This window comes from Salmo trutta, chromosome 5 (assembly GCF_901001165.1).
Source record: "Salmo trutta chromosome 5, fSalTru1.1, whole genome shotgun sequence".
Classification (NCBI taxonomy): domain Eukaryota; kingdom Metazoa; phylum Chordata; class Actinopteri; order Salmoniformes; family Salmonidae; genus Salmo; species Salmo trutta.
Window position 1 is genome coordinate 15,682,237 of NC_042961.1, and position 65,677 is coordinate 15,747,913.

Consider the following 65,677-nt stretch of genomic DNA (forward strand, 5'->3'; position numbering starts at 1 on the left):
TACCAGGGCTTTGAAACCTTTATATAATTATACTCTCCTGTGGATATATTGTTTCACATTCCTACCCCCCAAAAGGACCAACTGCACAGGCAACAGGTAAAGTAGTTTAAAATATAACTGTATTCAACATTCTTACTTGTAGAGGTCGTAAGAGGTAACTTCCCTGATAGAAATACTAATTTCTGCCAGACATAGAATTCAATGGAATTCATCTTCGGGTTTCCAGGGAAACTAAGGCTCAGCACTGTAACCATTTCCTTTCCCCATACCTGTCACATTGTGAGCTTCCTCTCGAGGTACTCCTGCTTGACTCGTGTTGGGCGTCTAGTAGTAACTTCTCCAGGTCTACATCAAGAGTGGTTGTTGAGATCTGCTCCTGGCACACCTGACTCCCACTGCCAGTGTTATAGTGCAGCTCCACCCAGGAACCTGGGGATACATATTACCCACAGATAGATAGAAACTAGGTTGGCAACATAGCTAGTAACGTTAGTTAGATATTTTCCATTGTAGCGTTTAGTGTTGAATCTTGCCAGTCAGGAATGAACGGAAGTATAACGTGATCCAATTCCGTGAGAAATAGAAATGTAGGACTATGTTTACAGTCATAGGGCTAGTTAGTTACGTTAGCTATTATTTGACAGGCCTTAACAATATTCCCCTGACCTGACAATTCCAGTTGAGGCAAACATTAGCTAACTAACGTTAGGTATATTAGCTAGTTTGTTAGTCAGCTATATAGACTTACATAAAAATTGTGGCCAGCAGACGTTAGTTAAAAAAAGCATATTTGATGTTTAGTTACTGTACTGACCCTGCAAGCTCTCCTCATACGGAATTTCCTTCTGAATCGACATGTTTATTTCAAACTCGTTCGAATCTACCGATAGAGCTCTGTCGACGAACTATAAAAACGTTTGGTCTTATTTTAATAGATCACACGAGTAAGCACTAGAAGTTGTTGTGCAACACTACCAGGCAGCAGGAAAAAAATGATAATGAAATCTTTTGTTGACAATGGCCAAGTGAAATGTGATTGGCTAGTAACTTAAGGGCTGTCGTTGGTGAACATCACGCATGCGCTGCTCACATGTACACTACTAGCACAGAGTGTGTACGGTCTTTGGTCAGAGAGGTAAAGAGAAAATTCGTCTCCCTCCAGCAGGTGGCGTTTTTCCACCCAGGAATCGATTCGTTTTTGTATGGAGGTCAATGAGAGTGTCAAATTTGGTCAACAAAAAAACGAGTAGCTTATTTACTGTGTCAGGTTTATTTCATTGAATAGACGTTCCGTAAAGCCTAGGTTGTTACGAATGTACTGATATAAGTAGGACACGTGACATCCCCGCAATGTTTAGGGAAAAAAACACTTTATATCGAAGTTGTTTCTAGATGGCTATGCATATTCATAACATGAGGCTAGTAGCATAGCATCTCTCTCCATTGAATACAAATGATTGACGTCAACAACCCTTATCGAATATTCAAGTATTAAAATGATGAGATGAACCTACCAATCCAAAGAACGGATAGGCGGGAGCTAGACAGCCGGCTGTGCTGCTTTGTGGACAACTAATCCCACTGTTAGGGCAGAAAGACAATTATCTTGACATTATATCCATAATATTTGTTTAGGTACTAGCCTTGGAGCTGGTCGTCACTAGTTACAACAGCCACAGTCACAAACCCCATCTATTTCTACAATTTATCTTCTTAAAATCTGATTTCAGCCTAACTAACCTCAACCCTAACCTTAACCAAACTGATAACGTTATGCCTAACCCAAACCTTAAAAGACCAAAAATATACTTTTTATGATATAGCCAATTATGACTTTCTGGCTGTGGTAACCCCTGGACCTTTTCTATTTTACCTTTATTTAACTAGGCAAGTCAGTTAAGAACAAATTCTTATTTTCAATGACAGCCTAGGATCAGTAGGTTAACTGCCTTGTTCAGGGGCAGAATGACAGATTTTTACTTTGTCAGCTCAGGGATTCAATCTTGCAACCTTTCGGTTACAAGTCCAATGCTCTAACCACTAAGCTACCTGCCGCCCCAGCTTGAGGCCCGTGGGGCGTTAAGCCCTGAACAGTGCCTGACAGGCAAAACTGTCTCCCAGGCTGCGTGCTGCCCCCAAGACCAGAGCCAATTGCATGCAAGGAACAACAAGCCATCGAGCGACAGTCAGAGACAGAAAGCCACCTAATGCACATTCAAATGTCATAAATCAACACTGCAGAGCTCTGCCTGATTGCTTTACTGCTTTTGATATCTGGAAATGTGCATGTACACCCTGGCCCATTTAATGTTGTTAGCCCCAATTCTGACTTGTGCTCCAATATCTGTTTCACTGATTTCTGCTCTCGTAAAAGCCTGGGTTTTCTGCACGTTAACACTAGAAGCTTATTATCTAAAAATTATAAATTGAAAGTGTGGGTTCACAGCTCCAATCCAGATGTGTTGGTCATTACTGAGACATGGTTAAGAAAGAGTGTTTTGAACACTGACGTTAACCTTTCTGGTTATAACCTTTTTTGACAAGACAGATCTTCCAAAGGTGGTGGAGTGGCAATCTTACCAAGGAACACCTTTAGTGCTCGGTCGTCTCTACCAAATCTGTCCCCAAACAACTGGATTTGCCATTTTTAAGCATTAACTTTCAAATAGCTCTTTGTTGCCTTTGCTGGGTGTTATCGTCCACCATCAGCACCGGCCTGTACCCTAAATACCTATGCTCTCTCCTGGCCCCATACACTAAGTCTGAATTTGTCCTGCTAGGTGGCCTAAACTGGGACATGTTTAAACCACCTGTCGAAGTCCTAAAGCAATGGGACTCCCTAAATCTTTCTCAGATTATTACCAATCCCACAAGGTGTAACTCTGGAAAACCCAGAAAAGGCTACTCTCCTTGATGTTATCCTCACAAATAATCCTGATAGGTATCATTCTGGTGTTTTCTGTAATGACCTTAGTGATCAATGTTTTACAGCCTGTGTTCGTAATGGCTGCTCAGTGAAACGACCTGTCCTGATTTGTCATAGACACTTGCTAAAAACTTTAATGAGCAAGCTTTCCTTCATGATCTGCCCTCTGTAAATTGGTATAGAATCAGCTTGAGCCCCCCTCTGTCGAAGACGCTTGGACCTTCTTTTTTTATATTTTCAGTAGTATTGTTAACAAATACGCCCCCATAAAGAAAAAGATCATTAAAAACAGGTTCAGCCCCTGATTCGACCGTGATCTGGCAGAGTTACTCCACCTCAAGAATTCCATTTGGAGAAAGGCTCGGCACACGCATACTCAGGCTGACTGGCTCTCGTTCAGGCAAATGAGAAATAAGTGCACTCAGGCTATCCGGAAGGCCAGTTAGTTACTTTAAGGAGCAGTACTCTCTCTGTGGGTCTAACCCCAATAAGTTCTGGAAAACAGTTAAAGACCTGGAGAATAAACCCTCCCCCTCATGTTGATGATGTGGTTGTTACTAACAAGGAGCACATGGCTGAGCTCTTTAATCACCACTTCATTATGTCAGGATTCCAATTTGACTCAGACATGCCTCTTTGCCCGTCTAACATTTCCTAATTTCCCACCCCTTCTAATGTGACTAGTCCCGATGCTCCTCCCCCTTTTACCCTTGCCCCACTGTAAAGTTTCTCCCTGCAGGCGGTCACTGAGTCCGAGGTGCTAAAGAAGGTCCTGAAACTTGACCCCAAAAAACATCTGGGTTAGATGGTTTAGAGACCCTTTCTTCTTTAAGGTTGCTGCCCCTATCATCGCCAAGCCTATCTCTGACCTTTTTAACCTCTCTCTCCTCTCTGGGGAGGTTCCCATTTTGTGGAAGGCAGCGACAGTGCATCCTTTATTTAAAGGAGGAGATCAAGCTGATCCTAAATGTTATAAGCCAATTTCTATTTTGCCCTGTTTATCAAAAGTGTTGGAAAAACTTGTCAATAATCAACTGACTGGCTTTCTTGATGTCTATAGTATGCTCTCTGGTATGCAATCTGGTTTCCACTCAGGTTATGGATGTGTCACTGCAACCTTAAAGGTCCTAAATGATGCCACCATTGCCCTTGATTCTAAGCAATGTTATGCTGCTATTTTTATTGACTTGGCCAAGGCTTTTGATACGGTAGACCATTCCATTCTTGTGGGCCGGCTAAGGAGTATTGGTGTCTCTGAGGGGTCTTTGGCCTGGTTTGCTAACTACCTCTCTCAAAGAGTGCAGTGTATAAAGTCAGAACATCTGCTGTCTCAGCCACTGCCTGTCACTAAGGGAGTACCCCAATCCTCGATCCTAGGCCCCACGCTCTTCTCAATTTACATCAACAACATAGCTCAGGCAGTAGGAAGCACTCTCATCCATTTAAATGCAGATGATACAGTCTTCAACTCAGCTGGACCCTCCACGGATTTTCTGTTAAACACTCTACAACAAAGCTTTCTTAGTGTCCAACAAGCTTTCTCTGCCCGTAACCTTGTTCTGAACACCTCCAAAACAAAGGTCATGTGGTTTTGTAAGAAGGAGAGCCGGTGTGATTACTACATCTGAGGGTTTAGAGCTTGAGGTAGTCACCTCATACAAGTACTTGGGGGTATGGCTAGACACACACTCCTTCTCTCAGCACAAACCAAAGCTGCAGGCTAAGGTTAAATCTAGACTTTGTTTCCTCTATCGCAATCGCTCCTCTTTCACCCCAGCTGGCAAACTAACCCTGATTCAGATGACCATCCTACCCATGCTAGATTACAGAGAAGTAATTTATAGATCGGCAGGTAAGGGTGCTCTCGAGTGGCTAGATGTTATTTACCATTTGGCCATCAGATTTTCCACCAATGCTCCTTATAGGACACATCACTGCACTCTATACTTCTCTGTAAACTGGTCATCTCTATATACCCGTCGCAAGACACACTGGTGGATTATTATTTTTAAAACCCTCTTAGGCCCCCTATTTGAGATACCTACTGCAGCCCTCATCCTCCACATACAACACCTGTTCTGCCAGTCACATTCTGTTAAAGGTCCCCAAAGCACACACATCCCTGGGTCGATCCTCTTTTTAGTTCGCTGCAGCTAGTGACTGAAAAGAGCTGCAAAAGACACTTAAACTGGGCAGTTTTATCTCCATCTCTTCATTCAAAGACTCAATCATGGACACTCACTGACTTTGTGTGATATATTGTTCTTTCTACCTTCTTGCTCTTTGTGCTGTTGTCTGTGCCCAATACTGTTTGTACCATGTTTTGTGCTGCTACCATGTTGTGCTGCTACCATGTTATTTCCATGCTATGTTGTTGTCTTAGGTCTCTATTTATGTAGTGTTGTGGTGTCTCTCTTGTCGGGATGTGTGTTTTGTCCTATATTTTTATTTTTAATCCCAGCCCCCGTCCCCACAGGAGGTTTTTTGACTTTTGGTAGGCCATCATTGTAAATAAGAATGTGTTCTTAACTGATTTGCCTAGTTAAATAAAGGTGAAATAAAATAAATGAATACAAAAATTAGCTTTAAGCCTCAGAGCTTGACCAGATTCAATAGCAGCTTCAGAGGCTGATAAGTCAGGAACAAATCAAATCAAATCATTTTTGTCACATGCACCTAATACAACAGGTGTAGACCTTACTGGGAAATGCTTACTTACAAGCCCTTAACCAACAATGCAGGTCAAGAAATAGAGTTAAGAAAATATTTACTAAATAAACTAAAGAAATAAAAGAAATAAATATTTACTAAAAATACTTCAACAAAAAAAAAGTAACACCATAAATGAACAATGACGAGGCTATATACAGGAGGTACCGGTATGGGGGGACAGGTTAGTCACGGTCATTTGTACATGTAGTTAGGGGTAAAGTGACTATGCATAGATAATAAACAGTGAGTAGCAGCAGTGTAAAAACAAAGAGGGGGGGGGGGGTCAATGTAAATAGTCCGGTGGCCATTTGATTACAGTCTTATGGCTTGGGGGTAGAAGCTGTTAAGGAGTGTTTTGGACCAAGACTTGGCGCTCTAGTACCGCTTGCTGGGCGGTAGCAGAGAGAACAGTCTATGACTTGGGTGACTGGAGTCTTTGACAATTTTTTGGGCCTTCCTCTGACACCGCCTAGGATATAGGTCCTGGATGGCAGGAAGCTTGGCCCCAGTAATGTACTGGGCAGTACACACTACACTCACTATACTCGGCTGCTGAGCAGTTGCCTGTCAGGATGCTCTCAATGCTCTCGATGGTGCAGCTGTAGAAATTTTTCAGGATCTGGGGACCCATGCCAAATCTTTTCAGCTTCCTGAGGGGGAAAAGGTGTTGTCGTGCCCTCTTCATGATTGTCTTGGTGTGTTTGGACCATGATAGTTTGTTGGTGATGAGGATACCAAGGAACTTGAAATTCTTGATCCGCTCCACTACAGCCCCGTTGATGTGAATGGGGGCGTGTTCGGCCCTTCGTTTCCTGTAATCCACAATCAGCTTCTTTGTCTTGCTCACATTGAGGGAGAGGCTGTTGTCCTAGCACCACACTGCTAGGGGCCATCCTCCCTATAGGCTGTCTCATTGTTGTCAGTGATCAAGCCTACCACTGTTGTGTCGTCCGCAAACTTAGTGATGGTGTTGGAGTTGTGCTTGTCCATCCAGTCGTGGGTGAACAGGGAGTACAGGAGGAGACTAAGCACGCACACATGAGGGACCCCCGTGTTGAGGATCAGCATGGAAGATGTGCTGTTGCCTACCCTTACCACCTGGGGGTGGCCCGTCAGGAAGTCCAGGATCCAGTTGCAGAGGGAGGTGTTTAGTCCCAGGGTCCTTAGTAGGGATGCACCAATATTACATTTTTGTCCGATACCGATATCCAATATTTTACTTGCCAACATTTTTCCTTACTCTTTCAAATGACTGCTCGACTTGAACTTGTTTAGTTGTTGGTGTGCGCTTAGTATTCTTCTGCTTTTGTTCTGTGTAGCGCTGTATTTTTTGTGGTGTCATTACGTCATCTACCTACGTTATATAGGTATGCAAGTCAGCTTTGAAATCAGTTTTGCACATCGCCATTAAACTAGACATCGGGACGATGCCGATGTTGGCATTTTTAGCTAATATCGTCCAATTCGGATATGCTTAACGATATATCGTGCATCCCTAGTCCTTAGCTTAGTGATGAGCTTTGTGAGCACTATGCTGTTTAACGCTGAGCTTTTAGTCAATGAACAGCATTCTCACATAGGTGTTCCTTTTGTCCAGATGGGAAAGGGCAGTGTGGAGTGCGATTGAGATTACGTCATCTGTGGATCTGTTGGGGCGGTATGCGAATTGGAGTGGGTCTAGGGTTTCCGGGAGGATGGTGTTGATGTGAGCCATGACCAGCCTTTCAAAGTGCTTCATGGCTACTGACGTGAGTCCTACGAGGCAGTAGTCATCTAGGTAGGTTGCCTTCGCTTTCTTGAGCACAGGGACTATGGTGGTCTGCTTGAAACATGTAGGTATTACAGACTCAGTCAGGAAGAGGTTGAAAATGCAGTGAATACATTTGTCAATTCGTCCTCGCATGCTCTGAGTACACGTCCTGGTAATCCGTCTGGCCATGCGGCCTTGTGAATGTTGACCTGTTTAAAGGTCTTGCTCACATCGGCTATGGAGAGCGTGATCACACAGTCATCCGGAACAGCTGGCACTCTCATGCATGCTTTAGTGTTGCTTGCCTCGAAGCAAGCATAAAAGGCATTTAGCTCATCTGGTAGGCTTGCTTCACTGGGCAGCTCTTGGCTGGGTTTCCCTTTGTAGTCTGTAATAGTTTGTAAGCCCTGCCACATCCGACGAGCGTCAGAGCCGGTGTAGCAGGATTAAATCTTAGTCCTGTATTGAATGCTTTGCCTGTTTTATGGTTAGTCTGAGGGCATGTCACGTCCTGACCAGTATTAGGGATTATTTGTAATTGTAGTTTGGTCAGGACGTGGCAGAGGGTATTTGTTGTATGTGGTCCGGGGGTTATGTGTAGTGTAGAGGGGTGTTATATTTATGTGTTCCGGGGTTTGGGTGTATGTTCTGGTTTTTGATTGTCTAGGGTTTTTCTGGTTTGTGTATTTCTTTGTTGTCTGTGTGGCTCTCAATCAGGAACAGCTGTACTTCGTTGTTCCTGATTGAGAGTCATATATTAGGAGCTTGTTTTCACCTGGGTTTTTGTGGGTAGTTGTATTTTGCACTGCTGCATATAGCTTGTAAAACTGTCGTCTGTCGTCTTTCCCGTGTTCTCATTATTTAATAAATATGATGTAACCCGCTGCGCATTGGTCTTCTCTACAGTACGACAACCGTGACAGGACATAGCGGAATTTCTATAAGCGTCCTGATTAGTGTCCCATTCCTTGAAAGCGGCCCTCTACCCTTTCGCTTGGTACGGATGTTGCCTGTAATCCAGGAATCAGGAGGATAGAATTATAGTCAACGAAATGCATTGTGAGCAATGATGTATGTTGTGGAAAATACAGCAGTTTAGTCAAAGATTCTTATTGGTCTTGCACAAAACCCCATATGTAAATACTCAGTGTCATCTTTTCATGACTCTTCGGACAAGCTCATAGATACCATTTGGATTAATAGATTCACAATGTATATAAATAATTGAATCCTTATATCTGGAGAAGAAGAAGATTTGAAGAACATTGCCATAAGATTGGGCTCTTGAGTGGCGCAGCGGTCTAAGGCACTGCATCTCAGTGCTAGAGGCGTCACTACAGACCCTGGTTCAATAAAGATATCCTTCAAGGCAGTATTTTGTCTGTCTGCAGGTGGCAGTGAAGGTCCATTGTAAATTCCTGGTCCTGGTGTCAAATTCTCTCCCTCTCTGTGTGACTTTTTGTTTCGATTAATGTCCTGAATGGACAGATAATGTACTGTGCCTCAAGTCTGAAAGGCTCTGGAATAAAGACAAACTTAATTTGAACAACTTGTGAAATGTAGTTTTGTTTTTTTATCCTAGGAGGATATGAAATATAGGGAGCTGACATTACAATTGGATGCCAGCTACCTCAAAGTACTGGTTCTTGGCAGGATAAGATGGTTGAAATTGGGCTTTTTGCTTATTGGTGAGGACTAGCTTAATACAAATTGCCACCAGATAGAAGCTGTTAGAATCGATAGTCATTGTAATGTGGACTTGCTGTAAGGAGATAACTTGATTGAAATTAAATTAGGCTATAACTTCAACCAATGGGGAACGTATCCTGATGCAAAGACTGTCCCTTTGGAGTGAGAAGGTTTACACTGGATCATTTTAATCCATTTATAAGAATATATCTTTCATTCCTCTCTGGGTGAAAATAAGATAATAGGATGAGAAAAATATAACAGGTAATAAGATCCTTGAAGGCAGTTCAGTAGTTTTTCTGCAGATGGCAGTGAAGGTCTGTAGTAATTCCTGGATGCCCAACTCTCGCCTTTCTCTCGCTTATGAGACCTGTCTTGTTTCAAACTGCCCCTAAATCGGAAGCTGTCCAATGCACTGGACATGACATTTCAACTTCAACACTCCTGGGAATTTATTGTGATGCACTAATCAATTCAGCTTCAGATTCCATATACTGTACCTGCATGTTCTCATTCTCTTTCTCTCTTCCCTATCTCTCCCACACTCACAGTTCAGAATGATAAAACATGATATAGATAGAGCCATTAGGATTTCTCTCCAGTCCATAGATGGAAAGAATACTTTTGTCGCACTGCACCACAAAATTACACTTCAAAGTTAGTATGGGAATTCACCAGCAAACCAGCGGATGCATCAAACAGATACATTTCACACCATTATTACTATTATACATTGTCAGGAAAATGCATACCATATTATAGCCTGAAATCCAGTCTGTTAACACTAACATTCCCTCCTTGTACTCTGTGTCATTTGTTTTGTACATGACAAGGAGTGACAAGCAGTGGAATGATAGCTAAACAGACTGGTACCCAGGCTAACTATTATGCATGGTGTGATTCTGTTGTTCAGATGGAATGGTGCAATGACTGCATGGTTAAAAGGTGCCATGCTTTGTGCTGGATCCCCTACAGTAAACATATTGCAAAATAGGCAAATATATTCAGAGAAATCCACATTATCAAAATGACTATGGCCTCAACAGTAGGTGACTTTTCTGAAAGGTTACAGGAGATGAAAATATTTATCAAAGGATGGCATGATATTTTAATCACTGAACCTCTTATACCATCATTCATCTTCAGCTAGTATGGAGTTTTTTTTTAACTGCTCTCCAAAATATACTTATTTTTTGGGTGCAAATTCTAAAAGTTATTTGAAGTTAGATTGACCTCTGTTTTATGTAAAAACAGTCTTACAGTGGATGCAGTTAGCCAGCCAAACAAGCCAGCCAGTCAAGATTCAGAGAGCTTGACATGTCACCCCATTTTATATGCAACCTATACTTCCTGTTATTTACCTTCCTTGTCAGTGTTTAGGAATATATATATACTGGCAAAATTGAATGTGATCATACTGTAGATATCCAGAAAGAGACTAAATCGACACAAATATGAAAAGTGCATAGGAATGACATATCGTTTTTTTTTCTGCAGTTAGCACAGCAGATCTGATTTGTATAAGTTTTGGTATCTTTCAGTGTTTGCTCCAATACTTGCACTCTTTGGGCCCGATTCAAACTTATGCCCCATTCACATTAACTATATAATTAGGTTTTACTATATCATTTCTTCCATCCTAGCCAAATTTCCTCATCTGGTTGCATATGCCTCTCCTATATCAAGGTGTTTTGGTACCTCTCTTATCCACTATGCTTTTCCGCTCGCTAACTTTTACTATACCATAGGTCAATATAGTCAATCTGTCTATCTTGCTCATTATCCACCATTCATAGTGACAACAGTAGTAGGTGGATCGTTTGTCCAGATCTGCAATTGGCTGACTAGCATATCACACATAAAAGCATTCAATGCTGCATCAATTTTCAATATGAATCCACAAGAACAAATAGGAATAGCTGATAGGCAGAGGAGAAACCAGGTGTATCATTGCGCATGAAAGAACAGTGAAGACATGAGACAAGCAGCTCAATAAGCTCCCCTATTGATCTTGTTTATGGACAGTACAATTATCCTAACTAGACAAGCCTACAACACCACAACGAAATTAATAATTTCATTATTATTTTCAAGTGAGTACAAAATTCCAATCTACAGTGAAAATGTCATTAGAATAATTCTGCAAAAAGCCCTGTATTTGAAAGTTCCATTCCAGTTGGATCAGTTGGGGGCCTACTCAACAGTTTATAAGGTCTAGAAAGGCACAGTAGCAGGCCAGTCTGACTTTATTTCTACTTCTGATACTGAGATGTGCTGTCTGTTGCAGATCGTAATTCTCCCAAGTCGTCCTATAATAATGTGGAAACATACTGTATGTTCCCGGCAGGCCCACACGGTTAGCCGTTTTTGTAATTTTATCAGTAACTAATCAACAATATGATAATGTATGAACTGAACACAGTAGATTAATGTAGAATGCACAGTAAAATACTGTACATTTGTTTTACTGTGCATTCTAAGACCTTCCTGTAACCTCAACAGTAAAACACTGTAGAATGCACAGTAAAATACAGCAAATGTGTTTTACAGTATTAATTATGGTGTATTGTGAGAAAATGTGGGCGGCGAAAGAGTCTCTGGCTCATTAACATATTTTAAGGTGTGCCTTGAAACAGGCTATATTTGTTGCACCCATGAGTGAGAATGCTGTACCCCCACAGAATACGGTAATATAATGTATTTTTTAAGAATTCTACAAACTTTGCCAATTGCTGCCAGTAATTTACTGTAATTCAGAATATAGTACCATACTGCATTTTTGGGATGCCAAAAGCCTTTTGAATACTATTGGGTATATGGTATTGTTGTTCCTCATCCATTAACATATTTTGAGGCATGTCTTGTAAGAGGCTATATTTCTTGCCACTGTTTGTGAAAGTGCTGTACCCTTTTAAGTGATATGTGGTAGTGGTACTCTAACAATAAAATGTTTAAAAGGGACAGATTAGAATGGCAGCAAGTCTCAAACTTTTAATGGTTGAGTGGCTAGCCATGTCTTTTTGTTCTGTTTTGCTCTTTAGTCACAGTCAGTTTAGAAGCCTTTGTTAAGACTTAAAGTGCAAATGATATCAAACACCAAATATCAGTTGGTATGTTGTATTATAAACTGTGTGGTTCAGGCCATATATCACGGGTATGACAAAACATTTATTTTTACTGCTCTAATTACGTTGGTAAACAGTTTATCATAGCAATAAGGCACCTCGGTGGTTTGTGATATATGGCCAATATACCATGGCTAAGGGCTGTATCCAGGCACTCCGCAAACAGGTACAAAAGTATCTATATCCACAGTAAACGAGTCCTATATCGACATAACCTGAAAGGCCGCTCAGCAAGGAAGAAGCCACGGTTCCAAAACTACCATAAAAAAGCCTGGCTACGGTTTGCAACTGCAAATGGGGACAAAGATCGTACTTTTTGGAGAAATGTCCTCTGGTCTGATGAAACAAAAATAGAACTGTTTGGCCATAATGACCATCGTTATATTTGAAGGAAAAAGGGGGAGGCTTGCAAGCCGAAGAACACCATCCCAACCGTGAAGCACATGGGTGGCGTCATCATGTTGTGGGAGTACTTTTCTGCAGGAGGGACTGATGCACTTCACAAAATAGATGGCATCATGAGGCAGGAAAATGATGTTGATATATTGAAGCAACATCTCAAGACATCAGTCAGGAAGTTAAAGCTTGGCCGCAAATGGGTCTTCCAAATGAGCAATGACCCCAAGCATACTTCCAAAGTTGTGGCAAAATGGCTTAAGGACAACAAAGTCAAGGTCTTGGAGTGGCCATCACAAAGCCCTGACCTCAATCCTATAGAAAATTTGTGGGCAGAACTGAAAAAGCGTGTGCAAGCAAAGAGGCCTACAAACCTGATTCAGTTTGACCCAAGTTAAACAATTTAAAGGCAATGCTTCCATATACTAATTGAGTGTATGTAAACTTCTAACCCACTGGGAATGTGATGAAAGAAATAAAAGCTGAAATAAATCACTCTCTATTATTATTCTGACATTTCATATTCTTAAAATAAAATGGTGATCCTAACTGACCTAAGACAGGGAATTTTTACTAGGATTAAATGTCAGGAACTGTGAAACACTAAGTTTAAATATATTTGGCTAATGTGTATGTTTACATCTGACTTCAACTGTACATTTACTGCAGCATACTGTAAATGATGGTGCTTTGTGGAGAAATATTGAGGGAGGAGAAAGAATCGCCGGAACATTAACATATTTTAAGACTTGCTTTAAGTGCCGATATTTGTTGTACCTTATTGAGAGTCCTGTACCAATTTAAGTGATATGTGGTAGTAGGTCCCTAAGAATTAAATGTCTGTAGGGAACAGATCAGACTGGTAGTGGGTCTTAAACCTTTTAATAGTTAAATATTTACCCATGTCCATTTGATCTGTTTTGCCCTGTATTCACAGACAGTTTGGAAGCCTTTATTTAGGCCTCTACAAGTGCAAGTGACATAAAACATCAAGTATTCTTTAATATGAAAATGCCTTTAGCCAACCTGCTTGCCCTAATCCCTTGTAATTACAGTAAAATACTGTAGAAATGATTGTCTTACAGTTTAATAGTCACGTTTAATGCATTATACTGCGCTTCATTGCTCTGGCATCAAGTTACTGTGAATATCTCAGTATATCATAAAATAGCTTGTTGTAATTTATTTTGCTCCTTCTTCAAAGTAGCCATCCTTTGCCTTGATGACAGCTTTGCACACTCTTGGCATTCTCTCAAACAGCTTCATGAGGAATACTTTTCCAACATTCTTTAAGGAGTTCCCAAATATGCTGAGCACTTGTTGGCTGCTTTTCTTTCCCTCTGCAGTCCAACTCATCCCAAACCATCTCAATTGGTTTGAGGTCGGATGATTGTGTAGGCCTTGTCATCTGATGCAGCACTCCATCACTCTCCTTGGTCAAATAGCCCTTGCACAGCCTGGAGGTGTGTTTGTCCTGTTGAAAAACAAATGACAGTCCCACTGAGCGCAAACCAGATGGGATGGCGTATCGCTGCAGAATGCTATGGTAGCCATGCCGGTGGGAACCATACATGCAGAGATCATCCGTTCACCTACACTGCGTCTCACAAAGACACGGCGGTTGGAACCAAAAATCTTACATTTGGACTCATCAGACCAAAGGACAGATTTCTACCGGTCTAATGTTCATTGTTCGTGTTTCTTGGCCCAAGTCTCCTCTGAACAGTTGATGTTGAAATGTGTCTGTTAATTGACCTACGTATGTGAAGCATTTATTTGGGCTGTAATCTGAGGTGCAGTTAACTCCAATGAATTTATCCTCTGGAGCAGAGGTAACTCTGGGTCTTCCGTTCCTGTGGTGGTCCTCATGAGAGCCAGTTTCATCATTGCGCTTGATGGTTTTTGAGACTGCACATGAAGAAACTTTCAAAGTTCTTAAAATTTTCCGGATTGACTGACCTTCATGTCTTAATATAATGATGGTCTGTCATTTCTCTTTGCTTATTTGAGCTGTTCTTGCCATAATATTGACTTTGTCTTTTACCAAATAGGGCTATGTTCTGTTAACCACCCCTACCTTGTCACAACAGAACTGATTGGCTCAAACGCATTAAGAAGGAAAGAAATTTCACAAATTAACTTTTAACAAAGCACACCTGTTAATTGAAATGCATTCCAGGTGACTACCTCATGAAGCTGTTTGAGAGAATGCCAAGAGTGTGCAAAGCTGTCATCAAGGCAAAGGGTGGCTACTTTGAAGAATCTCAAATATAACATACATTTTGATTTAACACTTTTTTTTTGGTGACTACATGATTCCATATAGGCTATTTCATAGTTTTGATGTCTTCACTATTATTCTACAATGTAGAAAAGAGTAAAAATAAAGAAAATGAGTAGGAATGCAATGAGTAGTTGTGTCCAAACTTTTGACTGGTACTGTATGTACAGTATTTGTTGATTAATATACTTCTACTTTATGCTTTTTGTTAAGTTTTACAATTGTGTTTTTGTTTTTGTGCATTCTGCGCTTTGAAGATCATTCAAAAACCTTTTTTTTTTTAAATGTCCCATCTTATTACAGGGAAGACCCCTCTACCCATTCTGTTCCATCATCCTTTTTAGATCTGCTGGAAATGGATGACTCATTACTTTTTGACAAGATAGAGTGCCTTCCATCCAGTGCAGGACACACACACACACACACACACACACACACACACACACAGAGAGAGAGAGAGACATTCTGACTTCCCAAATCCGCAGAGGACATGGAATATATCCACATTCATTAGCATTCATGGTCTGTAGCTCCTGGATGTTCTTAGTTCTTTTAATCAAAATTACAACCAGGGGTATAATGAAGGCATGCGTCATGCATGGTCAGCTATGCATACATTACAATTAAAAGCTTTGGTTAAGCACAGTTTTTAACTGACACTAAAAAGGTTGAATGTGAATGCATGTGTATTAATCTCAATTGCTCAAAGTGATGAGAAAATTGTGGAAGCAAAGACGGTAGCCTATTTGTTGAACCTTTGACTTGATAATTGCTGAAAGTAATGCTGTCATCACATATAAGTTATGTTAATTTACATATGGATGTTACAGGCATGATCAAACAAGTATTACCTTTTAACCTATAACCTCTTTGATTTAGCATAATTTTAACGCTGATTTTTGTTTTTATTCCCAGTTATGATAGCACTGTAGCACTATCGTCATTGCTACACTTTCACACACATACAGTTTTTACTCTGGATTTCCATCAATGATTTATCTCCCACTCTAAGGTTCTCGAACATGGTCGCAATTTATGGCTGTGACACCAAGGCTGGTAAAAGTATGCTTTATAAGCTGCATATGGCAGTAGTTCCCACTGCTTTCACATCACTGTCAAGTTTGCTTCTCCCTATTTCACCCTTCTATATAAGCCACATTAAGTCACAGTGATTCTGGAAAATTCGACTGTGCTGTCTGAAACATTGCTGGTGTAGTCAGAGCCGGAGGGGGTTTCACGCAGTAGGGAGAGAGGGTCAAATACAATAGTGAGCAGGTTGAGGGAGGAGCACCTGTAAGAATGAGAAAAAGTATGAAACCAAGGCACAAAGTGTCAGAGCACATGCCAGGAATACTGAGATGGTAAAGTGCACATAACCAAACAACAAAGAGTAGCTTCTATCATAACTACAAGCAATTGCTTGGAAAGTTAATTGAACATACAGTATGGATATGAAAACCATGAGAAGAGAGGTGGATTATCATCAGCATATACTGAGCAGAAGAAAAAGAAGTAACATGACCGCTTCAGGTATTCAAAAACAACCACAGGTGCTCTTGGAGGGGAATAGCTAGGCCCTACTAGAAAAGCAAAAGGAAAAATTCTAACCACAAATAGGTGCTAATTGGCATAAAAAAATCTAAGTCCAGGGACTTGTTAAAAAGCCTAAGTGGGCTCCTGAGTGGTGCAGTGGTCTAAGGCACTGCATCGCAATGCTTGAGGCGTCACTACAGACCCGGGTTTGATCCCAGGCTGTGTCACAGCCAGCCGTGACCGGGAGTCCCATAGGGCCGCTCACAATTGGCCCAGCGTCATTAGGGGAGGGTTTGGCCGGGGGGACTATACTTGTCTCATCGTGTTCTAGTGACTCCTTGTGGCGGGCGGGGCGCCTGCAGGCTGTCAGTTGAGCAGTGTTTCCTCTGACACATTGGTTAAGCAGGCAGGTGTTAAGAAACGTGGTTTGGCAGGTCATGTTTCGGAGGACGCATGACTTGACATTGGCCTCTCCTGAGCCCGTTAGGGAGTTGCAGTGATGAGACAAGCTTGTAATTGGATATCATGAAAAAGGGGATCAAAAATCAAATCTAAGTGGGTTAAGTTATTTTTGAAATACACCCTGATGATGGTGTAAGCCGATAAACGTTTGTGTATATACTGAGCAGAGTTGGGACAATTTATTGAATAAATACAAAATAATGTTAATGAATATCATTCTCTTCTATGGACCATCTCTCAAAAGACAATTGAAGAAGTTGGTCTAGCTTTTTTCTTATTTCTGATCTTTGAGTGGACATTTGTAGATAAGTGAACATGGGCACATAGATTTATTCATTTCAGTTTTTTCTTAGCATGAAGTCAGCTAGGCTATATTGTGTTGGGGATATTGCAATATTTTTCCTTGTGTAGGATATACAGCAACCGTACCCCGCTATTGCCAAACAGTACCCTATCTTTGCCAAGGTAATTGATTGTGTTTTTCTTGCCCTTGTACAGTGCATTGCCAATATTCTTGAGATTTACCAGATACAACATAGGATTATATATGGTACATTTTCTACACCTCTACCTCATTGATTACAGAGTTTCTATTTTCAGAGGTTGGCCAACGTATTATTCCGCCACTGTAATAGCACAGCAAGTTGTTGAATAACTTAATGTTTGTATCTTGGCATTCCCTTATTTACAATGACAGCCTACTAGGGAACAGTGGGTTAACTTCCTTTTTCAGGGACAGAACAACAGATTTTTAACTTGTCAGCTCAGGAATTCGATCCAGCAACCTTTCGGTTACTGGCCCAACGCTCTAACCACTAGGCTACCTGCCGCCCCAGCAAATGAGCTGCCAAGTATAGTCTGTCCAATTGGAGTGCTCATTCATCTCATTAATCTGCCTCCCTACTGTTTGATCGGGCTAAAAAGAGATTACTAACTTGTCTTGCAGTAACTCAGCTCTACTAAGCAGTGTTTTCTATTAGATTAAACCCCTGGTTATTCTCAGAAAGTGATGCTAGTGTACTGTCTTGTGGCCATTGAGACCACTCTTATTGGGATGTTATAAAACGGCTGCCTTTTAACAAGCATGAGATCTCTCTTCCATGAGAAAGATAATGAGAGAGAGTGATCGCTTGGATGAACAAATTCCTTTGGTTTCTTTCTTTGCTTTGCTCATCAGAAAATGCAAAACGTGCTTGTCTGAGGTTTCATGAGCCCCATGGGAAACTCACAGAGCATAGAGGATGTGGATTTAACAAAGGATAACACACCAATCAACAAATGAGATTTCAGTTTCTATGGGACAGCCGGGAGAGCTTCTGTAGAGTACACTCAGACTGTCTGTGTTTTACAGACTGTATCAAATAGCAAAGTTTGATTTTTATTTATTTAGGCCTATTGCTTTGAAAGTTTGATAAATTATTCAAACACTACACAACACTTTCACAAAGAACATCTCATATGGTGTTCAATTTTACCATCGTGAAAACAAAATACAGAATACCTTTTTCAGGTGCTAAGAGTAAAAATGTGTGAGCATTTTTTAAAGTGATTACATCTGTACACTAAGCCAGGTGCTTCATTACTTAAAGATGAAAAGATCAGGACTATGGGACATCAAACCAGGATCAGATATCTCCAAGCAGTCAAAGATTATTCACTGTATAGAACAAAGCCATACCCATTTTTACGTGCTTAAATGTATATCGATATTCACCTGATTAGAACGCATCTTCATATTCATGTAGTTAAAACATAGCTACTGTATATCAGCATTAAACCTACTATCTCACACATCAAGACTTTATCAAATGGTGTATGACTGCTAGATGGTTTGGATCATCAGTTTGGATTACTTTCTCTGATTTGTCTCTGAAACCCCTACTGTGTAATGATTGGCCAGGATTCAATGTGGTATTCGTAAATCAAACATTCCTATGAGAAGTTCTTTAAGTTTGCCTCACTAGAGGTTACTACTTTCCAGACAAATGAGGTACCAGGATTTTCTGGAGACACTCTGCCACAGATTGTATTTTGAGTGCATTGACACATAAAGTCCTCCCACCATATAAATGTAAACAACTAAAATACACTAATGGATCCTTTGAGTGAACTTCTCTGACCCCGAGAGAGAGAGAGAGAGAGAGAGAGAGAGAGAGAGAGAGAGAGAGAGAGAGGGGGCATATTGTTTACAGAGATGTAAGATGTCAAGCCCTTGAACATTTCCAGTCTGTTCAACACTCTTAGAAAAAAAGGTTCTTTGGCTGTCCCCATTGAAGAACCATTTTTGGTTCCATTCTTCAAAGGGTTCTCCTATGGGGATAGCCGAAGAACCCTATTTGGTTCTAGATAGCACCTTTTTTTTACCCCTTTATCTCCCCAATTTCGTGGTATCCAATTGGTATTTACAGTCTTGTCTCATCGCTGCAACTTTACGGGAGAGGCGAAGGTCGAGAGCCATGCGTCCTCCGAAACACAACCCAACCAATCCGCACTGCTTCTTGATACAATGCCCATCCAACCTGGAAGCCAGCCGCACCAATGTGTCGGAGGAAACACCGTGCACCTGGCGACCGTGTCAGCGTGCACTGCACCCGGCACGCCACTGGAGTCGCTAGTGCGCGATGGGACAACGACATCCCTGCCGGCCAAACCCTCCCCTAACCCAGACGACGCTGGGCCAATTGTGCGCCGCCCCATGGGTCTCCTGGTCGCGGCCAGCTACGAGAGCTTGGACTCGAACCCAGAATCTCTAGTGGAACAGCTAAGCACCTTTTTTTCTAATAGTGTACACTCTATTCAAATAAAACTGCCAAAGAGTGTGTCTCTGCTCATAGTTCTTCTTACTAATGGAATGGTTTTTCATAACTCATCACATGAATCAGAAGTAAAGATGCTCTCCCCTGCATCCACTTGCAGCTCTCGTTTCTCTCTGTAACAAATTCTACAGTACATTGATGCCAAACCCTGCTCTGGCTAATCTCCCACCCTGAACGCCATAATTCTCTTTTTGCCGCCTCACCTTGTCTACACTATCGATCTACTTCAATTCCAGTGTGGCCTTTTCCTCTGCTCTGCTCTCCTCTCCTCCCCTGTTCTATCCACCTTCCCGTGTGCCTGGTTCCACTGGCTACCTCTACCCAGCAGCATCATTGCTGTACTTTATCTCTCTAGTCATCAGTCAGCAGTGCTGGATCACAAATTACCCCTCAGTATGTTGTCAATTACCATTCCACTCGCTGTATATTACAGTGCTATGTGCCATAAATCCCTCCTCAATGGTCTTTCTGCTTCTGTTAGCAGCTGCAAGTGCCATTGGATTGTCCAGACATCCAGATATTCTCTCATTTAGACAGGTGCTCTCTGACAGCATGATAAAATACTACACATATCCATCCAATAGCTCTGTCAAGTGCTGCATGGCTTTAGCACTGAAGGACTTCAAGTTGTTTCCATTGTTACATATCTCGTGATTAAACCTCTTGGTAGACACAAGAGCCTGAGAATTTATCAGCAAGAGGGTAGAAAAGTCTGTCAACTAGGTGCAAATATATGGTCTTTTAAAATGATAAACAACAACGGCACACATGAACACCCACAACAGAGGACGATGGTGTGATTAACCATCACACTCAGATTTGTAGGCACAAGGAATCTCTCCAAAGAGAGCGGTGTTCTGTTTTTGTTTACCTGTAATTGCCTCAAGTTATGACACATCATTTTCATTTGGCAGTGGTGAAGTAGGAACCTCTGGAAACATGTTCCTTGAATACCAATGGGTGCACCTATCACTATCTTTAATATTTAATATTCTATGATGGAGAGAAAGTCAGTCATCCATGACCTGTCAGTCCAACTAAGACCCTCGCTCTACTATGTGGGATAATTGTCTTGATTTAACATATTTTTCATATTCATCATAATACCCCAAACTCTACCCAAGTCCCCAGCTATCACAGATTCTGTTTTAATTTAAGGGAAATGTAGGTATGGAAAATTGAAGAATGAAAATATATGCAAGACATGTGCAAAATCAAGATAATCTCAGTGAGCTAGCTATAACTTTTCCAATATTGTATCTTGCTTTACTCCCAAAAGTATCTGTAACCTGATTACAATATTTTTGTTGATATCATAACTGATTACAGTTACTGTTTTTTTGTTTTAATCTGATTACATGTAACCACCTTTATGCGCGATGAAACAATGAATAAGGTCGGGCAACCTGTCGTCTCCAAGTGAAACACCTACTTTTTTTTGTCAGATACAAATAACATTCTCCATGCACTGTAATTTACAAATTGATAAGAGGCTGAGCTGTTGATAAGAACTAGGTAAATGAGTAAGATGCTTGGAGAAGGGGATTGTAAATATAAAGGACAATTATTTTAGATATATTTTACCTTTTGATCGCTGGAGACAAATGGGAAACCAGTAATACGGCTGCAAACAAAAGCATATCAACATATAACATTTTCCAGTGAAGTTGGAGACTAACTATAGGCTTCTGTAGCCATGCGCAAATGACAGTATAGCGCCAAAATTACCGAGTTGATTTATGATTTCTAGAATGTTTTAATTATATGCCCAGCCATTTCACTGTATTTTTAGATCATGTTAAATATTAGCAACTATCGCTAGCCACTGTCAGTTATACCTACATACACTACCGTTCAAAAGTTTGGGGTCACTTAGAAATGTCCTTGTTTTTGAAAGAAAAGCGCATTTTTTTGTCCATTAAAATAACATCAAATTGATCAGAATTACAGTGTAGACATTGTTAATGTTAATGTAAATGACTATTGTAGCTGGAAACAGCTGATTTTTTTAATGGAATATCTACATAGGCGTACAGAGGCCTATTATCAGCAACCATCACTCCTGTGTTCCAATGGCACGTTGTGTTAGCTAATCCAAGTTTATCATTTTAAAAGGCTAACTGATCATTAGAAAACCATTTTGCAAATATGTTAGCACAGCTGAAAACGGTTGTGCTGATTATGTCCATTACTGTCCTGGTTGGTGATTACTGTCTTATTTCACTGTAGAGCCTCTAGCCCTGCTCAATATGCCTTAAACAACCATGTTGTTCCACCTCCTACATATGTGATGACATCACCTGGTTTAAACGTCTCTAGAGACTATATCTCTCTCATCATCACTCAATGCCTAGGTTTACCTCCAATGTACTCACATCCTACCTTACCTTTGTCTGTACACTATGCCTTGAATCTATGCTATCGTGCCCAGAAACCTGCTCCTTTTACTCTCTGTTCCGAACGTGCTAGACGGCCAGTTCGTATAGCCTTTAGCCGTACCCTTATCCTACTTCTCCTCTGTTCCTCTGGTGATGTAGAGGTTAATCCAGGTCCTGCAGTGACTAGTTCCACTCCCACTCCCCAGGTGCTCTCATTTGTTGACTTCTGTAACCGTAAAAGCCTTGGTTTCATGCATGTTAACATTAGAAGCCTACTCCCTAAGTTTGTTTTACTCACTGCTTTAGCACACTCTGCCAACCCGGATGTCTTAGCCGTGTCTGAATCCTGGCTTAGGAAAACCACCAAAAACCCTGAAATCTCCATCCCTAACTATAACATTTTCCGCCAAGATAGAACTGCCAATGGGGGCGGTGTTGCAACCTACTGCAGAGATAGCCTACAGAGTTCTGTCTTACTATCCAGGTCTGTACCCAAACAATTCGAGCTTCTACTTCTAAAAATTCACCTTTCCAGAAACAAGTCTCTCACTGTTGCCGCTTGCTATAGACCACCCTCTGCCCCCAGCTGTGCCCTCGACACCATATGTGAATTGATTGCCCCCCATCTATCTTCTGAGCTAGGTGACCTAAACTGGGACATGCTTAACACCCCGGTCATCCTACAATCTAAGCTTGATGCCCTCAATCTCACACAAATTATCAATGAACCTACCAGGTACGACCCCAAATCCGTAAACACGGTCACCCTCATAGATATCATCCTAACTAACTCGCCCTCCAAATACACCTCTGCTGTTTCAATCAAGATCTCAGCGATCACTGCCTCATTGCCTGCATCCGTAATGGGTCTGCGATCAAATGACCACCCCTCATCACTGTCAAACGGTCCCTAAAACACTTCTGCGAGCAGGCCTTTATAATTGACCTGGCCGGGGTATCCTGGAATGACATTGACCTCATCCCGTCAGTAGAGGATGCATGGTTATTCTTTACAAGTGCCTTCCTCACCATCTTAAATAAGCATGCCCCATTCAAAAAATATAGAACTAGGAATAGATATAGTCCTTGGTTCACTCCAGACCTGTCTGCCCTTGACCAGCACAAAAACATCCTGTGGCGTTCTGCATTAGCATCGAATAGCCCTCGTGATATGCAACTTCTCAGGGAAGATAGGAACAAATATACACAGGCAGTTAGGAAAGCTAAGGCTAGCTTTTTCAAACAGAAATGTGCATCCTGTAGTACAAACTCAAAAACGTTCTGGGACACTGTAAAGTCCATGGAGAATAAGAGCACCTCCTCCCAGCTGCCCACTGCTCTGAGGCTAGGAAACACTGTTACCACCAATAAATCCACTATAATTGAGAATTTCAATAAGCATTTCTCTACAGCTGGCCATGCTTTCCACCTGGCTACCCCTACCCCGGTCAACTGCCCAGCACCCTCCACAGCAACCCGCCCAAGCCACCACCATTTCTCCTTCACCCAAATCCAGATAGCTGATGTTCTGAAAAAGCTGCAAAATCTGGACCCCTACAAATCAGCCGGGCTAGACAATCTGGACCCTCTCTTTCTAAAATTATCTGCCGAAATTGTTGCAACCCCTATTACTAGCCTGTTCAACCTCTCTTTCGTATCGTCTGAGATTCCCAAAGATTGGAAAGCTGCCGCGGTCATCCCCCTCTTCAAAGGGGTGACACTCTAGACCCAAACTGCTACAGACCTATATCTATCCTACCCTGTCTTTCTAAGGTCTTTGAAAGCCAAGTTAACAAACAGATTACCGACCATTTGGAATCCCACCGTACCTACCTATGCAATCTGGATTCAGAGCTGGTCATGGGTGCACCTCAGCCATGCTCAAGGTCCTAAACGATATCATAACTGCCATCGATAAGAGACATTACTGTGCAGCCGTATTCATCGACCTGGCCAAGGCTTTCAACTCTGTCTATCACCACATTCTTATTGGCAGACTCAACAGCCTTGGTTTCTCAAATGATTGCCTCGCCTGGTTTACCAACTACTTCTCTGATAGAGTTCAGTATGTCAAATCGGAGGGCCTGTTGTCCGGACCTCTGGCAGTCTCTATGGGGGTGCCACAGGGTTCAATTCTCAGGCCGACTCTCTTCTCTGTATACATCAATGATGTCGCGCTTGCTGCTGGTGATTCTCTGATCCACCTCTACGCAGACAACAGTATTTTGCATACTTCTGGCCCCTCTTTGGACATTGCGTTAACTAACCTCCAGACGAGCTTCAATGCCATACAACTCTCCTTCCGTGGCCTCCAACTGCTCTTAAATGCAAGTAAAACTAAATTCATGCTATTCAATCGATCACTGCCCGCACCTGCCCGCCCATCCAGCATCACTACTCTGGATGGCTCTGACTTTGAATACGTGGACAACTACAAATAGCTAGGTGTCTGGTTAGACTGTAAACTCTCCTTCCAGACTCACATTAAGCATCTCCAATCCAAAATTAAATCTAGAATCGGCTTCCTTTATCGCAACAAAGCATCCTTCACTCATGCTGCCAAACATACCCTCGTAAATGTCACAACTTCCGCCGAAGTTGGTCCCTCTCCTTGTTCAGGCGGCGTTCGGCGGTCGACGTCACCGGTTTTCTAGCCGCCACCGATCTATTTTTCATTTTCCATTTGTTTTGTCTTCATTGTACACACCTAGATTCCATTCCCATAATTATGTGTTCTTTATTTAACCCTCTGGTTCCCCCACGGTTTTGTGCGTGTTTGTTCGTTGTAAGTTGGTCTGTATTTGTGAGCTTGAATATTTTCCTTTTTAGAATATTTTTTGTTTTTAGTAAAGTTACGTGAATTACTCATCTCTGTGTCCTGCGCCTGACTCCGCCTTACCTGCTACACCTTACAGAAGCACGCACTAGAAAATGGAGTCAGCAGGTGCACAAAGCCCTCCTTTGTTTGTAGAGGAGCGCGTCCAGCAGCATGCGACAATGTTGCATAGTCTCGGCACAGCCATGGATCGCGTGCTGCAAACAATGGAGCGATGGGAGAGAGGAGGTTTTCCAGCGCCCCCATCATCATCACAACAACCCACACCGCTGTCCACCCCTCCTTCACCTGGTCCCAGTGGGATCCGGCTCGTGCTCCAGAGGGAATATGATGGGACCGCTGCCGGGTGCCAGGGGTTCCTACTCCAGCTGGAGCTCTACCTGGCGACCATCCACCCGGCTCCTTCGGGACGCGAGAGAGTGTCCACCCTTGTCTCCTGTCTATCCGGGAAGGCTCTGGAGTGGGCCAACGCCGTATGGGGAGAGGGCGATGCAGCGTTGGACCACTATGAGAATTTCACCCCTGCTTCCGGGCGGTTTTTGACCATCCGCCTGAGGGTAGAGCGTCGGGGGAACGCTTGTTTCACCTAAGGCAGGGGACAAGGAGCACACAGGACTTTGCTTTGGACTTCTGAACCCTGGCCGCCGGCGTGGGATGGAATGACAGGGCCCTGATCAACCATTACCGGTGCAGTCTGTGCGAGGACGTCCGTCGGGAGCTGGCCTGCAGGGACACCACCCTTACCTTCGACCAGCTGGTGGACCTGTCCATCCGGCTTTATAACCTGCTGGCCACCCGCAGACATCCAGATCGGGGTCCATCAGTACCATCCCCCAGCACCTCCGCTCCGACACCCATGGAGCTAGGAGGTGCTGCTCTTAGGGTGACCGGAGGGGGGGCCATTCCCTGCACCATCTGTGGCCGCAGAGGGCACACTGCTGGTTGGTGCTGGGGGGGTTCCTCAGGGAGTCGAGGCAGCAGGCAGGGCACAGTCGTATCACCCCAGGTGAGTAGGCACCAGACTCACCCAGAGCCCCCTGTTGCTCACATGTTTGTGTTTATAGAATTTCCTGAGTTTTCCCTGCATTCCCAGCTTAAGGCGCTAGTAGATTCAGGCGCAGCTGGGAACTTTATTGACCCTTCATTTGCCCATAGTTTAGGGATCCCCATTGTTCCTGTTGATATGCCCTTCCCTGTGCACGCCTTAGATAGTCGACCATTAGGGTCAGGGCTGATTAGGGAGGCCACCGCTCCACTATGCATGTTTATACAGGAGGGTCATGAGGAGAGAATCAGTTTCTTCCTTATTGATTCTCCTGCATTTCCCGTGGTGCTGGGCCGACCCTGGTTGGCCTATCATGACCCCACTATTTCGTGGCAACAGAGGGCTCTCAAGGGATGGTCACGAAAGTGCTCGGGGAGGTGTGTAGGTGTTTCCATCAATGCGACTACGGTGGAGAGTCCAGACCAGGTCTCCATCATGCACATCCCCTCAGAATATGCCGATTTGGCTCTCGCTTTCTGTAAGAAGAATGCGACTCAACTACCACCCCATCGACGGGGTGATTGTGCGATAAATCTCCTGGTAGATGCAGCACTTTCCAGGAGTCACGTGTATCCTCTGTCACAGGAGGAGACGGCGGCTATGGAAACATATCTCTCCGAATCTCTGGGGCAGGGATACATTCGGCCTTCCACTTAATCTGCCTCCTCGAGTTTATTTTTTGTGAAAAAGAAGGATGGAGGTCTGCGCCCGTGTATTGACTATCGAGGTATCAATCAGATCACTGTGAGGTACAGCTACCGGCGGCCTCTCATAGCCAGTGCGATCGAGTCAATGCACGGGGCGCGCTTCTTCACAAAATTGGATCTCAGGAGCGCTTACAATCTGGTGCGTATCCGGGAGGGGGATGAGTGGAAGACGGCATTTAGTACCACCTCTGGGCACTATGAGTACCTCGTCATGCCGCACGGGTTGATGAATGCTCCATCAGTCTTCCAGGCATTTGTAGACAAGATTTTCCGGGACCTGCACAGGCAGGGTGTAGTGGTGTATATTGACGACATTCTGATATACTCCGCTACATGCGCCGAGCATGTGTCCCTGGTGCGCAAGGTGCTTGGTCGACTGTTGGAGCATGACCTGTACGTCAAGGCTGAGAAATGTCTGTTCTTCAAACAGTCCATCTCCTTCCTAGGGTACCGCATTTCCATGTCAGGGGTGGAGATGGAAAGTGACCGCATTGCAGCCGTGCGTAATTGGCCGACTCCAACCACGGTAAAGGAGGTGCAGCGGTTCTTAGGGTTTGCCAACTACTACCGGAGGTTTATCCGGGGCTTTGGCCAGGTAACGGCTCCCATTACCTCACTGCTGAAGGGGGGACCAGTGCGACTGCAGTGGTCAGCTGAGGCGGACAGGACTTTTGGTCACCTGAGGGCTATGTTTACCTCGGCTCCCGTGCTGGCTCATCCGGATCCCTCCTTGGCATTCATAGCGGAGTTGGACGTGTTCGAGGCTGGGATAGGAGCTGTGCTGTCTCAGCGCTCCACCCCTGTGCCTTCTTTTCGAAGAAGCTCAGCTCGGTGGAGCGAAACCATGATGAGGGGGACCGGGAGCTGTTGGCTGTTGGTTGTCGTCAAGGCTTTGAAGGCGTGGAGGCATTGGCTTGAGGGGGCTAAACACCCTTTTCTCATCTGGACTGACGACCGCAATCTGGAGTAGATCCGGGCGGCGAGGAGACTGAACCCTCGCCAGGCAAGGTGGGCCATGTTTTTCACCCGTTTTGTTTTCACCCTATCCTACAGACCAGGTTCCCACAATGCTAAGGCAGACGCAGTGTCCCAGATGTATGACACAGTGGAGCGGCCCATGGATCCCACTCCCATACTTCCGGCTTCTTGCCTGGTGGCACCGATGGTATGGGAGCTGGACGCGGACATCGAGCGGGCGTTACGTACAGAGCCCACTCCCACCCAGTGTCCAGCTGAGCGTCTGTACGTTCTGTCTGCTGTCCGCGACCGTTTGATCTATTGGGCCCACACATCACCCTCCTCTGGTCATCCTGGCATCGGTCGTACAGTGCGCTGTCTTAGTGGGAAGTACTGGTGGTCCACCTTGGCTAAGGACGTGAGGGTTTATGTTTCCTTCTGCTCGGTGTGCGCCCAGTGCAAGGCACCTAGACACCTGCCCAGAGGGAAATTACAATCCCTACCCATTCCACAACGGCCGTGGTCACACCTGTTGGTGGATTTCTTGACGGATCTTCCTCCATCACAGGGAAACACCACGATCCTGGTCGTTGCGGATCGGTTTTCTAAGTCCTGCCATCTCCTTCCTTTGCCCGGTCTCCCTACGGCCCTACAGAATGCGGAGGCCCTGCTGACCCACGTCTTCCGGCACTACGAGGTGCCTGAGGACATAGTTTCTGATCGGGGTCCCCAGTTCACGTCCAGGGTCTGGAGGGCGTTCATGGAACGTCTGGGGGTCTCGGTCAGCCTCACCTCAGGTTTTCACCCCGAGAGTAACGGGCAGGTAGAAAGAGTTAACCAGGATGTGGGTAGGTTTCTGCGGTCCTATTGCCATGACCGGCCGGGGGAGTGGGCAGAGATGGCCCAAAACTCACTCCGCCACTAACCTATCTCCCTTCCAGTGCGTACTAGGTTATCAGCCGGTTCTGGCTGGGGGGGGGGGGGGGGGGGGGGGTACTGTCACGACTTCCGCCGAAGTTGGTCCCTCTCCTTGTTCGTTCGGCGGTCGACGTCACCGGTTTTCTAGCCACCACCGATCCACTTTTAATTTTCCATTTGTTTTGTCTTCATTGTACACACCTGGTTTCCATTCCCATAATTATGTGTTCCTTATTTAACCCTCTGGTTCCCCCATGGTTTTGTGCGTGTTTGCTCATTGTAAGTTGGTCTGTATTTGTGAGCTTGAATATTTTCCTTCTTGGAATATTTGTTGTTTTGAGTAAAGTTACGTGAATTACTCATCTCTGTGTCCTGCCCCTGATTCCGCCTTACCTGCTACACCTAGACGCCTTACAATAAAACTGACCATCCTACCGATCCTCGACTTCGGCGATGTCATCTATAAAATAGCCTCCAACACTCTACTCAACAAATTGGATGCAGTCTATCACAGTTCCATCCGTTTTGTCACCAAAGCCCCATTTACTACCCACCACTGCGACCTGTACGCTCTCGTTGGTTGCCCCTCGCTTCATACTCGTCGCCAAACCCACTGGCTACAGGTTATCTACAAGTCTCTGCTAGGTAAAGCCCCGCCTTATCTCAGCTCACTGGTCACCATAGCATCACCCACTCGTAGCACGCGCTCCAGCAGGTATATCTCACTGGTCACCCCCAAAGCCAATTCCTCCTTTTGTCGCCTTTCCTTCCAGTTCTCTGCTGCCAATGACTGGAACGAACTGCAAAAATCACTGAAGCTGGAGACTCATATCTCCCTCACTAGCTTTAAGCACCAGCTGTCAGAGCAGCTCACAGATCACTGCACCTGTACATAGCCCATCTGTAAACAGCCCATCTATCTACCTCATCCCCTAACTGTATTTATTTATTTATCTTGCTCCTTTGCACCCCAGTATCTCTACTTGCACATTCATATTCTGCACATATACCATTCCAGTGTTCAATTGCGATATTGTAATTACTTCGCCACCATGACCTATTTATTGCCTTAACTCCCTTATCTTACCTCATTTGCACTCACTGTATATAGACTTTTTGTTTTCTTTTTTCTACTGTATTATTGACTGTATGTTTTGTTTATTCCATGTGAACTCTGTGTTGTTGTATGTGTCGATTTGCTATGCTTTATCTTGGCCAGGTCGCAGTTGCAAATGAGAACTTGTTCTCAACTAGCCTACTTGGTTAAATAAAGGTGAAATAAAAAAAATTAAAACAAATTAAAGAAGCAATAAAACTGGCCTTCTTTAGACTTCTTGAGTATCTGGAGCATCAGCATTTGTGGGTTTGATTACAGGCTCAAAATGGCCAGAAACAAAAAACTTTCTTCTGAAAGTTAGAGTGTCTAGTTTGAGAACCCACTCGTAGAGTGTCTCGTCTTGCTCAGTTGGGCCTCCCACTCCTCTTTCTATTCTGGTTAGAGCCAGTTTGCGCTGTTCTGTGAAGGGAGTAGTTCACAGCGTTGTACGAGATCTTCAGTTTCTTGGAATTTTTTTGGCATGGAATAGTCTTCATTTCTCAGAACAAGAATAGACTGACGAGTTTCAAAAGAAAGTTCTCTGGCCATTTTGAGCCTGTAATCGAACCCACAAATGATGATGCTCCAGATACACAACAAGTCTAAAATAGGCCAGTTTAATTGCTTCTTTAATCAGTACAACCGTTTTCAGCTGTGCTAACATAATTGCAAAAGGGTTTTCTAATGATCAATTAGCCTTTTAAAATGATAAACTTGGATTAGCTAACACAATGTGCCATTGGAACACAGGAGTGATGGTTGCTGATAATGGGCCTCTGTATGCTCATGTAGATATTCCATTAAAAATTAGCCGTTTCCAGCTACAATAGTCATTTACAACATTAACAATGTCTACACTGTATTTCTGATCAATTTGATGTTATTTTAATGGACAAAAAATGTGCTTTTCTTTCAAAAACAAGGACATTTCTAAGTGACCCCAAACTTTTGAACGGTAGTGTACATTTATATCTGCCACTTTAGCTTCCTTGGATTTTGCATGTAATCAGTTACTGCCAACCCTTTGCACGCACTCACAATATTTGAATTCTGGAAAACTGAATTCAATGCTCCAACCACTTATTCTCAAAGAACATTGGAAACCATATGAAACCATGCTGTCCCAAGTAGAGACTCAAATACGCAGCAAGACTTCTATTAAATCAATCTATTATACTATGTGACTCCTGGTGACAGCTGCAACTGACTAATGCTATTTTCTATGTTATCCGTAATGTAATTCAACTTTATATAGCGAGGTACCGTAGCCAGCAAAATGTTTACATCTTTGTGTTTTATTCCATAACAACAGGCATAAGGATATGTTTCTGGCAGAGAGCCTTTGTCTGTAGTTACCATGGAGATAACACAGCACCATTATCCCTCTGTCCATCCCAACAGGACAGGCTGGTTTCAGACTCTCAGCAGGATGTGACATAATGAGGTCACCACACTGCAAATGTCCTTATTTCAGCCAAGTTGCTCTAAATTGACGTCGAAATTGGACATATTTCCATGTCCTGAGGACGTTGGGAAATTAGTTCAAAACCAGACACTAGGGCAACAGTGAGCGCTATTGCCATCAAGTAGGGTTGGGTTTTGCTAGGGCGTTGTGGATAAGTGTAATCTCATGACTCTGGATCAGAAGGTTGTGTGTTTGATCCCAGTCGTGGACACTGTTGTTTTATGTTGACCATGAGAAGCAAGATTAACTTAACCATTCAGAATGTTTGCCTAAACTTAACCCTTATTAACTTTAAAAAATTTGACTTTTGGAGAAATGGAATATACAGAGCAGCAGGCGCAACAAAAACACAGAGAACGTGAATCAAATCTAATCATATTTTATTGGTCACATACACATATTTAGCAGATGTTATTGCGGGTGTTAGAGAAATGCTTGTGTTCCTAGCTCCAACATGAACATCTGATTCTGCAGTGAGACTGTGAGAGCTTGTTGCTTATTTACCAAGGGGGTCATTCCGACCTGAGTTAAGCGCAGGGAAATGGAACGTAATTCCCTTTTTATGCACTTTTCTCCCTAGGTGTATTCTGACCTTGAACTTAAGCATGAGAATAGCATTCTATTTTCACCTGCTATTCGTTTGGGGTAGATATCAAAGAAATCAAGGTGTGGCAGAGGTGTGTCTACAGATACACCGTATTTTGACCTTGACTTAATTCCCTCATAATTCCACCACCTTTATGCGTGATGAAATTATGAATAAGTTCGGGCAACCTAGCGGTTCCAAGTGGAACAACATCTACTTTATTTTTTCCCATAGAAATAACACCAGGCATGCTCCATATATTGTAATTTACAAATTGATAAGAGGCTAAAATATTGATAAGAGCTAGGTAAACAAGGACATTCAGAGACTTGTCCGAAGCCACTCCTGCACTGTCTTGGCTGTGTGCTAAGGGTTATTGTCCTGTTGGAAGGTGAACCTTTGCCCCAATCTGAGGTCCTGAGCGCTCTGGAGCAGGTTTTCATTAAGGATCTCTCTGTACTTTGCTCCATTCATCTTTCCCTCGATCCTGACTAGTCACCTCCCTGACCAAAGCCCTTCTCCCCCGATTGCTCAGTTTGGCCGGGCGGCCAGCTCTAGGAGGAGTCTTGGTGGTTCCAAACTTCTTCCATTTAAGAATGATGGAGGCCACTGTGTTCTTGGGAACCTTCAATGCTGCAGACATTTTTTGGTACCCTTCCCCAGATCTGTACCTCGACACAATCCTGTCAACATTTCTAAAAACCGGTTTTCTCTTTGTCATTATGGGGTATTGTGTGTAGATTGGTGAGAAAAAAATGTGTATTCAATCCATTTTAGAATAAGGCTGTAACATAACAAAATGTGGAAAAAGTTCTGAATACTTTTCGATTGCGCTGTCAGATGGTTCGTGGGAATCCATCAAAGATGGATCTATAATTTACCATCTGTGGTGAGTAATAGTTGTTGTATTTTAAGACTGGCAACATGGCTAACCCCAAGTATGTGTAGCACAGGAATGTTAAACAGCAGAACTTCTGCAACTGAGACATATTCCATCAACTGGAATGAGAAAGGACTTTTGGAGATGAGTTATGAGAATACCAAATGGTGTGTATTTTACTGTGTGCCTTCCTCACTGGCAAATACAGATATGAAAATGTTTTATAACAACAGTAAAATGAAATAACTAATATTTCAAATGATAATAAGAATGCCACCATCATTCTGTTGCATAAGACTTGAAGAACGAGTGCAAACTTGTTTCAAAGGGAAACAATTGGGTAGCCTCTAACATTTCCACAGAAGAAAAGAGCATGCTAATCAAAGAAACTGTCTGGCACGGAGGCAACCATAAATAAGGCTGTGAATATAACCTCACAGTGAAATTACATGCACCATAATGTGTGTGCAGGGCCTATAACAATAACCAATAAAATGTGGCTCTTGGTATGTTTCTTGTTTGACTTGGGGGAAGGATGTAATGATATCTCAAACTGTAGCGTTATCATTTCTTGAGCGCTGAACTGTTCTGTGTTCAATATTGTTGTGCCAGCCATGACCTTGTAGGCATAATTTCCCTCTCATTTGATTGCCTTGTTCTCACTGGTAGTTTGGAGAGGAGGGGGCTCTTTGAAGGCAATGCAATTTGTTTTGATCAAAAGTTTCATCACCCAATTGTGAGCAGATGATGAAACACAAGGAGATCTTGGCTCCTCGGAATACACTTATCATGTTCCAATTGCCCTCCTGAATAGGGCTTAATGTAATGTTCATGTTCTAGATTCTCTGCCATTTTGTATTGATTTCAGTGCTATATTCCCCTGCTCATGTTCATAATATGTCATTCTCAAATAAGCTTTTATTCAAAGGTTTATTCCTTATGGAGACCATTTCTAGTCCAATTAGCCTGATGAGCTAAGGAAGGACATAACACAGAATTCGGCGCGTGATGAATTAAAGGACAGTTCCACAGCATGTTGCATAATCCTTACTTATGTGATAACATAAACAGAACAATTACTAACTACAGCGAATTCGGAAAGTATTCAGACTCCTTTACTTTTTCTACATTTTGATACGTTAGCCTTATTCTAAAATTGATTAAATAAATAAAAATCCTCAGTCTACACACAATACCCCATAATGACAAAGCAAAAACAGGTCTTTAGAAATTCTTGCAAATTTGTTCAAAATAAAAAACTGAAATATCACATTTACGTAAGTATTCAGGCCCTTTTTTCAGTACTTTGTTGAAGCACCTTTGGCAGCGATTACAGCCTCGAGACTTCTTGGGTATGGCGCTACAAGCTTGGCACACCTGTATTTGAGGAGTTTCTCCCATTCTTCTCTGCAGATCCTCTCAAACTCTGTCAGGTTGGATGAGGAGGGTCTCTGCACAGCTATTTTCAGGTCTCTCCAGAGATGTTCGATCAGGTTCAAGTCCGAGCTCTGGCTGGGCCACTCAAGGACATTCAGAGACTTGTGCCGAAGCCACTCCTGAGTTGTCTTGGCTGTGTGCTTAGGGTCATTGTCCTGTTGGAAGGTGAAACTTTGCCCCAGTCTGAGATCCTGAGCGCTCTGCATCCGGTTTTCATCAAGAATCTCTCTGTACTTTGCCCTGTTCATCTTTCCCTCAATCCTGACTAGTCTCCCAGTCCCTGCCGCTGAAAAACATCCACACACCATGATGTTGCCACCACCATGCTTCACCGTAAGGATGGTGCCAGGTTTCCTCCAGACGTGATGCTTGGCATTCAGGCCAAAGAGTTCGATCTTGTTTCTCATGGTCTGAGAGTCCTTTAGGTGCCTTTTGGCAAATTCCAAGCGGGCTGTCATGTGCCTTTTACTGAGGAGTGGCTTCCGCCTGGCCACTCTACCATAAAAGCCTGATTGGTGTAGTGCTGCAGAGATGGTTGTCCTTCTGGAAGGTTCTCCCATCTCCACAGAGGAACTCTGGAGCTCTGTCAGAGTGACCATCGGGTTCTTGGTCACCTCCCTGACCAAGGCCCTTCTCCTTGGCCCTTCTCCTTCTCCTTGCTCAGTTTGGCAAGGTGGCCAGCTCTAGGAAGAGCCTTGGTGGTTCCAAACTTCTTCCATTTAAGAATGGTGGAGGTCACTGTGTTCTTGGGGACCTTCAATGTGGCAGACATGTTTTGGTACCCTTCCCCAGAGCTGTGCCTCGACACAATCCTATCTAGGAGCTCTACGGACAATTCCTTCAACCTCACGGCTTGGTTTTTGCTCTGACATGCACTGTCAACTGTGGGACCTTATATGGACAGGTGTTTTGCCTTTCCAAATAATGTCCAATCACTTGAATTTAACACAGGTGGACTCCAATCAAGTTATAGAAACATCTCAAGGATTATCAATGGAAACAGGATGCACCTGAGCTCAATTTCGTGTTTCATAACAAAAGGTCTGAATACTTATGTAAATAAGGTATTTCTTATATATATATATATATATATATACACACATTTTCAAAAAAACGGTTTTCGCTTTGTCATGGGGTTTTGTGTGTAGATTGATGAGGGAAAAAATGATTTAATACATTTTAGAATAAGGCTTTAACGTAACAAAATGTTGGAAAAGTCAAGGGGTCTGAATACTTTCCGAATGCACGGTATATAGAATGGAAAACCGTTTTTCTTTCAGTCACATTGATAAGGCAATAGAATTCTTCTATTTCGATTAATTCAAGCTATCTGAAATGGTGGTGTTAAAGCAAATGCAAGGCCCCAGAGAGAAGGAAGTGAAGACAACTGCATAGACAGGTTGGTTGTTTAGCAACAAAACCGATGTGTGCACAACTATGGGACAAAACAGACAAGGTTGGCTTAGATTGTTGACAACATGTAGACTATATATTGTCTCCAATGTTTATTGAAAACATAAATACATTTACACAATAAGCACCTCTTGTCTCTCAAATACATCGTTACAGATGTTGGTTAGTTGGCTCGCAAATTTTTTGCAATATTAGCATTAGCATAGATATGACATCAGTCAAACACCTCAAAACAAGACATGGTATCAAGAACAAGATAAAATTAGCTGAAATGAGCCACATACGATTCCCCACATGACAGCTTCATGTCATTGTTGCTAGCTATCTGGCCATCCAGAATTATAACCACACACAGCCTTGAGCTCCATTGCAGCATGCATCATTTCGTGACTTTGTCAGCTAACCTGTCTATACATATTATGATTATATAGTTTGTTTTGTTATGGATCATCAACAGGGGTTGCAGTGACTCATGTGTGCATCACTAACATAATTTACTTCTCTCTGATGGCAAAAATCCAACACCCATCAATTAAAGGAAAATTCCACCCAAAAACTATATTTTGGTATTTGTTTCATTAGTCCATTGTTGACATAGTCCCAAAATAGTCAGCAATCAAGTTTTCAAGATATTCAACTTTCAAAATATAAAAATCATCCCCATATGTTGCAAAATGCACTATCATATGATGCAAAAAAATTATGTATTTTGAAAGTTATCTTCAAAACTTGATCGGTGACAAGCAAAACATTTTGAGACTGTCAACAATGGGCTAATGAAACAAATACCAAAATATATTTTGGGGTGGACTTTTCCTTTAATGTACTGATATATTTTACTGAAAAAAAATGATAACCTTTTCTTCTTTTGTGTTCATCCTGCCAATTTGCAGGATGTGAGTGAAATATCATATAAATAATATACTGTATTTAGCATGCACCATAAAATCAGATTCTGGCATGGTGTTTCCTCTCGCTACTGATAAAGACAGAAATAATCAAATTATACTGGTAGGGATGTCTGCAGTAGGATGATTCAGTCTGTCTTGCCATGTGGGAAAACAGGGATGTCTTTCTGTTATCTCCTCTGGGTCTGTGCAATATGGTACATGAAGGTTGAAACATTGTCCTTATTCCGTAGGTAGAATACAATGAACATGTTTAGAGCGTAGAGTTATAGTATTGGTTTTCTGGAACATTTACATAATGTACAAAAATTATACCCCTCAAACTCAATTGGTACCCCAAATGCATGTATGCTTATATAACTTACTGTAATATTCAGGGAATACTGTAATATTCAGGGAAGACATGTTTAAATATGTTTATTCATAAGACATGCATATGCTCCCTGACATTATACATGAACGAATTATAGCCTAGATATTAACATTTAGCATTACATTATGGGCAGCAGTTAGCTTAGTGGTTAGAGTGTTGGGCCAGTAACTGAAAGGTTGCTGGTTTGAATACCTGAGCCTACTGGGTGAAAAATATTTTGCTCCAGGGTCACCATACTACTATGGCTGATCCTGTAAAACAACACATTTCACTGCATCCCAACCGGTGTATGTGACAATAAAAACATACTTTTTTTAATTGTATTTTTATTAAGCAAGATCCATGGAGATATTAGCCAGCTCCCTCACAACATGCATGAAGTACTAAACAACATGGCATTCATTAGTTTCAAAGTCAAATACATCTAAATGGTTGTAGTGGGATTAGTAACAGGTGCATTACAAATTGATCACAGTTTGCTTGCAGCACCCCACTGGGCACAAACGTCAATTTAACGTATATTCCAAATTGGTTCTACGTAATTTCATTGAAATTATGTTGAAACAACATTGATTCAATCAGTGTGTGCCCAGTGGGACAGAACTGAATATGGAACGTTTTAGGAAGTTGGGAAGTTTTTCCCAATAGGTACATTTTCTTTCCATAAGAGACTGTACATGACTCCAACTTGTAAAAAATGAAATCTGTATTCAGACAGGAAATAGTAGCTAGTCCAAAAAAAGCTTATTCATAGCCCTCGTCGATCCCTTTTGCAAAGGATCTTTTTGAAAGACCTCCTGAAGTCATTGTTGAATATAGTGTATATGACTGGATTCAGCGAGCTATTGCAGTATCCGAACCAGAAGAAGAAATTGAACAATGTCTCAGGGACACAGCAGGAGTCACATATAGCGGTGAGTGTGTACGTGAAAAAGAAGGGGAACCAGCAGATGACAAACACTCCCATGACCACAGCCAGAACAAATGTGAAGCGCTTCTCTCTGTTCTGCCTTCCTTTCCACCGGCTCACTTTCACATACTGCTGTGCATCATCACCTTTAGTGGACGGTTCTCCTAGTTTCACCTGACACACTTTGGTCTTTTCCTTGCTCCGCTTCATTTTGATGGAGCACTGGTTCTCGTTCCCATCAGACGAGGAGCACTCTTCCTCCACATTTAGTCCATTGACCTCCTCGTCCTCCTCCACTCCATCTCTCCCTCCTTTGTTCCCTGTCTCCAAAGGGTCCTGCTGAACTAAGCCATACTGACTTTTATCTGGATTATCGTTTTCTCTTCTCCTCTCACCCGGAGGGGCCCTGGTTCTCTTCTTGGCAACCTGGTAAATTCGAACGTACACCAAAATCATGATCACACATGGGGCGAAGAATGAGGCGGTGCTGGAGAATATGATGTACCACTTCTCCTCATTGATCTTACATGTGGGACCCTCCTTTTTGGCTCCTTCCTTCTCCATCGAAATGAGAGGTGGGAATGATATAATGGCAGCCAGCACCCACACGAATAACACTATACATTTGATCCTGCGTGGTGTCCTTTTCGAGTTGTACTCAATGGCTTGAGTGACCGACCAGTATCTGTCCAGACTTATGGCACACAGATGTGTGATGGACGAGGTGCAGAACAGAACATCCAGGGCCAGGTAGATCTCACACCACACTTGACCAAAGTACCAATATCCCATCAGTTCATTAGCCAGAGAAAAGGGCATTACCAGAGTGGCCACTAAAATGTCTGCACATGCTAAGGACACTAAAAACAAGTTCTGAGGGGCTCTTAGGGCCCGGCTGGTGAACACAGCGATGACCACTAGGACATTGCCGAACACTGTGAGTAGAATAAGGATACCCACCAGTATTGTCAGAGGCACAGAAGTCTGCACAGTGTAAGGGTGCCTAGCAGGCAAAGTCCCGTTGCTGTTGGTCAAGTTATCACAACCCATAAGGATGAAGCGTGTGTCTGTATAAGAGTCCTTGTTCGAAGAGCCACAACCGATCCACTATTTTCACACATTTGTTAATGAAGCATCCAAGGATGAAGTAGCCTTCATTTTTGCCCACTGGGGAAAATAATGTCATATGAACAATCTAACAAACAAATAATCTCAATGTTAGATATTTTTGTTGATCAAAAAAGTTGATACAAAAATAAATAACCAGGTAAAAGACAAAATACTCCTTAAACAGAACTGTAGTTCTACTCCCTCTTTGTTTTCCAGCATCCAAAAACTCAGCTTTACCAACTACATATTCAGGAAAAAAAGTGGTCAATCGTTATCCTTCAAAAACGTCAAATGGCCCCACGTTGTGCATAGAATAATATCTGAGCAGGATGATATTTCTCTGCCCACTGAAACAGTGGTTGGTGAAACAGATCTGTATGTGGCAGAGGATGGGACTGCTGCTTTATATATGGTTTGGAGCCTCCGCTCCCCAGTCAGTATATTTCAGTGGGAATTATGGGCGGGGTCCAACTACTATCGCAGCTACAGATTAGTTATATTGCTGCTTTCCAAACTGAACATTGACAAAATATCGTCATTCCGAATATTCTCCGGATATACATATATATTTTGTATTTTGTGACTACGTCTACTGTTTATTAATGAGCCAAATTAGACATTGATAAAAATGTTAATGACAGGAAATATCCCAAGATAAACGCTGCAAGCAGTAAATTATAGTTTCATATACTAATTGGAGCGGGGGTTAAATTGACATGACATGTTGAAGACAACTTAATGGCTTTTATTCAAGATGACAACATATTATAGAATAAGATTTACAGTCAGAGTTGACCTTTTACAGGTAATTCGTTAGGGAGTCGAATCAAAGACCCAATTGTTACATTTAATCACCATGGACAGAAATTATAAGGATAAAGCCCCATCTGCTGACAAAGCGCGATATGACACTTTAGGATACTGTAGTATCGCGAGAAGAACATGTTATATCAACAATCGGCATTTCCGGTAGAATTTACTGAGGAGGAAGGGAACTGTTTTGTTGTTGTCTACGATTTGATTTATTAGAAACAATTTAAGTAAAATCTGAATATACTGAGTCTGTATTAAAGCAAATACGGGAAGGTAAGATTATTAATTAACATTTAATAATTTTGAATTAGTTTTTTTCTGGCCAAAATTGTCATTGCTGCCAGCGGTCGCTGTGTTGTGGTTGTGATGATGGCCTAGCTACTAACGTTACTTGCTAGTGGTAGCTAACATTCTAGCTAGCGATGCCTATTTGAAATTAATTTGGAAGTCGGTAGCTAGATTTTATACCTATCAGAGTATGGAAATGGAGGTCAATAACGAACTAGTTACTTTAAAAACGAGTGAAAATGTGTTAACCTTCCCCTAACACCGAAATGTAACTAGCTAACGTTAGCTAAGCCTACTACTACTTAGCTTTGTAGCTAGCTAACTTATTTGCTATTTGTTGGTCGTCCCAACTAGCCACAAAGTCATAATTATAGCTAAACCGCCTATTTCTACAAACTCTTTAAAATCTGTTTTTAAATCTAACCATAAACTTTACCACACTACTAACCTTATGCCCAACCATATCCCTTGATCATGACTCGGGGTCATTTCATTTCACACAAGTATTTGCTTTGGACAAAGCCGTCCTCTAAAGGGGGGGACTTTTGTTAAGAACAGCAACGCTCGGTCTGAACATTAACACGCATCGCTTGCGGTTATGTTTTGGAAGCACAAGGAGCAGATTTCATATCTTTTCAAATCGGCGGAAAAAAGGTTCAATTGATACTCACCCTTTATGGGTTTAGGGTTCCCACGCGGACATATTTCCACGTTACAGCGCTTGTTTATGAAAACAGATGGAAGACCGAGTGGAGTAGCTGTGCTAATTGGCTGTCGAACACCAGTGGCGTAAAGTACTTAAGTATTACTTTAAAGTATTTATACTTCAAGTTGTTTTTGGGGGTATGTGTACTTCACTATTTATATTTTTGACAACTTTTCCTGCAATATATTTCTAAAGAAAATGTTGTACTTCTTACTCCATACATTTTCCCTGACAACCAAAAGTACTCGTTACATTTCGAATGCTTAGCAGGACAGGTAAATTGTCAAATTCATGCACTTATCAAGAGAACACGTGGTCATTCCTACTGCTTCTGGCCTGGCAGACTAACTAAACACATGCATCTTTTTGTAAATAATGTTGGAGTGTGCCCCTGGCCATCCGTAAATTGTAAAAACAAGAAAATGGTGGTGTTTTCTTTGCTTAACATAATGAATTTTAAATGATTTATACTTTTACTTTTGATACTTAAGTATATTTTAGCAACTACATTTACTTTTGATACGTAAGTATATTTAAAACCAAATACTTTTAGACTTTTTCTCAAGTAGTATTTTACTGTCTGACTTTTACTTGAGTAACTTTCTATTAAGGTATCTATACTTTTAGTATGACAATTGGGTACTTTTTCCACCACTGCCGAACACTTGTGTTTTAACGGAAGACAGGCGCCTCAAAGGCGTTATCTTTAACTGTTTTAATTAAGCGATAAGGCACCTAGGGGGTATGTGGTATATGGCCAATATACCACGGCTAAGGGCTGTTCTTAAGCGTAACGCAGAGTGCCTGGATACAGCTCTTAGCCGTGGTATATTGGCCATATACCACAAACCCTAGGAAATATGACTTTTGCTTCCAAAACTGGACTGCGGCTCATAACCCCCCCCCCCCCCTCTTACAGAAGAAGCCTTCGTCCAATGACTCTTATGTGTAATTTAATGGCACTAAGAGTCATAATCAACGGCTAGCCTAACCTTAAATTAGGCTAGCCTAACCAAAAAGCACATTTTAGTTTTTACGATGTAACCAATTTTGACTTTGTGGCTGTGGTAACTAGTAACAACCGGATTTGTTGTTAATGTATAAATAGGTAGTTAGCAACGCTAACAAAGTAGTAGAAATGAATTGATTTTATTTGACACTTTAAAAACACAATACAAGCACATGTGGATACAATGCATTCAAAAATGTCTACGATAACACAACTTATTTCCATTGTGGTCCTCTTCAAAAATATAAAACATGTTACACATTCACAGCTAAAAGCTGAATAGTAATAAACATCACCAAAAATAATTAAATTATGCAAAGACCAAAACAATAACACATTTAAATAGTCCTTCACTGTCCAAACCCCGTTAGTTGCGACGACCTGCGAGTAGCCTGGCTCCGCCTTGCAAATCTTTCCACTGCCTTGCCATCCTCGCTGAGTTGTTGGGGCAATGTGTTTATTTGCTGTTGTTACTTTGTTTTGTAATTTTACTCTGTTGTATCCCCCCCTTTCATTGTCCATTATTAGATGTCAGAGGATTTGTTGAAACAGTTGGGCAGCTACAAAGCCCAGTTACAACAAGTGGAAGCCGCCTTATCAACCGATCCTGAGAACGAAGACCTTCTCAAATTACAGAAAGACTTATCGGTAACTAGCTATCCATGTCACGAGTATTAGCCATGACATTTTTGGGTGTTTAAGTCAATGAGTGTCAATAGGTTTCTTAGTGTGTCTGTCTTCAAATGTGATTATTATCTAGGAACAAAATGGCCTCAATGTTATGTATCCTTCACAGGAAGTCATAGACTTGACAAAAGACCTCCTGACGTCGCAGCCCTCTGAAGGTACTGCTAGTGCCAACAGCTCCGATGCAGCCCCCCTGAAACACAGCTGGAGCGTTGGCGACAGGTGTATGACTGTGTGGAGTCAGGATGGACAGTGAGTGTCACCAGAAGTTCCTCAGTCAATATTAACCTACACTGAACAAAAATATAAATGCAACATGCAACAAACATTTTACTTAGTTACAGTTCATCTAAGGAAATCAGGCAATTTAAATTAATTAATTAGGCCCTAATCTATGGATATCACATTACTGGGAATACAGATATGCATCTGTTGGTCACATATGCCTTAAAAAAGGTAGGGGCGTGGATCAGAACCAGTCAATATTTGGTGCGACCACCGTTTGTCTCATGTACCGCGACACATCTCCTTCGCATAGAATTTGTCAATCTGTTGACTGTGGCCTGTGGAATTTTGTCCCAATCTTCAATGGCTGTGTGAAGTTGGTGGATATTGGCGGGAACTGGAACACACTGTCGATCCAGAGCATCCCAAACATGTTCAATGGGTGACATGTCTGGTGAGTATGCAGGCCATGGAAGAACTGGGACATTTTCATCTTCCAGGAATTGTGTACAGGTCCTTGCGACGTAGGGCCGTGCATTATCCTGCTCAAACATGAGGTGATGGCGGCGGATGAATGGCACGACAATGGCCCTCAGGATCTCGTCACGGTATCTCTGTGCAATCAAATTGCCATTGATAAAATGCAATTGTTAGTTGTCTGTAGTTTATGCCTGCCCATACCATAACCCCACCGCCACCATGGGGCACTCTGTTCACAATGTTGACATCATCAAACCGCTCGCCCACACGATGCCATTAACGTAGTCTGCACTTGTGAAGCCGGTTGGACGTACTGCCAAATTCTCTAAAATGACGGAGGCGGCTTAACAGTAAAATATCTGGCAAGAGCTCTGGTAGACATTCCTGCACAGTCAGCATGCCAATTACATGCTCCCTCAAAACTTCTTCAAAAACCCACCGTGGAGCACTCTGTTCATAATGTTGACATCAACAAACCGCTTGCTCAAACCATGCCACACACAGTCTGCCATCTGCCTGGTAAATTTGAAACCGGGGTTCATCTGTGAAAGCACACTTTTCTAGCGTGCCAGTGGCCATCGAAAGTGAAGATTTTTCCACTGAAGTCGTTTACGGCGCTGAACTGCAGTCAGGTCAAGACTATGGTGAGGACAACGGGCACCCAGGTGAGCTTCCCTGAGAAGATGTCTGACTGTTTGTGCAGAGGTCCTTCTGTTGTGCAAACCTACAGTTTCATCAGCTGTCCGCGTGGCTGGTCTCAGACAGTCCCGCAGGTGAAGAAGCCGGATGTGGTGGTCCTGGGCTGGCATGGTTCCACGTGGTCTGCGCTTGTGGCGCCGGTTGGACGTACTACCAAATTCTCTAAAACTACGTTGGAGGGGGCTTATGGTAGAGAAATTAACATTCAATTCTCTGGCAACAGCTCTGTTGGACATTCCTGCAGTCAACATGCCAATTGCACGCTCCCTCAACTTGAGACATCTATGGCATTGTGTTGTGACAACTACACATTTTAGTGGCCTTTTATTGTCCCCAGCAGAAAAATATTATGGGACCAACACTTTACGTGTTGCGTTTATAGTTTTGTTCAGTGTAAAATAATCAACTGATACATGACCAATTTTGCAATGCTGCTAAGTGGGAAGGCCATCTTTCTTAATCTTGCTTGCACACTATGGTCTTGACTTACCATTTGACCTACACTCTTGTAATTTATTTGTTCAATGAAGCAGTGATAGACATGACAAAACTGTTGTGAGATATTTTTAATTAAGAGCCTAGACCCTGAAAAAGAACAATAACAAACACTCAACTGTATTTCTTCACAATGTTGTGTAGTAGGGCTTGGGTCTGTGGCTCGTACTCACCTGCTTACAGCCGTGATTCTTTGACAGGGTGTATGAGGCTGAGATTGAGGAGATAGACGGCGAGAACGGCACGGCGGCCATTACCTTCTTCGGCTACGGGAACGCAGAGGTGGTGCCACTGCAGAACCTCAAACCGGCCGAGGAGGGCAAGCATTCTGAGGAGGACGGGAAACCCAAATCCAGGTAGGAGAGACAACGCTTATGTTAAATATGTCCTGTGTAGGGTCAGGAGTTTTTCACTTCTCCATGATGTCCCGAACAGTCCATGGAGGATCTAAAATTGTAACTTTGTATGTGCGTGCCATGACAGGAAAGAGCAGATAGCAGACCAGAGGGAGTACAAGAAGAAGAAGGCCCAGAAGAAGGTGCTGAGGATGAAGGAGCTGGAACAGGAACGAGAAGACCAGAAATCCAAGTGGCAAAGTTTCAACAACAAGGCCTACAACAAGAACAAGAAAGGACAGGTAACACATGTTCATCTACTTTACACACACATCTTAACACTAGAGAAGCCGAGCCCCGTAATTTGTTTTACTCAACATTCAAACAGTCAAATACATTTCATGTATGCTATTGCAAAAATAATAATTTGGTTATGTTGATGAAAGTATTAGGTAACATTTAGAATCTGGGGGGGAAAAGTTATTTAATAAATACAATAGCATTTTCATTAGTTTGTTACTGTATGCTATACATAAAAATGAAGACCCACCACATTTCAGTATTAAATCCATCACAAAGAAATCATTATTTCATTTTGGTAGGTCTTAAGAAACAACCTAAGAAAATCTATTTCGAAAGAACAGAATAGCATATTTTAAGTTTTATTATGTTACTAGTCTGTGTTTAGTAGCCTAGGCTATATGCTGCAGCGAGTGCTCACGTGTTGAATGCATGGATTTTCAGTTATTCTTGGAAAAAGTGATATTTTGACATGCAGCCTGTTGTGGTTTGGCAAAAGTATTTTATTTTTTAGAAACCTTAGAATATGCTATTTCAAAACATCTGACCTGTGTGAACCTCGGTAGGGTGATTTGAAGAAGTTGCTTTTTGGTAAGCTCTGGTCCCCCCTTTGTCAATTATGCAAGCATCAATTACAATTTGGCAGATGATAATATTGTCACCCATCATACTTTTGTCAATTTAATCTTGTCTTCAGGCTACATCTATTAGTTTTGATATAGTTTAGGTGTAGTTTCGATGGGCAGCCAACTGTCCGATGAAGGGGGGGGGTTACATTTCCTCCCCAAACTGCTTATAACACAAACTCTGTGCTATTGAAATTCTAACAACGTCATTGTGTTAAAGACTTATTTAGGAAAATGTAAGGATGAATGGGGACATGACTTAAAAAATGGCAAAGATATTACAATTTGAAATTCATGTGAAGTCAAAATGACAATCTCTGCACTTCTAGTCTTAAACTAACTAAAATTTTGTATGTTATTTGCGCATTTTCAGCCATTGCTTTGTTGCAGGAGAGCGGTACCATCACAAATAGTCTTGAGATTTCCATTGTGTGTTGCAGGTGAAGAGGAGTATATTTGCATCGCCCGAGAGCGTAAATGGAAAGGTGGGAGTAGGAACATGTGGCATTGCAGACAAACCAATGACCACGTATCACGACACATCCAAATATAACGTCAGGCATCTCATGCCACAGTGACCAAAAATGTTTTCTTGGTGTTTAAAGTATCCCACTGTATAGTAGGAGGATCAGTGTTTACCATTGTGTTTATATGGCTTAGGTTACTCAAGTAAAGGAGCTTTGAAACTAATCGCTTACTCACCATTGGTTGGCTCATTGGAATATTGTTCTTACTGGTATGTCATATAGAACAGCAGAATTCTTAATAAAATAAACTACCCCTGTAATGGATCAGCACAAATAAGTGTACTCAAGTGTTTAGATTGTGGTGACATTAGTCTGGGTTGCTGTATCTTTCTGAATGCAACAAAGGCAAAAACTATAATATATGCATGTTTCAATGTTACACATTTATTATAGCTTTTTCAGGGTGAATTGGACTATATTAGACATTTTTACTTTTTGCTGTTTAGTGGTAATAACTATTTTTAAAGCATTTCAGTTTTGTACATTTACAGTAAAACAAATTGTCAATTTTGTTGAGGTAAGATGTCCCTCTCATTTTGTCCTGAAATTACGAGTAGGTTTCCATATTGGTACTGAATGTTTAACAGTTCCTCCAGATGGCAGTAATGCGTTTTGTACCATCTTTGTTTCCGTGATGTACATCAATGACCTTGTATCACTGCTGGCGACGTAAGCTTTTCTTTTTCTCAATTAAAATCAGGGATGAGTTGTGTAGTCTCCTATGTTTGTGATTTATTGCAAGATTGCATCTGTCTGGTGCTAGCACAGAAGTGTACTGCATAGAAAATACATGATTTCAGTAATGAATAGTGTGTATATATAATTATAGCTTTGGACACACCAATAACAAGGAACAACTGGACATTGTATACCTACGTGGGGTGGTAGAGGTTTATTGATCAAGTTTAAGGGACCACTACCAGGAAACACAAAATGGTAGCAGGGGGCCAGCAGCATGTTCTTTTGTAAAAGTCACCTTTGATGGCTGATTTAGCGCAGTAGTGTTAAGAGACACTTTCTTAGAACCAGTCTTTTTCATAGTGCATTTTACAAATTACCCAACACTGACATTGAATAAAGACTTGGAACTAAGAAACCTGTGCAAGAGTCAATTTAGCCTTGTTAAGACACAGTTGGTGGTGATAATCTATTTAGTTGTATCACAAAAATATGGGTATGGTCATATGACATTTCCAATTTGGTTAGTGGAATAGTCTTGCAGTGCAATTAGGGGAAAGTTAGATTTTTTTCTACATAAATACTCAGAATATACAGTGTCAGGGTTTTAACATTGGAATGCTTCTCAGCTACAATGCAACAAATAAGTTACTAAGTAAAAACTCTGCCATGTGTTGTTCATCAATACAAAGACATGAGCTCTCAACTGGTCAATCCAAAGCCCATGATGAAAAAAATGGAAAACTACATTCAATACACATGCAACATGACTTTTGTTCAAACCATTATCTTAATATTGATTACTATTTGTAATTAAAGCTATTGAAGTTACAAAACAAGCACATTCAATTTGGTGTTGACGGCCAAAATTGTGTGCCTAAAACAGCCAACTTAAGAGTTGACATAACTGGCAAATGTTATTGCTTCAGAATTGTGCTTGGGCCTTGAAGTGCGATATATCTCATAGCTGCCTAATGTATACAAACAATTATTTTGAAATCTCAACGGGGATAAATGTCAATCTCACAACAGACCAGAGTGATACATTTAGCTTGTCGTGTACCATTGCACTAGCTTTTGTCTAAGAACTTGTCAACGCTCAGTTCAAAACCACAAGACTTATATAAAACCAAACTTTACAGTTGTCAAAACATCCAAATAATATTATCCATTCATTTCATAATTCAAGTATGACCAAGACAGTACAGCACGATAAATATTGGGAAAATAAATACATTTCTCAATCATAAGGTAGGAATAACATTGGTGGCTTGTCAAAGACTTGGGGTATAACTGGGCTATGCAAGCTGTGGGTACTGTATAAGAAAAATGGTTTGGATTGGAGATAGAGAAGCCCTAGTAACTTGCTTGGTGATTGACAAGAATTGTTTCTTTTCTCAGATGGTCATCTTCTAGGGGTTTCCAAAGTGGGGGGGAAAGTTGCCCTTGTCACTGGTGAGCTTCTGGCTGGTTTTATGTAGTTTTTGTGCTGGTTTTAGGAGGAGATGGGTAACAGACACATCAAAGTCAAGATTTTACAGTTGAGGTACGATCTGTCCTTTCAAACTGTAGGTGGGGTTTAGCTTTTAGCTGGTTCTTGATTTAGGCTGGTTCTTAGGAGGTGAGTCCAGATTTAGACTGCATAAGGAGTTGAACTTCAGGTTGGTTCGTAGTAGAGGACCAGTTATAGACTGCAGGTGGAGTGGTGTTTTAGACTGGTTCTTAGAAGCCCAGTTTAGACTGCAGGTGTGGATGAGGAGCTTCAGGATGATTCCTAGAAGGCCAGTTTAGACTGCAGGTCTGGATGAGGAACTACAGGTGTGGATGAGGAGCTTCAGGATGATTCCTAGAAGGCCAGTTTAGACTGCAGGTGTGGATGAGGAGCTTCAGGCTGGTTCTTAGGAGGAAAAGGCCAGTTTTAGACTGCAGGTGGAGTAGCCCTCGTCGCTGGCCAGGCTCTGCCGACTGTTGTGATCTTCCAAGTCACTGCAGCCGTTGGTGCTGATACTGTCCAACTCTCCATGGGAGAAGTCAGTGCTTTCCACGTCCACCTTGATCTCTTCTACAGAAATTAGTCAGAGGAAAATATTTAATAATGATCCTCCCACACTTATTAATCAGGTAAATGTATTGAGTGACAATTAATGCTTGATGACACCCAGTGCTACATTATATAGACTGTAACACATGTAAATTCTATTGACTGGTTTGAAATGGAACTGAACTAAACTGTCTTAGTATAATTTAACATTGCCACTGTCAGACAAATTACAGTGAGCTCCAAAGGTATTGGGACAGTTTTGTTTTGGCACTACTCCAGCACTTTGGATTTTCAAGTTGAAACAGTAAGAGGTTAAAGTGCAGACTGTCAGCTTTAAATTGAGGTTATTTTCATCCATATCGCGGTGAGCAGTTTAAAATTACAGCACTTTTTGTACATAGTCCCCCCATTTTTGGGGACCAAAAGTATTGGGACAAATTCACCTATATGTATTACAGAAGTAAAAAGTTGAGTATTAGCTCCCATATTCATAACACGCAATGACTACATCAAGCTTGTGACTACAAATGTGTTGGGTGCATTTGCTTTTTGTTTGGGGTGTTTCAGATTATTCTGTTCCCTCTATCTCTAAGGGACTAACTAAGCTCTGTGGAAATGGCTCACCTTGGTCTGAGTCAGAGTGTTCTGGGGAACCTAGGCTGTCCATACGGACCCTGTCCCTGTCTCCGGGGGTCTGCAGGTGGGCCAGCTGCCTCTGCAGGTGCCTCTGCTCTCGCTCCAGGCTTTCCAGCTGGTGCTGGCTCCTCCGGTCCATCTCCTCTAGTTTCTACAAACATACAGAGAGGAGAGAGAGTTAATCAACCTAATGTGTGCATAACCCTTAATATTTTATTAATAATAATAATTACACACACACACACACACATATATATATTTATATTTTAAATGTAACCTTATTTAACATAAATGGTGTAGGCTAAAGAGCAACTATTTATCAAATTTCCTCAGACATCTGCACATCCCGAGTGGCACAGCGGTCTAAGACGGTGCCTCTCAGTGCTAGAGGCATCACTGCAGACCCTGGTTCGATCCTGGGCTGTATCACAACCGGCCATGACTGGGAGTCCGATAGGGCGGCGCACAATTGGCCCAGCGTCATCAGGGTTAGGGGAGGGTTTGGCAGGGGCAGGCCCTCATTGTAAAATAAGAATTTGTTCTTAACTGACTTGCCTAGGTAAATAAATACAATAAAACACAGCCCTCTGTCTCACAGTACATATTCAGTTTTACTGTACAAATGATAGAATCTTCAACAGCTGCCATTTACAAACATTTTAAATTGAATGTTTTTATTTTCATTTTACTCTACTCTTGCAACATTCAAGATTGAGGGGCAAACTGTGTGTTGTGTTCTTCTGAGCCTGAATAATCATATGTGAATTAATCCACATCAGACCAGGCTAAAAATACCAACAGATCCAAACGGCTGTAGTGGCAAAGTAATTCCTGACATTTTTGTATGATGGCCAATTGTAGACCTGAATTTGCTGCTGGGAGGAAAACAAAGGCAACAGCTGTGTTGGTTAAGGCTGAACATACAAGCCACACTTCCTTTCATTTTGTATTTTAATTCTGAAACACAGTAATGTGCCAAACATCTCAGATCAATTGCAAAGGCTTTTTCTGAGTTAACAAGGGGGAGACAAATAGGTTCTCCAGACTCAGGGCCGGTTGCAGGCTTAAGCGGTCACCCCTCCAAAAAAAATACATTGTATTCTTAAAGTACTCAGACCCATTGACTTTTTACACATTCTGTTACATTACAGCCTTATTCTAAAATGGATTCAATTGTTTTTGTCCTCATCAATCTATACACAATATCCCATAATGACAAAACACATTTTTGCTAATGTATTCAATATAAAAAACTGAAATATAATATTAACATAAGTATTCAGACCCTGTACTCAGTACTTTGTTGAAGTACCTTTGGCAGCAATTATAGCCTTGAGTCTTCTTGGTTATTACACTACAAGCTTGGAACACCTGTATTTGGGGAGTTTCTCCCATTCTTCTCTGCAGATCCTCTCAAGCTCTGTCAGGTTGGATGGGGAGCGTCGCTGCACAGCTATTTTCATGATTCTCCAGCGATGTTAGATCGGGTTCAAGTCTGGGCCACTCAAGGATATTCAGAGACTGGTCCCGAAACCACTCCTGCGTTGTCTTGGCAGCGTGCTTAGGGTCATTGTCCTGTTGGAAGGTGAAGCTTCGCCACAGTCTGAGGTCCTGAGTGCTCTGGAAATGTTTTCATCAAGGATCTCTCTCTACTTTTCTCCGTTCATCTTTCCATCGATCCTGAATAGTCTCCCAGTCCCTGCCACTGTAAAACATCCACACAGCATGATGCTGCCACCACCATGCTTCACCGTAGAGATGGTGGCAGGTTTCCTCCAGATGTGATGCTTGGCATTCAGGCGAAAGAGTTCAATCTTGGTTTCATCAGACCAGAAAATCTTGTTTCTCATGGTCTGAGAGTCTTTTGGTGCCTTATGGCAAACTCCAAGCGGGCTGTCATGTGCCTTTTCCTGAGGAGTGGCTTCCGTCTGGCCACTCTACCATAAAGACCTGATTGGTGGAGTGCTGCATAGATGGTTGTCCTTCTGGAAGGTTTTCCTTTCTCCACAGAGGAACTCTGGAGCTCTGTCAGAGTGACCATCAGGTTCTTGGTCACCTCCCTGACCAGGACCCTTCTCTCTTAATTGCTCAGTTTAGCCGGGCGGCCAGCTCTAGGAAGAGTCTGGTGGTTCCAAACTTCTTCCAATTAGGAATGATGGAGGCCACCGTGTTCTCGGGGACCTTCAACGCTGCAGAATTTCTTTTGTAACCTTCCCCAGATCTGTGCCTTGCCACAATCCTGTCTCGGTGCTCTATGAACAACTCCTTCGACCTCATTGCTTGGTTTTTGCTCTGACATGCACTATCAACTGTGAGACCTTATATAGACAGGCGTGTGCCTTTCCAAATCATGTCCAATCAATTGAATTTACCACAGGTGGTCTCAAGTTGTAGAAACACATCTCAAGGATGATCAATGAAAATGGGATGCACCTGAGCTTAATTTCGAGTCTCATAGCAGAAGGGTCTGAATACTTATGTAAATAAGGTATTTTTGTTTTTGCTAAAATGTCTAAAAACCTGTTTTTGACTTTGTAATTATGAGGTGTTGTGTGTAGATTGATGAGGAAAATGTTTTATTTAATCCATTTTAAAATAAAGCTGTAATGTAACAAAATGTGGAACAAGTCAAGGGGTCTGAATCTTCTCCGAATGGTACTGTATATATATTTTTAGGAACTCCATTGGGGTCTCAACTTACTATTGAGAGTAAGAATAGGAAAATACACCTGGTGAAATCAGCAGTTTCTCTGGTTAGAGTAGGCTATGTCAGTCACTCAATTAGGCATGTCAGCTAACAATTTTTAGATTGGTAGTTAGTCTAGCCAGCTATCTATCTAAACTTGTAGTAATCATGGCCGAATACCAACCGGGCATGCAGGGCACGTGCCCAGGAGCCCTGACCTCCAGTGGGCCCCCATTGATTTTTTTTGTCATTCTCACTCAGAAATAATTAGGCATAAGTCATTACAAAATATGTAGAATTGCAGGAAATTAGCTGTAAAACTGCAAAAATGTCCCATAGCAAAACGAATAGAATTGCATGACATTTTATATAAAATTGCAGTTTTCACTCTGCCTCATTGCAAAATGTGTAGAATTGCAGAAAACTTCATTTAAAACTGCAACATTTTCTGTACACCCATTGCAAAATGTGTACAATTTCAGGAAATTAACTTTAAAACATACATTTTTCTCTCGTTAGAGCTGGCCCTGTCCAAACTACATCTACAGCTAGACAAAATAGGGGGAAAACCTTTCTAACCAATCATGTTTGATCAATCAGTTAGACCCATTTAAGGTATATTCCCATTTTCGTTGGATTTGCTTGAGTCAGGCCCAGAAGTGTGCAGTCAGGAGTAGCAAGTGATTTGCAGGCTGAGAAAGTAGATCACATTGTGTTTCTGTGCTGCAGTGCTATGGCAGGTCATGGGAGCACAAAGCTTCTCTATCCATAGGCTAGGGGCTTCAATTTAACCATTCACCAGATCCCATGACACCATGGTCCCCATGACACCACCATGGCGGCATTGTTGACTACAATACCTTAATGTGACCCTTGGCCTTGTTAAGCAACCCCAGGGTAGTGTGCCGACTGCAGTCTGGTCCCAGTGGGATCAACATCTTTAACCTCTCCAAACACAGGCGGAGATGTGCTCGTCTGAGAGGGGGAAGAAACAATAGAGGACTAATCTTTAGTGAAAACAATAATAGGAACAGTCTCTACATCCAGATGCAATTCCTGGAATTGAATAACATTTATTTTATACATAAATTAATTCCTTGATGAGGCCCTATTATTCCCATCCCCTCCACATCGATGGATGAATAAATGAATATATTTGGACAAATTAGACATTGATCTGTTTTTTAGTAATGACATTACCTATATATTTTTTTCCATTTTGTTGGATAGACAGGCTAATCCATTACTTAGATGGAATACATAGTCTGTGCCCAGAGCTATGAGCTGGCAGGCAGACAATCTCATTTTAAGGCCAGGGCCTTTGCGCCATAAGAACTGAACTTCCTAGTGTCTAGATTTGGAAGGGCATTATTCTTACTATCAAATGTATTGAAATATAGGTCAAGTTGGGATGTCAACTCCTGTCTGGCTAATGATGACCAACCCTTTGTAGTGCAAAGAGTCTGTTTGAGATTACGTTTTTATCATCCAGATGCCTGGCCCTTCGCTCTCTGTGATCTACATGATTCCCACACTGGCTGCTCTCTACAGATTAGCACTTGTCACTGTATTTTGGGAACCGTGCCCTGACATGTGCTTTTCCTTGGAAACAAAGATCAGGTCCTGTGCAATAAGCTGATTTTCAATGCACAGAAAAGCTTTGTTTATGTGGAGGGAGGCACACCGCCTAAAACAAGCACTTCCAGTTCCAACTGTGGAAACGTATGGTTAAGAACCTGTACTGGACTACACGCCCTAATTTGCCTTGCAAAACAGACATCTTTGTTCTATGCATTATGCTACCCCCAGAATGCTAGCATGCTAATGACCACCACTGTACAAACAAGCTTGAAATTGTGAAGATGTTGATCAAATAAGTGGTGTTTGAAGTCCAGCCATGAAATAATAAATAAGCCAGTATTACATTTTTAAATTGTGGGTCAATATATTTAGCATATCACTAGGATATGCAAAAATATATGCAGCCTCCAGTGTATTTTGGATTATCAGCTTGAAGTTCCATTTTGAAAAGGCAGCTTGGTCTAGAGATAAAGTCCCTGGGAATAGCTATTTTCCACATTACTTAAAATTGTATGAAATTTGTAGAAAAACAATATTTCCATCCCTGTATTATATGTGTGCTATCAAACCATGTATCAGTCTGCACAGTTGAATGATTTTGTGGACACATAATGCACCATAAGACATATAAGCACAATATCCCTTTGACTAATGAGTTATCTTGTAACTCAAGTGTTTTACCCCGTAGTACACAGTTGTGTGAGCAAATCACAGTTCAGTGGGGAACGGAGTAGAGAAGAAAATGGCAGATTAATGCAAATGTAGTATTTACAGAAATCTTCAATTTATCAATAATAACCAAATAACTGTCAAAGGAAATTCTCGTAATGGACTCTAACACAGAATGATGGTCACGACCCCTTCTGACTCACCGGTTTTTCTCCAGCTCATTGTGTGCTGACCTGGGTGGGAAAAAAATGGACAGGTTATAGACAGAAATCAAAAAAACAGATATGTTAGCAAGAGAGAAGAAAAAAACTGGTTTGACAGTTTCTTTCTAGTTGCACTGTTTTTTTTCTCCACATTTGACTGATGTTGGAGCCAAGTCCAATAATGAAGGGATAAAAACTAAAATGTTATCATGCAACTGTAACATGGGTATTTATAATAAGAGTTATGATTAATTATGACAAGATTAATTTACCTGTGGTGAATATTGTCAATTTTCTTATTCTTGAATTTCCGTTGTCTCTGATGATGCGTGCTCTGAGTTGCAGGGTATGTTGAGGCATATCCATGTTCACATTCTGGTGATGAAATATACACTAAGTATACAAAACAGTAAGGACACCTGCTCTTACCATGACATAGACTGACCAGGTGAATCAAGGTGAAAGCTATGATCCATTTTGGATGTCACTTGTTAAATCCACTTCAGTCAGTGTAGATGAAGGAGAAGAGATGGGTTAAAGAAGGATTTTTAAGCCTTCAGACAATCGAGACATGAACTGTGTATGTGTGCCATTCAGAGGTTGAAATGGCAAGACAAAAGATTCATGTGCCTTTGAACGGGGTATGGTAGTAGGTGCCAGGCGCACCGGTTTGTGTCTAGAACTGCAAAGCTGCTGGGTTTTTCAAGCTCAACAGTTTCCTGTGTGTTTTAACAATGGGGGGTACCTAATGTTTGGTATACTCAGTGTATATAAGTAACACATTATACACTACAAATTCTGTCATCTCCGTCAGACAAAGGCTTACTTTTATGGTAGTGTTTTGTTATGTAACATTTGTGACGTCAAGCTATAGTCTAAAGTCCCAACACAACAGGGAATGCACAGACAACATGTCACATACCCCACTCCCTCCTCTTTAGATATGCTGAAGATTCCAATAATCTTTCAATGTTGGCAAACAGTAGTCATATACTGTTGATTATTGTAATATATACACTACCGTTCAAAAGTTTGGGGGCACTTAGAAATGTCCTTGTTTTTGAAAGAAAAGCATTTTTTTTGTCCATTAAAATAACATCAAATTGATCAGAAATGGAAACAGCTGATTTTTTATGGAATATCTACATAGGCTCATTATCAACAACCATCACTCCTGTGTTCCAATGGAACATTGTGTTAGCTAATCCAAGTTTATCATTTTAAAAGGCTAATTGATCATTAGAAAACCCTTTTGAAATGATGTTAGCACAACTGAAAACTGTTGTCCTGATTAAATAATTAACTGGCAGCTTCATGAAATAGTACCTGCAAAACACCAGTCTCAACGTCAACAGTGAAGAGGCGAGTCCGGGAAACTGGCCTTCTAGGCAGAGTTCTTCTGTTCAGTGTCTGTGTTCTTTTGCCCATCTTAATCTTTTTATTGGCCAGCCTGAGATATGTTTTTTTTTTGCAACTGCTTACAAGGCCAGCATCCCGGAGTCACCTCTTCACTGTTGACGTTGAGACTGGTGTTTTGTGGGTACTATTTCATGAAGCTGCCAGTTGAGGACTTGTGAGGCGTTTGTTTCTCAAACTAGACACTCTTATGTACTTGTCCTCTTGATCAGTTGTGCACTAGGGCCTCCCACTCCTCTTTCTATTCTGTTTGCGCTGTTCTGTGAAGGGAGCGCTGTTCTGTGAAGGGAGTAGTAAACTGCATTGTATGAGATCTTCAGTTTCTTGGCAATTTCTCGCATGGAATAGCCTTCATTTCTCAGAACAAGAATAGACTGATGAGTTTCAGAAGAAAGTTCTTTGTTTCTGACCATTTTGAGCCTGTAATCGAACCCACAAATGCTGATGCGCCAGATACTCAAGTCTAAAGAAGGCCAGTTTTATTGCTTCTTTAATCAGTACAACCGTTTTCAGCTGTGAGAACATAATTGCAAAAGGGTTTTCTAATGATCAATTAGCCTTTTAAAATTATAAACTTGGATTAGCTAACACAACGTGCCATTGGAACACAGGAGTGATGGTTGCTGATAATGGGCCTCTGTATGGCTATGTAGATATTCCATAAAAAAATCTGCCGTTTCCAGCTACAATAGTTATTTACAACATTAACAATGTCTACACTGTATTTCTGATCAATTTGATGTTATTTTAATGGACAATCTTTTTTCTTTTCTTTCAAAAACAAGGACATTTCTAAGTGACCCCAAACTTTTGAACGGTAGTATATATATATACTACCATTCAAAAGTTTGGGGTCACTTAGAAATGTCCTTGTTTTTGAAAGAAAAGAAAAAAGATATATATATATATATATGCTTGTAGCTTGACCCAACACTGTCGTTTACCTTCTCAACAGCTGACAAGAGGACAGTTTTAAAGCCACCTGCAATGCATTTTGGGATAAATTCCATCAAGGTTATTTTGTTTGAGTAGCAACCAGTGATTTATATACTGTATATACACACTAGATTACTGATAGGGGGCTCTGTGTTGAAGCCACTGTTCCTCCATCTTGGCACTCCCCCACCAGCTGGTAACAGCAGCATGGTGCTAGTTGAAACTTGCCATCTGGATTTGTTCACCATCTCCAATTCTTTCCATTCCACTTGATATTATTTAGAGTAGGATAGCAGCCTACACGAGAAATAACTTGTAATATTAATTGTTACCATCTGGATGTCACTGTGATGCAGTCTACACTGCTCAATGGGGAGTTTACGCTGAAAGCTGGCAACACAACCACACTGGATACAGTGTCCTTTGCTCCCGCTTGCCACACTAAGGAGAGGGAAGCGGCCACTAGATAGTGTAGCCAATTTCAGGCCAGGGTGACAACTAAAGAAGATTTATCGTAGTGATTTTCACCGAAAATGTACAAAGTTATGGCTTTAACATCTAACATTTCATTTTTGTAAAATAATAATCACTCTTGTAAAAACTGAATTATTCTAAACACTCCCATGTCCTAACTTTGGCAGACAAGTTTAAAATTCTAGCTGAAGTTCCTATCCATAAGCATAAAATAGCTAGATGGGATGGGCTCATCAGGACAACTGACTGAATTGAATCTGTTCATCTCCACTCATCAAACGTCATCAATTTGGGCACCAAGCATGACAGTATAGCTTAAAAATGTTTTGGAAGCTATAGAAATGCATTTATTAATGTCTACATTCGTTTTTGACACATTGTATTATATTACAGACACCTTAATGCATACTTTTAAATTATATGTGAGCTAAACATAAAGTATCATTATTTGAGATAACTAATGTTACTGTCCCCACTACAACAACAAAAAATATTAAATACATGTAATTGTGTCCTTGAAACGTTTAATTGAATTACTGTATAATTCCATTCATTCCTATGGAGGCCTGCTACTACTGGGGAGTGCCAATATGGCCGAAATGTGGCTTCAAAACACCCCAATTGTCAATAAATCGCAACGTCATCAATCCAGTTTATATACATCATTGGCAGCAACCTAGTGTTCGTGCTGTAAAGCACGTATGCCTAAACCTATATTTTGTACATAGTTTATTGAAAAATACCAACGAACTCTTTCTTCAAGACATAGGACTATTCATTAATTAGGTATTGATGGAATATCACATAGTAGGCTATTACAGTACGCAATAAAATGCATATAGAAGACTGTGTCCATAAGTGTCCATAAGCCTACAAATCCCAGAGACACTTTGCAAATCGGAATGCGACGTCAAAGTTGAACCAGTGTTTGATTGGATATCTGCAAGGACTCGCAAGATGGGAACATGTGTTTAGTCCAATCAAAACGGTACATTTTGCTCCATGTGGATAGAGAGGAAGCGCAATTGACAGGAATAAAGAAATTATAGGGATGGAATTATAGGGTTTCTCTATTCAGCTTCTGCACAATATGCCGAGTTTTCTCAATGAAAATTAACATTCGTTAAGGTTTGATTTGCCTCATTTGACTTTGGTCTAAGATAAACAGGCCTCCTAGGAATTAATTTGCTTTTCTTCGGCCTGCAGGCATCCACAGATAGAAGTTGAAGGAAACCCTATTCTAAATGTTGAGTAGGCTAGGTTTTTTTAAAACAAGGTGAGTGAGTTTGATAGATCGATTAGCCTATTATGTAGCCTAAATATTTTAATAAGTAATTCGACGTGCTCAAAGGAAGACAGTCTATTTTACACACACAGGGATACCTTCACGGATACCATTAGGCTGTTTAGTTTAGACTGTCTCTAAGGAAAGACATTAATGGAGCCATAGGCAAGTCTCATCCAATTGGAAAATGCGCAATTTAATATACATTTAAATACGGTTACCGTTCATGGAAAATGCCAGAGGGTGAGAAAGTAATTCGATGTCACGGGTTTGTTTTTGACCATGTATTGTTATTTGTAGGCTATAGGCTCTCTTTCATTTAAACCAATTTGCATTGGCATAATAGGTTTAAATATTATTCACAATCAGGCAAACTGCCTCATGTTTACGGTTGCCTCTCATGTTTGCGTCTTTTGTCGCCATTTCGGTCCATTGCATTGTTGTCTGCCTTGGCCAGTCTGCGTCTGAAATCACCAGAATAGACCACATTACTTACTTCCGTTGTTCTTTTCATGGTTTTCAATGTAATTTGCTGCATCCAGCAACACCTGAACGTTTTTCATAAAAGTGTCGATTTGCTCCATTGCGGAACATTCGGAGTATATGACGTCGTTAATAGAATAACCAGACATCTCGCTAAAATCTTGTTGGTCCATGGACTCATCCGACTCCAAAACAACCTCGTTGGATTTCAACTCGCTCTGCTGTCTCATATATGTAACTATTTTATTTTATAACAACTGCCAGTGAGACTGAAGGTCCTCTTGTCCCGACTGTAATGTGCAGAGAGAGAGACTGAAATGAACTAGAGTAGATGAAATTGTGCAGTCCTTGAGCCACTTGCCCTACCTACTTGGTGGTTAATCCCTCCCACCAACGCATGCGTCGCATTCAACATTGTCAACTGTATGTAAGCGTCATAAACATATTGCTGGAAAGTAACATTAATACATGTAGCCTATGTAGTCTTAAACGCACTACATCAGTATGCACAATATAGATAAACCCGATGGACAATTACAACTCCCTGAAATGGACTAAATAATATACTTAAAAGGTTTTGCTCAAGTGATCACTCCACCTTCATGATACAAATAGTTCACATCATTTGTAACACATTATTTAATGTATTTGGTTTTAGACTGGTTCAAATAATTACTTTACTTGTCTTGTATGTTGTTACCGTCATTATGACTAGCATCTGTATCAAAACACAAACTTAAGTTATGAGGTAAAAACAAATGAGGCTGGAGGGCATTGGATGTTATCAGTTCTAAAAAATCAAGTGTGACCAAGGAGAGAGGAAATGAACCTGCTGGAAATGTCTTCCTCTACATATCACATCAAGTCTTCACATAAAGTGCATTGTCATCCGGCCTCAATCACTTTGATGTATTGAAAGTGGATGCTCTGCAGGGCCTTGATGTGATTGGGAGTGTGCCTCCAAAGTTACAGTTTAGAATATGAGTACACACTGTGGAAGCATTTGGGATTATATATCCCACGTGTTCCTTCCCCAAAGTTTAGGGCTCTATTCATTCACCCTGTAAAGTTCACCTTCCGGGATGCGGGTTGAATAGAGCCCTTAGTTACTTTAGCACCCCCTGTTGCTACTTTGAGCCAGTTTTAAAACATACAGTGCCTTCAGAAAGTGTTCATATCCCTTCACTTATTCCACATTTTGTTGTGTTACAGCCTGAATTCAAAATGTATTAAATACTTTTTAACACACAATACCCCATAATGACAAAGTGAAAACTTGTTTTCAGAAATATTTGCAAAAGCAGACACCACCATGCTAGAAAATGTGAAGAGTGGTACGCAGTGATATGTTGTGTTGGATTTGCCCCGAACATAATGCTTTGTATTCACAACATAAAGTTCATTACTTTGGCAAATGTTTTGCAGTTTTACTCTAGTGCCTTATTGTAAACAGGATGCATGTTTAGCAATATTTGTATTCTGTACAGGCTTCCTTCTTTTCACTCTGTCATGTAGGTTAGTATTATGGAGTAACTACAATGTTGTTGATCCATCTTTAGTTTTCTCCTATCACAGCCATTAAACTCTGTAACTGTTTTAAAGTCAACATTGAAATCCCTGAGCGGTTTCATCTCTCTCCAGCAGCTGAGTTAGGAAGAACACCTGTATCTTTGTAGTGACTGGGTGTATTGATACACTATCCAAAGTTTAACTTCACTATGCTCAAAGGGATATTCAATGTCTGCTTTTTTTCCTCTTTTTTTTTTACCCATCTACCAATAGGTGCCCTTATTTGCAAGGCATTGGAAAACCTCCCTGGTCTTTGTGGTTGAATCTGTGGTTGAAATTCACTGCTCAACTGACGGACATTATGTATAATTAAATGTGTGGGGTACAGAGATGAGGTAGTTGTTAAAAAATCATGTTAAACACTATTATTGCACACATAGTGAGTCAATGCAATTTATTATGTGACTTGTTAAGCAAATTTGTACTCCTGGACTTGCCATAAGCTTGCCATAACAAAGGTATTGAATACTTATTTACTCAAGACATTTCAGCTTTTCCTTTTTTTTTGACATTTGTAAAAATCCCAAAAGACATTCCACTTTTACATTATGGGGTATTGTGTGCAGGCCAGTGACACAATTTCAATTTAATCAATTTTAAATTCTGTCTGTAGCCCAATAAAATGTGGAAAAAGTCAAAGGGTGTGAATACTTTCTGAAGACACTGTAAACATAACATATTCTGGAGACAAGCTTTATTTACCAAGATAACATTTTGTATTGTTATGTTTGACTTCAATAGACTTGACTTCTGAAAGAGTCAACTCTAAATAAATTGTTCCATTATGGGACCACTTCAAATGAAGTACAGAATAATATCTATTGGCCCATATATATAGGATACCATGAAATGACCATATTTCACCATCTAACATTGAAAGCCCCAGAGCTCTACAATAAAGCTTACTTTGAAATTGAATTAATTTCTAGTTGGACGGTCTATTACTATTGTGTCTTTGACTGATTAAGAAGTCATTTTTTCCTTGGCAGAGAAGGAAGGGGGAGGACAGAGGGTAGAGGGGCTGGCTTTTAGGGGGCAGCCATGCGTGTGAGCCTGTGTTGTGCAACTGAGACAATGGCCGCAGATGGCTGCCCCACTGCAGAAGTGACCGTGGCTGTGGCTGTAACGGACGCCTGGGAGAGAGAACACCCTCCCACGGAGTCTATTTCAGCTGCCTGGCAAGGACTGACACACACACACGAACACACACACACAGAGAGAGTTAGAGAAAGGGAGTGAGACAGATGCTCATGTTGAAAGCGTATGAGGACTGGGTTTAGGTACAAATAGTCAAGGCCTTTTTAGTATAACACGTTTTGTGTGGTACACTGAGGCTCAGCTTTTCTTTAGAATAACTATTCCAGCTAGCACTCTAGCAGACCTTTCCTACAGTCTGTCCCTTGCCAGGCCTTGCTCGGTGCAATCCATTGTTATTAACTATATTCGTTGGCTTGCTGAGACGCATGCTCAGGGATAGTCAGCTGTGTAGTGAGGTTAACCAGGTTTAATCCGCTGTCTTTTTCTTATTGGATAGATATACACTTTGTTTTCTACCTAATTAATATGCAAATTCAAAGCACACTCATAGAGCAGAGAGGGTGAGGATTTTGTCTAGACTAGAGAATGTCCTGTCCATATTACAGACTGGGCTAGTGGACAGACTGTCAGCTCTCTGCTTTGACACAGACAACATAGGAAACTGACCCAGTGTAGGATGGTGTAGAATGTGACCCCAACTGGAGTAATCTGAAAAGCTTGAGGATTACACCAGTGGCTCGGCTGTCACAGAGGAGGCAAAGTCACACTTTGTGCGTGTGGTTGTGTGTGTGTGTGTGTGTCAGTCAAACCAGCAGTCCCTATGGTTACCCTCAGTAGGGAGTGTATCACATGTAATGTTCTGAACAGCAAGCTGTGTGTTCTTAAAGAGGAAGGAAAACTCTAGATAATAGGCATGTGGAAATGACTAACATTGTCTCTTTCAGCGTGTGCAGACATAATGTGGGTGATTTGTCTAATGCAGGTCACATTTTGAATGGAATTGTGCATCCTGACTAATAACAAATGCTATCACATAGTGACCAGAAATACGTTATACTGAACAACAATATAAACGCAACATGCAACCATTTCAAAGATTTGACTGAGTTCCAGTTCATACAGTGTAAGGAAATCAGTCAATTGAAATACATTCATTAGACCCTAATCTGTGGATTTCACATGACTGTGCAGGGGTGCAGCCATGGCTAGGGCTTGGAGGGCATTGATTCTAACATACAGTTGCTAGAAAACGTATGTGAACCCTTTGGAATTACCTGGTTTTCTGCATAAATTAGTCATCAAATTTGATCTGATCTTCATCTTAGTCACAACAATAGACAAACACAGTGTTCTTAAACTAATAGCACACGAATTATTGTATTTTTCTTGTCTATATTGAATACATCATTTAAACATTCACAATGTAGGTTGGAAAAAGTATGTGAACCCCTAGGCAAATGACTTTTCCAAAAGCTAATTGGAGTCAGGAGTCAACTAACCTGGAGTCCAATCAATGAGACAAGATTGGAGATGTTGGTTAGAGCTGCCTTGCCCTATAAAAAACACTCACAAAATTTGAGTTTGCTATTCACAAGAAGCATTGCCTGATGTGAACCATGCCACAAACAAAAGAGATCTCAGAAGACCTAAGATGAAGAATTGTTGACTTGCATAAAGCTGGAAAGGGTTACAAAAGTATCTCTAAAAGCCTTGATGTTCATCAGTCCACGGTAAGACAACTTGTCTATAAATGGAGAAAGTTCAGCACTGTTGCTACTCTCCCTAGGAGTGGCCGTCCTGCAAAGATGACTGCAAGAGCACAATGCAGAATGCTCAATGAGGTTAAGAAGAATCCTGGAGTGTCAGCTAAAGATTTACAGAAATCTCTGGAACATGCTAACATCTCTGATGAGTCTAAGATACAAAGAACACTAAACAAGAATGGTGTTCATGGGAGGACACCATGGAAGAAGCCACTGCTGTCCAAAAAAACACTGCTGCACGTCTGAAGTTCGCAAAAGAGAACCTGGATGTTCCACAGCACTTCTGGCAAAATATTCTGTGGACAGATTAAACTAAAGTTGAGTTTGGAAGGAACACACAACACTATGTATGGAGGAGAAAAAAAGGCACAGCACACCAACATCAAAACCTCATCCCAACTGTAAAGTATGGTGGAGGGAGCATCATGGTTTGGATGTGCTTTGCTGCCTCAGCTCCTGGACAGCTTGCTATCATTGACGGAAAAATAAATTCCCAAGTTTATCAAGACATTTTGCAGGAGAATGTAGGGCTATCTGTCCGTCAATTGAAGCTCAGCAGAAGATGGGTGATGCAACAGGACAACGACCCAAAACACAGAAGTAAATCAACAACAGAATGGCTTCAACAGAAGAAAATATGCCTTCTGGAGTGGCCCAGTCAGAGTCCTGACCTCAACCTGATTGAGATGCTGTGGCATGATCTCGAGAGAGCAGTTCACACCAGACATCCCAAGAATATTACTGAACTGAAACAGTTTTGTAAAGATGAATGGTCCAAAATTCCTCCTGACCATTGTGCAGGTCTGATCCGCAACTACAGAAAACGTTTGGTTGAGGTTATTGCTGCCAAAGGAGGGTCAACCAGTTATTAAATCCAAGGGTTCACATATTTTTTCCACCCTACACTGTGAAAGTTTACACAGTGTGTTCAATAAAGACATGAAAATGTATAATTGTTTGTGTGTTATTAGTGTAAGCAGACTGTGTTTGTCTATTGTTGTGACTTAGATGAAGATCAGATCAAATTTTATGACCAATTTACGCAGAAATCCTGGTAATTCCAAAGGGTTCGCATACTTTTTCTTGCCACTGTACTGTCTGCTGACTGACTGTTCTCAAAACTGGTACACAAAATGAAATATTGTGTAAGTGTTCGAAGATATTGTATTTTACTTTAAAGAGTAAGATATTTCCTATCTGACCTTATTGGAACATATTGTCTATATATGACTATGTTATTACATACCATGGTGGACATCTGATCTGAGATCCTATTTATGTCTGTAGTGAGGCATTATGCAGTTGTGCCTATTGTCTGAACACAATGGTTGTTCTTTGCCCTGAGGTCACAGCAGACGGTCACTCCACCAGGCGAGTGTGTCACCTGTTCTTTAAAGCATACCACCACAGACTCCTCCTCCCGTTAACGCTCAGACAAAGCGGGGGTTGTTGTTCAGAAAACTTTCGAAAGTTTGTCACCTACTTTTTCTGAATTATATTCTGAATGATTTATTCCTCCATGTTTGCCTGTCACTTATTGTGTGGTTCACTAGAGGATACAAATATGCGTTTTATATAAATTCCAAATAAAACTGGATTACAAACGTTTCTTTGACTACTTTAAGAATAATTTAAGATACTGCTTAATGCAGGGAGATCTCACTCCCAATTATAGTCAATCTGTCACCTCCTGAGATGAGGGTGGTGGTATGATCCTGTCTCACACCCCCTACAGGAACACCTGTTGGATTGTAAATCACCTCTATGTCTCCACGGCCCCTCTCATTGGATTACCATGGCAACCTCTATTTAGGCACTACAGCAATAGACCGAATTAATATAGAAAGGGCTTCACAGGCAATTATCAATCAGGAAGATACAGTTTTTTTGGGTGATACCACCGTTTTCTAGCACCCTGCTGTGTCTGCTAGAAAATGAAAGCCTTATTACCTGCTGTATTGTATGCGTGTGGGTATTGCCAGGGGTATTCTACCTGGAGCCTGTTGATAGGAGGATGCAACATTATAGAATGTTCCGATCTAAAAGTGTTATGTAGAACCAATATGATTGACTGTAAAGTATCTACAAATAAGAGGCAGCTTTATTCATGACATTTCCATCTGCAATATTCTGACATCTAACATCACGGAATACACCCCTGGTTGGTGTTCCCATTTGGGTTTGAAGATGGTCTCATACAGCCAGATTTACACATTAAGAATACGTTCCTAATATTGAGTTGCACCCCCTTTTGCCCTCAGAACAGCCTCAATTCGTCGGGGCATGGACTCTACAAGGTGTCGAAAGTGTTCCACATGGA

General features: G+C 41.6%; 4 protein-coding genes across 5 annotated transcripts in view; 1 reads left to right on the top strand and 3 right to left on the bottom strand.

The window, feature by feature from the left end:
* The window catches only part of LOC115193728 (BCL2/adenovirus E1B 19 kDa protein-interacting protein 3), a 7,351-nt gene extending 6,333 nt beyond the window's left edge, over positions 1 to 1,018 (bottom strand). Inside the window, exons 1-2 of one of the 2 annotated variants that reach the window (XM_029752682.1) lie at positions 815 to 1,018; positions 270 to 429 (exon numbers count right to left, since the gene is read on the bottom strand). In XM_029752682.1, coding sequence (XP_029608542.1) covers positions 270 to 429; positions 815 to 857 — 203 coding nt within the window. In that variant the 5' untranslated portion in view covers positions 858 to 1,018. Of the gene's footprint in view, positions 1 to 269; positions 430 to 748 lie in introns of both variants that reach the window. The other variant, XM_029752683.1, reaches the window with a different exon arrangement.
* Positions 1,019 to 37,000: 35,982 nt separating this feature from the next.
* On the bottom strand, positions 37,001 to 39,598 carry LOC115193729 (alpha-2A adrenergic receptor-like). Its single transcript, XM_029752684.1, has one exon. It carries the CDS (start codon positions 38,647 to 38,649, stop codon positions 37,438 to 37,440), a length of 1,212 nt encoding a protein of 403 aa, XP_029608544.1. The 5' UTR covers positions 38,650 to 39,598; the 3' UTR covers positions 37,001 to 37,437.
* A 63-nt stretch (positions 39,599 to 39,661) lies between these two features.
* smndc1 (survival motor neuron domain containing 1) lies at positions 39,662 to 46,613 on the top strand. The gene is made up of 6 exons (XM_029752686.1): positions 39,662 to 39,795; positions 42,054 to 42,173; positions 42,322 to 42,464; positions 44,312 to 44,467; positions 44,595 to 44,748; positions 45,813 to 46,613. The coding sequence occupies exons 2-6, from the start codon at positions 42,054 to 42,056 to the stop codon at positions 45,948 to 45,950; spliced, it is 711 nt and encodes a 236-aa protein (XP_029608546.1). The 5' UTR covers positions 39,662 to 39,795; the 3' UTR covers positions 45,951 to 46,613.
* A 148-nt stretch (positions 46,614 to 46,761) lies between these two features.
* LOC115193730 (max-interacting protein 1) lies at positions 46,762 to 59,331 on the bottom strand. The gene is made up of 6 exons (XM_029752685.1): positions 59,001 to 59,331; positions 54,666 to 54,768; positions 54,394 to 54,423; positions 52,801 to 52,915; positions 49,243 to 49,405; positions 46,762 to 48,639 (listed from the first exon to the last, which is right to left on the bottom strand). The coding sequence occupies exons 1-6, from the start codon at positions 59,215 to 59,217 to the stop codon at positions 48,476 to 48,478; spliced, it is 792 nt and encodes a 263-aa protein (XP_029608545.1). The 5' UTR covers positions 59,218 to 59,331; the 3' UTR covers positions 46,762 to 48,475.
* Positions 59,332 to 65,677: the final 6,346 nt, after the last annotated feature.

Bases quoted from the DNA above. Each gene is read 5' to 3' on its own strand.
- LOC115193729 (XM_029752684.1), bottom strand. From the start codon at position 38,649: ATGGGTTGTGATAACTTGACCAACAGCAACGGGACTTTGCCTGCTAGG.
- smndc1 (XM_029752686.1), top strand. From the start codon at position 42,054: ATGTCAGAGGATTTGTTGAAACAGTTGGGCAGCTACAAAGCCCAGTTA. The intron at 42,174-42,321 runs GTAACTAGCTAT...TATCCTTCACAG, and splicing joins AATTACAGAAAGACTTATCG to GAAGTCATAGACTTGACAAA. The intron at 42,465-44,311 runs GTGAGTGTCACC...ATTCTTTGACAG, and splicing joins GTGTGGAGTCAGGATGGACA to GGTGTATGAGGCTGAGATTG.
- LOC115193730 (XM_029752685.1), bottom strand. From the start codon at position 59,217: ATGAGACAGCAGAGCGAGTTGAAATCCAACGAGGTTGTTTTGGAGTCG. The intron at 49,406-52,800 runs GTATTGTAGTCA...GTATGTTTGTAG, and splicing joins AGGCCAAGGGTCACATTAAG to AAACTAGAGGAGATGGACCG. The intron at 48,640-49,242 runs GTGAGCCATTTC...TAATTTCTGTAG, and splicing joins ACACTCTGACTCAGACCAAG to AAGAGATCAAGGTGGACGTG.